The sequence below is a fragment of the Enhydra lutris genome, unplaced genomic scaffold (assembly GCF_002288905.1).
Source record: "Enhydra lutris kenyoni isolate GAN:26980312 unplaced genomic scaffold, ASM228890v2 scaffoldscaffold45, whole genome shotgun sequence".
In the NCBI taxonomy this organism is placed as follows: domain Eukaryota; kingdom Metazoa; phylum Chordata; class Mammalia; order Carnivora; family Mustelidae; genus Enhydra; species Enhydra lutris.
The window spans coordinates 13532283-13583800 of record NW_019154129.1 but is presented as its reverse complement, the minus strand read 5'-3'; the positions used below and the strand labels follow the sequence as shown (position 1 = coordinate 13583800).

The following is a 51518-nucleotide window of genomic DNA, read 5'->3' as shown; positions in this document are numbered from 1 at the left end:
CAGACGGATTATTTCTAAAAAGTTGAGACCAGAGGCCTTACGTTTTTTAACATCATTTTCCCAAATTTAGCCTGTATCTATGAACCCCTCTAGGCAAAGGGAGTTCCTCAGCCCCCTCCTGGCCCAGCTCCTCGCTAGGTTATCCCTGTTTCCCTCCAGCGCGGTTGTTACATTTATATTCTGTAACCATCGTTTGAAACGTTCCTTTGTCTTCATTTGATATTTAAATAGATTCCCGCTCCCCACCACGTTTCTCCTTTCCTGTGGCTCTGGGTCATCCCCTTGGTGGGCTGGTGGTCAGTTGACAAGAACGCCCGAGGAGTTGGTGGTGGGGCGCCCCCTGGAGGCAGAGTGAAGAAGGCGTGAGGGGGACAGGGGCCTGGCCAGGGGCGACTTGGTGCGGCTGGGCCTGCTGTCCCTGCTGTCCTGGCCGCTGGCAGTACATGGTGGGCAGTGGCTCTGGGTCTGGGGGCTTGGAGCCCATAGGGAGGATTTCAGGCTCATGATGGGGAGTGGGAGGCTGGGGAAGGATTTACACAGATGAGGGACAGGGTTAGCCTCATTTTACAAAGCCCTTAGGCACCATGAAGGGAACCGACTGGAAACGTCCAACGTGGGCTCTGAAAGGCTGGCAAGGAGGCCACCACAGCCTTAATGGAGAGGAGATAGGGGAGGTCGTGGTGCTGGCAAGACCTGACACTGGGTCAGTGACCGGTTCTCCCATCTGGGAGAGACAGTGTCGGCAAACAGGAGGAGAGCTGATGTGTTCCTGTGAAGAGTGGTTCCCTCAGATGTTAGAGCAGAAGATCCTTAGAGATCACAGAGTGACGTAAGCGCTCGGTCTCTGCACTCTGTGCGTGTGGGGGGTCTTCATTATAGAGCGAAGGGGGCTCTGAGTCAAGAGTCAGCGTACCTGTGAGGCTCCATCTGTTCAGCTCAGGTCACCATCTCAGGGCCATGAGATGGAGCCCCACTGGGCGTGGAGTATGCTTAAGATTCTCTCCCTCTACCCTCCTTCTCCTCCCCTCCCCTATAAAAAAAAAAAAAAGGTAAATAGGATGACTATACACTTCCTTCCAAACATAATGAATGTATTGGTCTTCAAGCTGAAAAAAAAAAAAGGGTAATTCATGTTCATTGAAATAAATACATACTGATTATGAAAAATATATTACAGATATTTCCAGTAACTCATCTAGATATGTCTATAATTTTCTTTTTTAAGATTTTATTTATTTCTTTGACAGAGAGAGAGGTCACAAGCAGGCAGGGGAGGGTGGGGAAGCAGGCTCCTTGCTGAGCAGAGAGCCCATGCGGGGCTCCATTCCAGGACCCTGAGATCATGACCTGAGCCGAAGGCAGAGGCTCAACCCACTGAGCCACCCAGGCGCCCCTATGATATTTTTCATATTCAGAAAACTGGGATGATCCAGGTCATTTTATCTTTTTTTTTTTTTTAAGATTTTATTTATTTATTTGAGAGAGAGACAGTGAGAGAGAGCATGAGCGAGGAGAAGGTCAGAGGGAGAAGCAGACTCCCCATGGAGCTGGGAGCCCGATGCGGGACTCGATCCCGGGACTCCGGGATCATGACCTGAGCCGAAGGCAGTCGTCCAACCAACTGAGCCACCCAGGCGTCCCCAGGTCATTTTCTCTTAATTACGAATGTGTTTCCAACCCGGTTTTACGGACTGCAGCACGCCGCTACGGGGACGGAAGCCCATGCATCCCGCACACCTGCCGCCGGCTGCACCTGGTCCTCTCCAGCTGGTCAGCAATCCCGTAAATTGCCCTGGATTTTCCTGGGTCGAAGCTCTAGAAGGGAGACCGCGGCTCATGGGGAGGACCACCAACTCCCATGCTCCCCGCGGCCGGAAGGGCCCGCCCCCAGCGTCCTTGCCCCCGGCACCGGCGCTGTCACCGAGAAGATGGTAATCATAACTGCGACAGCGGCAGCACGCTCCGCGTGTCGGGTGAGCACGGCCTCCGCGCGTTGGCTCCGGGGATTCGCGCCGCGCGCACCGGGGCCGAGGCGGCCGGAAGCCGGCAGGGGGCGCGCGCGGCCCGCAGGCCGCGGGCCCCCAGCTTCCCCAGCAGAACGAGCGCGCCCCGGCTCACATCTGCCTTACGCAGCGCTGGTCGTAGGCGCTCGAGCCCCGAGGGTTCCTGCGTAACCACCTGCAGCGCCCCCTCCCCCGGGTCGCATCTCCCCGTCGCACGCTCCACCCACGCAACAGCCCTCCCGTCACTGTTAGTTCCCACTGCTGCTCTCCCGCTCCCCGCGACAGAAACTCTAGCGCACCCGAGCAGGGGTCTCTGTGAATTTGGGTCCCTGAGACGTCCCTGTGGATCTCTCAGTGCAGAGAGGGGCCAGGAGTCGGAGGACCGGCCGGCCCCACGGGACCCGCACCTGCACCTGCCCGGAGCCGGGGGCTGGGGTCCTTCCAGTAGCAGCTGTAGGGCAACAGCAGGGAGGCGCAGGGACCGGGGTGTCAGGGCAGCGGGGTTTCTGGAGAGGGGCAGCGTCTTCGCTCCGCAAAGGCTGAGGTCGCGCAGCCGGAAGGCGGCGGGCTCCGGCCCGGCGAAGGGGAGCGGGCGGATCGAGGGGTCCCCGCGGGGCTGGGGAGGGTCGCGGTGAGCGGAGGGGCCGGGAGCCGTGCGGCGTGGAGGCGGGGCCGTCCCCGCACCTGGGGCTGGCGAGGGGCCACCTGGCGGCAGCTGAGCTGATGCTGGGGCCGCTCAGGCCGCCTCCCGCCGAGCGTCCAGGGAAGCAGCTCCGCGCTGTAGTCTGGGTCCCCACCGCACTAGGTGGTCGGAGAACGACAAGCGTCCGGCGCCTGTGGGCTGTGGGTGGGGCTGGACCGGTGGGCGAGGGAGGGACCCGTGGGCCCGAAGGAGGGACTGGGTCTGGCGGGATCCTGAGATCTACCACCTGAGCTGAAATCCAGAGTCAGCCCCTAACCGATTGTGTTACCCAGGCACCCCTGTCTGCCGTTTTGTTTCCATAATTTCACACCTATAGGAAAGTTGCAAAAACGTGTAAAAACATTCCTATCTGCTTTTCACCCATATTTCCCAAATGTTAGGAAGAAAGCCAGCCACCCGGCAGTATTTATAATAGCGGGATTTAGAACCGCAACGTCCACCAAGAAAAGAACTACGGGCGCCTGGGTGGCTCAGTGGGTTGAGCCTCTGCCTTTGGCTCGGGTCATGATCTCACGGTCCTTGGATCGAACCCCACATCTGGCTCTCTGCTCAGCAGGGAGCCTGCTTCTCCGTCTCTCTCCGCCTGCCTCTCTGCCTACTTGTGATCTCTCTGTCAAATAAATAAAATCTTAAAAAAAGAAAAGAACTAAATTGTGTAGCCAATGGCATAGAAATACTATAACAGTAGGGCGTGGTTTACGATGTAGAGTTTAGTGAAAAGGCAGAGACCCAGGAAAATAATTGCTGTGCAGTGTTTTCTCGATGATGTAAAATTTAAAATAGAGATTTGTTTTCAAAAGGATTGAAAAGAGTGGCTCCTGGTGGCTGAGTCTGTTAAGCTTCAGCCCCTTGATTTCTGCTCAGGTCATGATCTTGGGGGTGGTGAGATCCAGCCCATTCCTACACTGCACTCACTCAGTACAGAGTCAACTTGAGATTCTCTCCCTCTCTCCCTCCTCCCAGTATCTCTCTCTCTCTAAATGAATCCATAAATAAAATCTTTTTTAAAAAAAATTTAGAATATGACACCTAGAAACAGAAGGAACCAGAACAGCCAAAACCATCCTGAAAAAGAACAAAGTTGGGGGCACCTGGGTAGCTCAGTGGGTTAAGCCTCTGCTTTCAGCTCAGGTCATGATTTCAGGGTCCTGGGATCCAGCCCGCATTGGGCTCTCTGCTCAGTGGGGAGACTGCTTCCCCCTCTTTCTCTTCCTGCCTCTCTGCCTACTTGTGATCTCTCTCTCTGTCAAATAAATAAATAAAATATTTTTAAAAAGATTTTGTTTATTTGACAGAGATCACAAGTAGGCAGAGAAGCAGGCAGAAAGAGAGGAGGAAGCAGGGTCCCCGCCGAGCAGAGAGCCCGATGTGGGTCTAGATCCCAGGACCCTGAGATCATGACCTGAGCCGAAGGCAGAGGCTTCAACCCACTGAGCCACCTAGGCACCCAAATAAAATATTTTTTTAAAAAGGACAAAGTTGGAGAACTCACACTCTCTGATTTCAGAACTCACTACAAAGGAGCAGTAATCAAGACAGTGTGGTATTGGTGTAAAAAGGGCCATAGATCAATTAAATAAAGGGGAGAGTCCAGGAATAAACCCTCTGATTTATGGCCAACTGAGTTTCATTGAGGGCACCAAAACTACTAAATGGGGGGAACAACAGTGTCATTCTCAACAAATGGTAGTGGGACCACTAGGATATCCATGTGCATAAGAATGAAGTTGGAGCCCTACCTCACCCCATATACCAAAAATAACTGAAAATGGGTCTAAGACTCAAATGTTAAGAGTTAAAATCTAAAACTCCTAAAATACATATGGAGTAAATCTTTGTGAATGGGGATTAGGCAGTGATTTTTTTTTTTAAATAAATTTGTGCCATTTTTTAAAAGATTTTATTTATTTATTTGAAAGACAGAGATCACAAGTAGGCAGAGAGACAGTCAGAGGGAGAGGAAGGGAAGTAGGCTCCCTGGTGAGCAGAGAGCCTGATGTGGGGCTCCATCCCAGGACCCTGGGATCATGACCTGAGCTGAAGGCAGAGGCTTTAACCCACTGAGCCACCCAGGCACCCCGGGCAGTGATTTCTTTTTAAAATTGTATTCACTTATTTGAGAGAAGGAGAGAGCATGAGCAAGGGGGAGGGGCGGAGGGAGAAGCAGACTCCCCACGGAGCAGGGAGCCCCATAAGGGGCTCAATTCCAGGACCCCGGGGCCGGACCTGAGTCAAAGGCAGATACTTAACCAACTGAGCCATCCAGGCAACCCTAGACAGTGATTTCTTAGGTATGACACCAAAAACACAAGCCACAACAACAAAAAATGAAGTTCCATTGTTTTTGCTGTTCAGGTTGGGCCCTGGGGGAATAAAAACGTCACGCTTTCAGAATGTGTTGGCTAAATCACAGGGGTGAAAAGTGCAGTCTAGGGAGTACAGTGATAGTGTAATAACCTTGCATAGTGACAGGTCTGATTATGCTCATCGTGATGTGCTGTTGCCTAGTGTATAGAATTGTCCGGTCACTGTGTTGTACTCCTGACATTGATATAACATTGTCAGCCAGACTTCAATAAGAAAAGCAAAGTGTAAAACAAGCGATTAACAATAAATATGGGAAAGCTGGGCACCAGAGTGTCCCAGTCCATTTAAGCATCTGCCTTGGGCTGGGGTCTCATGATCTCGGGGTCCTGGGATTGAGCTCTCTGCTCAGCAGCAAGTCTACTTCTCCCTCTTCCTCTGTGATCTCTCTCGGTCTCTCTCAAGTAAATGTATAAAATCTTAAAAAAAAATTAAAAAACCCAGGCTAAGTGAAATAAGTCAGACATAAAACACTACACATTGTATGATTCCATTTATATGAATGTCCAAAATAGGCACATCTATAGGGACAAAAAGCTGAATAGTAGCCTGGGGTTCGGGGGTGAGGAATGTTTCAACTGTGGCTACAGGATTCTTCCTGGAGTAAAAATATTCTAAAACTGATTGTGCTGATGTTTGCACAACTCTATGAATATGCTTAAAAAACTGAATTGTACATTTTTTAATTTATTTATGCAAATCTCCTTAATGGAGGCCTAAAGAAATGCTAGAGGTTCTCATTTGAGCTTTGGCAGTCAGCCTTTTACAACATCCATGTAATCCATGTAACATCCATGTAATCCATGTCATGTCGCCTTTGCAGTATTCCACAGGGACCTCTAAGAACCCCCAGACTACACTTTGAGAACCATTCCTCTACTGTAAAATTCGTATTTCCCCCTTTGTAATTAATAAGTATCTTTGGGATTATGTAAATACCATTTCCTTATTAAGCTCTTACTCTCCAACTTTAGAGGCCATTAATAATTTTTGTGGAAATCAGCCATTAATTAGGATGGTTGACAAATGATGATTTTCTGCATCATCTCTTCTGCATTTCTTAGTTGGGCTCCTACAGTAAGAGCGAGCTTTCCCTTCTTCCCATTTACTTTTTTTTTTTTTAGAAAAAGATCGCTGCAGGCAGGGTTGAGGGTGAAGGGTGGGGTCGGGGGAAGGGCAGAGGGAGAGGGACAATCTCCAGCAGACTCCACACCCAGAAGAGAGCCTGATTAGGGGCTCCATCTCACAACCCTGAGATCTCGACCCCAACCAAAACCCAGAGTCAGACGCTTAGCCAATCGGGTCGCCTGGGTGCTCCTACTTATTTAGATCAGTATCAACTCGTAGGTTCTTATTTTATTCAAAGTTATAATCCGTTATTACCAAAATTCACTGTGTTTTGCATCTCAAATTGACCCAGCTTTGCGGTGGGGTCATTTGAAGGTTTTAACAAGGTGTATAAGAAATTTCCTTCTGCTGGCGAAGGAAAGTGACAGGTCTAATATGATATTTAACCAAATGCTCCCGCTTAGTGAGCAGGGACTCAAATCCTCGTGGAGGCCTGGGGGTGGTCTCAATGAAGCCCCCCAACTCACCTGTCTCAGAGCCCCGCCCAGAATCCTCAGTGCCAGCCGCCTGTGCGGCCGACGCTCCGCCCCGGGTGCCACCGCCCAATCCTGGGCTTGCCCCGCCCTTTTCGCAAACCCTGGCCCCATATCCCCGCGCCGATTGGTCAGGCCTCCAGCTCGGCACCGCTCACAGAAGAGCCGGAGAAGCGGAGTTTGCCCGAGGAATGGGGCCCCGCGGCCCTGCTGCGCATGCTCGCTGGAAGACTGCTTGGGCGTTCCAAGGGGTCGGCTCCCCAGCCGGGTGGCGCGCGCTCCCGGCCAGAGCGGCGGCGCGCGGGCACGGGGCTCGCTCCCGACAGGGCAGGTGGGGGCGGGGAGCGAGCGCTAGGGTTGTGGTGGCCTGAGGCGCCTGGGCCGGGAGGTCGACGCCTGTGGCTGCGGCGGCCAAGGCCAAAGGACCCGCCGCGGCTCGGTCTCCGGAGAGGGAGGGCTCCGCTGCCGCCGCCGCCCGGCCGGTGCCCGGTGAGCACGGGCCCCAGCGGGCCAGGGAGGGTCCCGGGTCCCACGGCGTGGCCGCGCCCCCGGCCAGGCCTCCCCGGGGTGTTCAGAGGGCTGCTGAGGCTGAAAGGGGGGGTGGGCACCCGGCTTCGGGTCCCGGCGCTCAGGCCGCCTCCTTGTCCTTCACCTGAGACTCGTCTCCCTTCTCCTGGCTCCTCCTTCGCCCCAACCCAGCAGACCCCGGACTGAGCCCCCGACATCCCCAGAAAGGGAGCCCCCCGTTCGCCCCCTCCGCATCCCCGCTCTGCGGTGTCCTCAGCACCGGTGCTGACCCGCGCTGGCCCCCACCCCAGCCGCGTCCCGCCTGCGCGGTTCTGTAGGTCCCAGTGACCTTGCACTTTTTGCTGCTCTTACACCCCTCCTTCCACTTCTGATTGCGCAGATTGCCTCTTGTGACTTTCAAACTTGTTGGACTTGAGAAATATGCTCCCCATGCATAACTTGTGCCTGCGGACGTAGATTGCTGGGAGAGAAGTTCAAATGTCCTCTCAGGATACGGCCGCGTCGCCTCTACCTTTGTTCTGATTTCATTCTGTTGTGTTCTGTTCTTTCCGTTTCCAATGACTATCGCTAACCCGTGACACTGATTTCGGGACCTGGTGGTTCTGACCACAGTTTGAAACCCTTGTTTTAACAAACCTCCGTCTTTCTCAGCCTCTGCTTCTTGCCTCTGGGGGAGGCTGAGTTCCAATAATCAGATAATCATGGTAACCTTCAACCACCACCCCCCCCCCCCCCCCCCCCCGCCAAAAGGTATATTTTTAATACTTTGGCATTTCTGCTTCTTAGGGCCAAAAATCACTTCGAGGACTGGATTTGAATTTTTTGGTTTGATGCCATCAGGTTTATCTTGTTCCTCTTCCAAAGGCTCCTAGTCGGACTGGGAGAAGAGAGTGTGTGAGCTTGGGGCTGGAGCGTGGAGTGTTTATAAGGGAGAAGGAGACGATTTTTACCGGAGAGAGAAATAATTGAAGTTCAGCTTTAGGAAGATTAACCGGTTGGCACTGCGTAGGGAGAATTAGCCAGGCTGGATGCTGGATGGGAAGGCCACGGAGGAGTGGGTGAGGACCAAAGCCCTGGAGTGGTTCTGTGGGAAGGCCACGGGAAGGTGGTGTGACCAGGTACAGAGAATGAGATTTGAGGACACATGAGGCCTGGTGAGGAAGGAGTAAAAAAAATAGCTAAGATTCTGGGGTGCTGGCTGGTTCGGTGGGTAAGGCAGGGGACTCTTGATCTCCAGGTTGTGAGTTTGAACCCCACATTAGGCATAGATATTAGTTTAAAAAACAAAAAATAAAACACAAAACAAAACAAAACAAAAAAACAGAAAAAAAAAAAAAGCTAAGATTCTGATCTGGTGACTGAAGGACTTGGGTCTAGAAGGACCTGGAGCCAGAATCTTCCTTTCTGTGCCCTGTGCATCTCTCAGGTACTCAGGAGTGGGGTTTCCAGGGGACATACGGCAACGGCATTGTTGGGCTAGGTGTGCTGCATCCAGCAGGCAGAGGCCGGAAATGCTGCTAAACATCCCTCATTGCACAGGACAGCCCCCTCCCCCCAGATGCCAGTGGTGCTGAGGTTGAGAAGCCCTGCTTTAGAGCCCTGATTCCGAATCGCTGGGGCGGGGGGCGGTGGTCACTGCCACCTTCATCACCTCCCAGGAGAGATACCTCTGTGTACGCACACACAGAGAGCACGCATATTTCATAGGAAGTTCACCAGTCAGTGAGTGCACACCTCTACCCCTCATAGCTCGATAGCGCACGTGGGAGGGGGAGAGCAGCTGGAGTCCCCCAGGAGCTTTTTCTTTTTTTTTTTTTTAAGATTTTATTTATTTATTTGACAGAAATCACAAGTAGGCAGAGAGGCAGGCAGAGAGAGAGGAGGAAGCAGGCTCCCTGCTGAGCAGAAAGCCCGATGTGGGGCTTGAACCCAGGACCTGGGATCATGACCTGAGCCGAAGGCAGCGGCTTAACCCACTGAGCCACCCAGGCGCCCCGTCCCAGGAGCTTTTTCAAACATCAAGACCCCTGGGCCCAACAAAGAACTCCTTGCATGATGATTTACAGTTTATGGAAACTTTTCACATACAGCATCTCATTTGCTACTTTTCCTGTTTGACAGGTAAAATCAGTCCAGAGGATTGATGGAATTTGCCCCAGGTGTCACACCGAGCAAGTCAGCCTCAGCGGTAAGGAGCGGAGTACTAGCGGATGGGAATGGCGGGTCTCGCTCTCTGTGCCTGAAGGTAATTCTGTTGATCCACTGTCAGCTGCTGAGTGAGGCTCGGACGTTCAGGCCCTTAGCGATGAGCTCTCACCTGAGAGGCTCCCGGCAGTCTGGAATCCCGTGGGTCTCTTAGGTGTGTTGGGTTGACACTGAGCCCTTTGGGACCGCACGCAGGAAAGCAGTATCAGTGGGCAGTTGAATGTGGGCTCAGAATTGCTCTGTGTCTCAGTCCTGGGGGAGGGGAGAAGAGAAGAAAGGGATGAAGCAAACCGCAAGGCTCTCAAACCTTCCATGTACATCTGCCCAATTTAAAATACTCGTCACTCGGGGCGCCTGGGTGGCTCAGTGGGCTAAAGCTTCTGCCTTTGGCACAGGTCATGATCTCAGGGTCCTGGGATTGAGCCCCGCATCGGGCTCTCTGCTCGGCGGGGAACCTGCTCCCCCCCCCCGCTCTGCCTGCCTCTCTGCCTGCTTGTGATCTCTGTTTGTCAAATAAATAAATAAAATATTAAAAAAAAATACTTGTCACTCAATAAATCTTGAGTGAGTGAAAATTAAATACTACAAAACAAACACGAGGACCCAAGTATTGACCTCAACGCAATGATCATCCAGAGTAAAAAATGCATTCAAAGTCCACCCACGATAAACAGACATATGTGTGGCAGGGGAAGGTTTCGTAAAGTCATACCCACTTGTATTGCATGCAGTGCAGATTGGCAGAATTTTAAAGATTGCGGACTTGAACCAGGGATGACAGGGCCAATGACCCAGGCAATTAGAAAAGCAGAACCTTAGACTGAAACAAAAGAAATAAAGCTGTCTCAGACAGATGTGGAAGGAATGTGTATGGAAGCTTTTACTTAACTCATTAACCAAGGAACCAGAAAGATCTAATAACCAGTTTGCAAGAGAATCCAGAGAAGATTCTAGAAGATGACAGATACTGAAATGTGCACCTGTAAGCGAAACTGGCTTTTTCTTCGGCGGAAGAATTGTTTACATGTACTTACTTGCGTGGAGAGAGAGTTTATTGCCCACAGGCTAGAATAGTTTTGCATCGATCTTGGTTATCTACGCTGTGCAGAGCTGTCCCAGTAGCTCAGGCTGGAAGCCCGTAACCTGGAAGGATGTGTTCTAGACAATGCCCAGTTTCCGCTGAGGCGCAACGGTCCTTTACAGTCTCATAACCTCAGTGAAAGATACTTCTGATCAGGGAATGAGGCTGGTCTCAGTCGGTTTGGCCTGATTGCTCGCGTAGGTATGAGCATGTTAATTCACTGTAAAGGCCCTCTGGAGTTTGCTTTGCTGGAAGGAACCTTCCAGGATGGGATTTTTAGAAGTCTGGTATTTGCTGTTCCAAGGTACAGAAGCCATGCTAAGCTCTCTCCGCCACATTTCACTTATACTGCTTAGGAGTTTGAGCAAATTCCCGTCTGTGTTCTTGAGGTCCCCCGAATAGCTCAAGGTATGTGAAATACATTAAAATGTTACAGGATTGGGGTACCTGGGTGGCTCAGTGGGTTAAGCCTCGCCTTCGGCTCAGGTCATGGTCTCAGGGTCCTGGGATCGAGCCCCACATCGGGCTCTCTGCTCAGTGGGGAGCCTGCTTCCCCCCTCTCTCTGCCTGCCTCTCTGCCTACTCGTGATCTCTGTCTGTCAAATAAATAAATAAAATCTTTTAAAAAAATGTTACAGGATCGTCTCAGAAAAGAGGAAATCATAACTCTCCTGCTGATACAAAATAAACAGGTGTTATGATTTTATTTAACACATTAACGAGGGAGCATGTACAGTGGGACAGATTAAGTGAGAGCACATATATAAAATACTTCCTGTGGGGCCTGGCACACACACAAAAAGAAAACCCTTTAAATCCTTCTTAGGCACTTCACTTAGTGACTGACACGTTTCTCCAGGGCCTCTCCTCAAGTGTTTCTCAAAGCACAGTCCGTGGTCTCCCAGAGCCTCATGGGGTGCTTGCTAAAAATCCAGATTCTTGAATCCCTCTCCAGATCCTCTGTCCGAATATCAGATGGAAATCCAAGCATTTGTATTTTTATCCAGGGCCCCGGGGAATTCTTAGAAAGGCCAGAATTACACATACAACTAATTATAATAAAACTTGCATGAAAACTCTACTTAGCTCATTGTATGGATTCACTCTTTCTCTTCTGTTTCATTTTTTAAATTTTATTTCATTTTTTAAACACTGATCTCAAATAGGCTTTCTCGGCCTTGGCTTGGTTGGCATTTTGGACCAGATGCTTCTTTAGGGGGTGTTGGAGAAGCCACCCTGGGCACTGCAGGATGTCGCGCAGCATCCTTGACCCAGCCTGGTAGATGCTGGTAGCACGCCCTGCCTCCCAGTGGTGAGAACCAAAAATGTCTCTGGACATTGTCAGGTGTTGCCTGGGAAGCAAATCACCTTGACCGACAACCACCAGTCTGAACCCACTGTACTGATACCTAGGTCCGAATCCTTAGTGTGAAAAGAACCATTTTTACTGATTTTACGAGTTGAGGCCCTGAAGGTGGACACAGGCGTTTCGAATGAGGACTGTCTTTATCGGCCTGCTCTGGGTCACAGGAACCAAGGATTCAGCCTTGGTTCCTCCGCTGGGACACGACAAAACAGTGGACTCTAACTGAGGGGCTTATTTGGAAGATAAACTGTGGTAGTGAGTGCAGAGCCCCTCCCGGCTAGTGGCAGCCACGTCCTTGTGTCTGGTAAATAGAAAATACTGTCATCACTGTCCTGTCCAGCTGGGAAAACAGAAACTACTGTAAGATTTCTTTTTTTTTTCCTCTAAAGATTTTATTTATTCATTTGACAGATAGAGAGATAGCGAGAGAGGGAGCACAAGCAGGGGGAGTGGGAGAGGGAGAAGCAGGCTTCCCGCTGAGCAGGGAGCCCGATGCAGGGCTCGATCCCAGGACCCTGAGATCATGACCTGAGCCGAAGGCAGAGGCTTAACCCACTGAGCCACCCAGGCACCCTCGCTGTAAGATTTCCACTGGGGATTTCCTTGTGGTCCCTGGTGGTGGAGGAGTTGGGAGGCCAAACAGGAAATGATGAGCGAGCCGGAGCGTGGCAGGGGCTCCACGCTGCCGGCACAGCCAGGCCAAGCTCCACGGCAGGCAGGTGGCTTCTAGAACAAACACCCTCCTCGCCCCAGCCTCCAGTGTCCCACTGCGCCTCCCACGGGCCAGATCAGCCGGAAGTCACTGGGATGAACCATGAAACAGCCGGTTTGTAGGGCCGCATCGGTGCAGCTGATGACTTACTCTGAAGGCAGCTCTGAGCATCAGCTTCCTCTGCAAGAGGGAGAAGCAAGAGGTGCTTCTTACGTCTTACTGTAGCCTCCCAGGGCACAGGGAGGCACCCCGTTAGCTCCACACCAGCTGGGCCTGGGCTGGAGTCTTAGCTCTCGCTAGCCATGTGCGCCTGCGCCGCTCACTTAAGGCCCCAGACATTGAGCGGGGCTGGTGGTGACGCTTGGTAAGAAGATTGCTGGGTCACCGGACTGGAGGTGTGGGCTGGTGCCAGAGGAGCTTTGTTCCTGGCTCAGGTCCCAGGTCCCAGGTTGGACGGCGAGGCTCTGGACCAGAGGGTGTCTCCCTCTCTCTCTCTCTCTCTCACCCTACACTCAGGAGGTCTCTGTCACTTACTTTCTCCGTCAACTCCCACTTTGTAAGTTTGACACTTGGGTTTTCAAGAGTCTTTTGAGTTAATTTTAGACTTTTTTAAAAAAAAATTTATTTATTTATTTGACGGAGTGAGAGAGATCACAAGTAGGCAGAGAGAGAGGAGGAAGCAGGCTCCCCGCTGAGCAGAGAGTCCAATGTGGGGCTCGATCCCAGGGCCCTGAGATCATGACCAGAGCCGAAGGCAGAGGCTTAACCCACTGAGCCACCCAGGTGCCCCTAATTTTAGACTTTAAAAGCATTGCAAAGGTAGTATGTAGAATTCCCACATACCCATCACCTTGTCCCCCCAGTCGTCAGCCTCTTACCCGATGCTGCGTGGAGAGTGAAGCTAGGGTATCAACATGGTACAGTTCTCTTTGCCTACACTGTTGACCTGACTCCGATTTCTCCAGCTTGTCCCCAACATCCTTCTTCCGTCCTGCCATCCCATATGGCATTTAGCTGCTGGGTCCCCTCAGCCCTCTTCAGTCTGTGACAGGTCCTCACCCCGCCCTTGTCCTTGATGACCTCAGTGGTTTTGAAGTGTTCTGGTCACTTGTTTTGTGGGCTGTCCCTCGATGTGCCTTGTCTGATTGAAGTGGACGTGTGCACTTGGGGCAGGAGTATCCCAGAGACCGTGGGGTGTCCTCGGTGCATCTCATCAAGGACGTCATGGTGTTGACGTGTCTTATGACCGACGAAGTTGGCCTCGGTGACCAGGGGGTGTTTGCAGGATTTCCCCTCCGTTGTTACTGTCTTTCCCTTTGTAGTTAATAAATATCTCGGAGGGAGTATCTTTGAGGCTCTGCGGGTCCCACAATAAGGATTTTTAATGTCCTCGAGTGTTGCTCATTTCTCTGTTCCGTCATCTGTATTACCCTTTCATTTCTCGTGTGACTTGTCACAGGAGAGTTATGGAGTTAACGGACAAATGACGGAGCGAGGAGATGGAGCTTGTCTCCCGTTTCCCCAGGTGCTGAGTTCATGCACATTGTCCATAATTTCAAGAAAAAGAAATGGAAGGAGAAAGTAAATGACTGCTTTTCCTACTTTTAACATTTTGAGATATTTCTTCCTAGGTATTTAAGGCTTCAGGGTTTTATTTTTGTTTTAAAGATTTTATTTATTGGGGCGCCTGGGTGGCTCAGTGGGTTAAGCCTCTGCCTTCGGCTTGGGTGGTGGTCCTGGGGTCCTGGGATTGAGCCCCGCATCGGGCTCTCTGCTCAGCGGGGAGCCTGCTTCCCCCTCTCTCTCTGCCTAGCTCTCTGCCTGCTTGTGATCTCTCTCTGTCAAATAAATAAATAAAATGTTTTAAAAACATAAAAATAAAGATTTTATTTATTTATTTGATAGAGACACAGCGAGAGAGGGAACAGAAGCAGGGGGAGGGGGAGAGGGAGAAGCAGGCCTCTCGCTGAGCAGGGAGCCCAATGCGGGGCTCGATCCCAGGACCCCAGGATCATGACCTGAGCCACCCAGGCACCCCATTTTTTTGTTTTGTTTTGTTTTTGAGGCCATGAATACATAAAATCAGTCTGTAACCGACAACTCTGAGCAGAGCCTGCAGAAGCAGAGGGAGAGGCCCGCGGGGTCCAAGCTGTACTTGGGTTTGTTTTTGGGAAAACCTTAGCTTAGAAAAGATGGTATTTGCAGACTTTGCTCACTGCATCTGCTTCCTAAATATTAAGTTTTGTAAATACAAACATTTTGGGAAATCTTTGGTTATTTTTGCTTCATGGAAGAACTCCCACGTTCTTGTTTTGGAAACGGTCGTGTGAGGCCGCTCTTTCTCGCCGAGGACGCGGTGCGCGGGCCCTAAGGAGCAGCACCGCCACCCTGCGGCCGCCGGGAGCATTGCTGCCGGTCTTCTCGGTGCGCGCCGGCGCCCGTTCCAAGCCTGCCTTACGTAATGATTTGATCCTGGGCTGGGGCTCCATCTGGTCTAGGTGGGGGCCTCCCACCGTAAAGTGGGGCGAAATCGCAAAGGACATGTTGATGCGACGTGTGTGTCACGGAAAACAAAATGTCCGTCCAGAGCTCTGACCCAAAAATGGACAGAGCTATGTGTCTGAGGGGCAGGATTATGGGGCGTTGACTAGGAATTCGGTTCTTAACAGTTTAAACAAATTTTTATATCGTTTTTACAATATAATCTTCACAACCTCCACAATCTCCTAATATTCAATCCCTCTTCTTTGATGAGGAAACCAAGCCCAATAGGGAAAGGCCTGCTTAGGGTGTAGAAGACCGGTTTTCGGGGCGCCTGATGGGCTCCGTCAGTGGAGCGTGTGACTCTTGATCTCAGGGTTGTGAGTTTGAGCCCCACGTTGGGTGTAGAGATGACTTTTAAAAAATCTTTAAAAAAAAAGAAAAGAAAAAGAAAACTATTTTTCATCCTAGTGACCCTGGGGACCTGAGTCCCTATAAGGATATTTTCTAAGCAGATTTATTGAGATCTGATTTACATGCATACAACTCCCCTGTCGAGAGTGTATAACTCACTGTATTCCATGTGTCCACGGAGTCCAACAACCATCACCACAATCAGTTTCACTGATTCACAATCAGTTTCATTACCCCAAAAGCCCCACACCCCTTAGCATCACTTCCAAATCTCCCCCCGCCACCAGTCCTGTGCAGTCGCTCATCTACGTTCCATCTCGGTGGATTTGCCTGTTCTCAACATGTCATATAAACGGAGTCATGTAGTATGCCATCTTTTGTGTCTGTCTGCTGCTTTTTTTTTTTTTTTTAAGATTTTATTTATTCATTTGTGAGAGAGAGAGAGAGAGAGAGAGCACAAGCTGGGGGGAGAGGCAGAGAGGGAGAGGAAGAAGCAGACTCCTCACTCGATCCCGGGACCTGGAGCTCATGACCTGAGCTGAAGGCAGACGCTTTACCAGCTGAGCCCCCCAGGCGCCCGGTGCCCAGCTTCTTTGACTAAGCATGATGTTCTCAGCATTCATCTGGCACGTGCCAGAACTTGATTCCTGGTTATGGCCGAATATTATTCCGTTGTATGGACGGACCACACATAGGCCTGCGCAGGTGGTTCTGAGGGAGATCGTGGTGTACGGATGGACCCAGCTGGTGCCAACCCTGCACGGGGGGCTGAACGAGAGAGTGGTTGGTGTCCGCAGAGCTGGCGGGGAGCCTGCAGACAGCCGGGCTGAGAAGGCAGGAGTGTGGGCTGGCCTTCCAAAGTCGGACGGTTGAGGGAAGGAGGGGCTTTGGTTAGGTCTTATTCTCAGACACAGGAGACTGAAGAACCTTGGTAGTCCCGGTGCAAAGAACGTGGAGGCAGAGAGCATTGGTGACCAGAGAGATCAGGACATGAAGGGTGGAGAAGGGGCCCCTGAGGGGAGGGGAGCTGTACCAAGGGAACTGGGGGGAGACAGTTTATTTCCTGGTCAGGAGAAAATATGTATGCCCCCTTCATCCAGATAGTGAAGAGTGGTAAGAGCTTATGGAGAGATCCATCCTCAGAGGGTAAACTGTGAAGCAGATAAAATGGTTAAAGTCTGCATCCTGGAGAAAGAACTTCAGCTTGTTTGAAATCTGCCTTTTCTGCACAACCTCATTCCCCAATGATGTTAGGTAAATGGAACATTACACATGTAGTTTGCTGCAGATTTGTGTGCATGTGGTAAAACATATATCACAAAAATTTACAGCTTGAATCATTCTGACCCTCACACTGGCATGCCACCATCGCCACCCTCCACTGCCAGAATGTCGTCATCATCCCAAACTGAAACCACACCCACTGAACAACAGCTTCCCATCCCCTCCCCCTGCAGTGGCCCCCGATTCTGCAGCCATGAATTTGACTAGTGTAGGGACTTTACAGAAGTGGAATCATATGCGTTAGTTTTTTTTGTGACTGGCTTATTTTACATTGTGGACTTTTTGCTTTTCTTTTTCTCAGATTTTATGTATTTGAGAGAGAAAGAACACAAGCAGAGGGAGCAGCAGGCAGAGGGACAGGGAGAAGCAGGCTCTCTGCTGAGCAGGGAGCCCGATGTGGGACTCGATCCCAGGACCCTGGCATCATGACCTGAGCCAATGGCAGACATTTCACTGACTAAGCCACCCAGGCGCTCCCGTGATGGACTTTTTAAGTAATTAATTCTCATTGCCATCCTTCATACTTAATTTTTTTTGTTCTTCTTGGTGGATTACCAGCCCATTAAGCGTGATCAGCTGAGGGATTTAACGTTTCTTTATCATGGCCCCTGAAGTTCAAACGCACTTTGATACTGTACATCTCACAACCTTTTCTGTTCCATCCATCAAAAAGCCAAAACCTACCAGGTTCAGTCACCTTCCAAGAGTACCAGTTACTGCTGAGTAACAAATGACCCTGATCTCACTGGCTTAAGATAAGTTTATTATTGACGGGTATCCCATGAGGTGGCTGGGCTGTTCCCATGGCCGCCGTGCAGGATCGCACAGGCGGGGGGTCTGCTGGACCGCACAGTGCAGGATGCTTTTCCTCGATGCCCGGCAGTGCTTCCTCCCTGCACGTGGCCGCTCACACGGCTTCCTAACCTGGTGTCTCCTAAGGGTGAGGACTTCCAAGCCCCCAGCTTGGTTCCGCCACACTCAGCAAGTCTCAGAGCGAGGGACCCGTCTGGGCTTGAGCCTGTCCAGATTCAAGACCACATTGTGAGGGGGGCCTGCATACTTGATGGGAGGATTGTGGTCATTAGACGATCTACATTCCGAGATCCCTTAGTGGGTGAGGATGGTAATCATCAAACCAATCCAAGTTCAAGGTCATTGCCAGACCCCTGCTTTTCAGCAGATGGTGGGGGTGTGGGGGGGAGAGTTGGGGGTGGCCAGAGTTCACCTTTGGTTGTGCTGAAATTTCTTCCGTATCCTTTGAGGGGTGTACGTGTTAGAAGCCTTTTATGCAGAACTTGTATTTGAGGAGATCTCACCGTCTTCTGACTCTGGGGTACCCATGACTCCGGGTCCTGTTCCTGTGGAATGTGGGGGCTCTTAGTCATGCCAATGCCCTCTGGTTTGGAGGAGGCCAGCCTTTGGCATCTGATGGTCTGAGGCTGATGGCATTTCGGGGTCCCCACAGCATCCCCTCTTGCCCTGCGCATGGCGGGGATCTGGGGCTGGGCCTTGTAGGAGTGTGTGTGCTGTGTGGATGGCGACCACAGTGCTTTGCCCAGCCAGAGTTGTCCCAGGCCTCTGCAGAAGAGAGGGCCGGCCCCCTGCACCCTTGGTCCTGCAGGCTGGAGGCCGCTGGGACGCAGATGAGCACCAGCCGGCTGGGACATGGGACCCGGAGCACAGGGACCACAGTGCAAGGGGAGCCAGAGCCCCCCAGCCCGGGCGGGCTGCCGACTGACGGTCCCACGTCAGGCCAATTCTCGAGGGGTGCGTGGCAGTCCGGGGGCGGGGCTTCCAGCTGTCACCCTTTTCTTCCCGGAGCATCTTTGTGCGCACACTGGGTCCTGCTGGGGCCGGTCTCCAGGGGCGGGATGGGCAGGGCAAAGAAGGGTGGCACGGGAGGAGCGAGCGTTGGAAAGTCCAGGGCATGACTCCCATGACATGGGAGGCCAGCACAGCTAGGATTCTCAATCAGGTGGCCTGGGACCTGGAAGATTTCCTTGAGTCTCGCCACCACCTCCCACCCTAAACCCCCGTGATGGGCTTCTCCACTGCCCTGGGATGGGCAGGCGTGTATGGCGAGATGGGGCAGAGATGAGGCACCCCTCTGAGCCTTCAGCCTTGGCTCTGTCTTAGTGGGGCCCTGGGGCCCTGCCCTTAGGCTGACCAGGCTTCGGGGAGCTGAATCTGGGCCCCAAACCAGGAACTCCAGAGCAGGAATGGCGACACTGGAAACGAGGATGACAGCTCACAAACGGGGCTGAATTGTGCAGGGAGGCTGCAGTCTTGCTTCTTCTTAAGGAGAGTCAGGGGAGACCGAGTCATTCACCCCCCAACCAGTCCCTCAAGAAAGCAAGGAAGTTCAACCCATACTGGTACCCAGGGTCCCGTCTCCAGGCTAGCTCCACCCCTGTAACACATCCTTTCTTCTTCTCCAGCCCAGAAGCCAGGGATCCTGGAGTGACTGTGGATTCTCTGCACACCTCTACTGCCCTGTCCCCTCCCAGCTGAGGCAGCGCCAGCCCCGGCTCAGGCACAAGGTCACTGCCCTCCAGGTGTCCCAGCATCTCCTGAGTGCTGTGTGGTCCGGAGCCTCCGGCCCAGGCTGGGGGACAGATCAGGTTGTGAGTCCAAAGAGTCCTGCCTCTCAGAGCCAGACGTCCCCTTTGTGGTCTGCAGAGCGCCCGCGAGTGCCTGGCTTGGTCTCCCTGTGACACAGTGTCAGGAGGTGGGACACTGGGTATCCAGGGAGGGTCCGGGACCTGAGCCCGTGACCTGCGTGCTGGTCTCTGAGGCTTGGTGCTCAGGAAGGCCAGTTACCTTCATCCCAGACGAGGTAAACCAGGTCCTGTGAGAGGTCAGGCTCTGGAACCCCCTCGACCTGACTCCCTGCTCTGCACTTCATGGCCGTGTTGGCTGTCCTAGCGTGCCTCAGTGTCCTCATCTGTACACTGGATCAATAAGAATGATCAACTGTTATAACATGGGGCCAGATTAAATGGGAAACCCCGTGAAGAAGCACGTCCCACCGTGCTCAGCATCTAAGGGCCTCTATTTGTAGAAGCTCATGGTCCTCAGTGCCTCAGTCTCCCCAAGAGCCCCTGGAGAGCCTGGTCTGTGGCACATTTTACAGACAGGAATGTGGCATTTGGGGAGGGGACGTCACCAGACTGCAGTTGCCTGAGAGGGCACAGAGGAGCAGAAGCATCTACCTGGGGTGCCCCAGCTCTGTGAAGGACTCTCCCCAGGCACCTACCCGGGGTGCCCCCGCTCCGTGCAGGACTCTCCCCAGCCTTTCAGCCCCCTCTGGCTCCACCTCCAGCCCATGTCCATCTTCCTGAGCCCCAGGCCCATGTCCATCTTCCTAAGCCCCAGGCCCAAGGGGGCCTCACGGATGGATTTTGCCTCCTTCCTTAGGACGGACCCCCTGGACTGCCAGGTTCCTGAGCAGGGAGGAGGAGGACGTGAACTCCACCTGCTGGGTCCTGAGCGTGGCCGCAGGGACGGGCCATCATCCCAGAATGCCCCTGCCGGAGCCCAGCGAGCAGGAGGGTGAGAGTGTGAAGGCTGGCCAAGAGCCGTCCCCGGAGTCCCCTGAGCCAGGCACCGATATTGTCCCTGTAGCGCCCACGAAGCCCCAAGAATTCTCCGAACTGGTCCTGCTGACGGCCTCCACTGAGAGCGTGGATGGGGTGGACTCCCAGCCTGAAGGAGGGTACTGTGTCCTGTCCCTGGAGATGTCCGGTCCTGATGCACTGGTCAGGACCCCCCAGATCCTGCCAGTGGAGGAGCAAGTGGGGGCAGTCCGGCCAACCCCCCAGGCCTTTGAGCAGAAGCACAACAAGCCAGACACAGGTGAGTTCCAGGCCTCCTGCTCCTGGCCCAGCTCCCTTTGTGGGCCTGCGTGCTCAGACATAGGCCCTGTGGACCCCTTTCTAGGGGGTGGCCTTGGGGTCCCCTCTCTGCTTGGAGCCAAGCATCCTTGTCTCTAACCAGGACTCTGTGTCTGGCTGGTGTGATGATCTCAGGGCATCGTCCCAGCACATACCCCCGCTCTCCCATCCATGCCCTTGGCCTCAACACTTGCTCTGTTCCAGCCAACCCAGCCCTCTCTTTTCCTCCACAGCCCCCAAGCCCCTGGAGTTCCTGAGGACCCCTTTCGGGGGCCGCCTCCTGGTGCTCGAGTGCTTCCTGTACAAGCAGGAGAAGGCAGTGGGGGACAAGGTGTACTGGAAATGCCGTGAGCACTGGGAGCTGGGCTGCCGGGGCCGGGCCATCACCCGAGGCCCGAGGGCCACAGTGATGCGGGGCCACTGCCACCCGCCCGATGAGGAGGGCCTGGAGGCGCGGCGCCGGAGACAGAAGCTGCCCGGCCCGGCCCTGCCTGAAGGCTTGGGGGGTCCAGATGGCCCTGGGGGCCGACCAGAGGAGCCGCTGGAAGGGGTGGGCCCATGGCTGTGCCCTGAGGAGCCAAAGCCCAGCCCTGGGTTGGTGCTGAGCAAGCCAGCTACAGAAGAGGAGGGGCCGCGAGCTGTGTCGCTGCTGAGCTTGCCCCCCAAGAAACGCCCGACGCTGGGGATCGGTGAGCGCCCCGTGCCTGGCGTCCGCTCTGGAGCAGGCAAGAACCCGGGGGTCCTTACCTGTGCCCAGATGGAAACGTGGGGTCCCCCGTGGTTTGTAATGCGCTCTACGTCAGCATGGCCGAAAGATAGAAACATGTCCCGGAAATCATCAAACCCGGGGGACAGAACTAGTGCTCCAGAACCAGGGGACCCAAGTCCTTCTGGAACTTTGTGATGCAGCAGGGTCTGGTGCGAGGCCCAGAAATGTGAGTTTGAACAGAGCGAGGTGGTCCTGGTGGCCCAAGACATTAGGGGAGGTCAACCTAGAGGAGAGCTCTGGACCAGGTTCAGGTCACAGCCCCCCACCCCCCAGGGTTCAGCACAGGTGCTGAAGCTCTGGGGTTTCGGGGGCTGTCCGGGTTGGGGGATTGCTCCAGGCAAGGTGGATGAGATGCTTGACAGGCTGGAAGCAATCATCGCCAGTCCCACGTGTGGTAGCGCCTAGTGCGTGGTAGCCGAGGTCTTCTTGGTGGCTTTTATTACCAGCAAAGGGGAGGTGGGCTTGTCCCAAGGGTTGGCTCCATCCTGATCCAGATGTGAGGGTTTAAGGACTTAGGGCTGCTGCTGTGCTGGGTACTAGAGCGGGGGAAGGGGCAGGGTGGGGGGAGGCGGGGAACATGTGTTTTTTACTGTCTATTTTTTAAAAAATATTTTATTTATTTATTTGACAAAGAGACAGAGATCAAACGTAACAGAGAGGCAGAGAGGGGGAAGCAGGCTCCCCACTGAGCAGAGAGCCGGATGTGGGGCTTGATCCCAGGACCCTGAGATCATGACCTGAGCTGAAGGCAGAGGCTTAACCCACTGAGCCACCCAGGCGCCCCAAATAAATAAAATCTTAAAAAAATTAGATAAAAGTTTCAAGCAAACCTTAAAAAGAGTATGAACAGGAGTGTTACGCCATGAGGTGTAACCACCCTGAGCTGGGGCCTCCCCGCTAACCTCCCAGAGAGGACCTACACCTTCTCCCTGGCTCCCTGGGGGTGTGGGGGGGTCTGGGGAATGCCCAAGGGGCCCATGCACGCCCAGCTCAGGGGAAGCCACAATTGGCGTCCACATCAAGGGAAAAAATGCTTGGCCCCCCACGCTACCCCAGACGCCTCTCCTCCGCCTGCCGTGACTGCGCTGGCTTCCTCCCCCAGGAGAAGCCCGGCCCCTGGAGTTCCTGAGGACGTGCTATGGTGGCAGCTTCCTGGTGCACCAGTCCTTCCTCTACAAGCGGGAGAAGGCCGTGGGGGACAAGGTCTACTGGACGTGCCGGGACCATGCGCTTCACAGCTGCCGCAGCCGGGCCATCACCCAGGGCCAGCGGGTGACCGTCATGCGGGGCCACTGCCACCCGCCCGACGTGGAGGGCCTGGAGGCCCGGCGACAGCAGGAGAAGGCCATTGAGACGCTGCAGGCCCGGCCTGGGGAAACTGGGGGCCAAGCGGACAAGCTGTTCCGAGGCGTGGATAGCCTGCTCTCCCGCAGGGGGCCTGGGACCCTGACTGTCACCAGAGCCCGGCCCAGGAAGCGCACAAAAGTCCTTCCGGCCCAGCCCCAGGACCCGCAGGGATCCCCTGCCGAGGACCAGGATGAGGACCCAGGTGAGCCCTTCACACTGCTGGCCCAGAGCCCCCTCGGGTCTTGCTTCCTCAGGTCCAGGGAGGTAGGAGGGGACCCCAGGACCCTGAATTGCCACTTCCCTCCCCTCCACCGCACCTGTCCTGTTTCTCCCCAGGAGGCCCTGAGTTCCTGAGGACCCCTCTGGGCGGCAGCTTCCTGGTGTACGAGTCCTTCCTGTACCGACGGGAGAAGGCGGCGGGGCAGAAGGTCTACTGGACGTGCCGGGACCAGGCCCGCATGGGCTGTCGCAGTCGGGCCATCACCCAGGGCCGGCGGGTGACCGTGATGCGCGGCGAGCAGAAAGCCCGATGTGGGGCTTGAACCCAGGACCTGGGATCATGACCTGAGCCGAAGGCAGCGGCTTAACCCACTGAGCCACCCAGGCGCCCCGTCCCAGGAGCTTTTTCAAACATCAAGACCCCTGGGCCCAACAAAGAACTCCTTGCATGATGATTTACAGTTTATGGAAACTTTTCACATACAGCATCTCATTTGCTACTTTTCCTGTTTGACAGGTAAAATCAGTCCAGAGGATTGATGGAATTTGCCCCAGGTGTCACACCGAGCAAGTCAGCCTCAGCGGTAAGGAGCGGAGTACTAGCGGATGGGAATGGCGGGTCTCGCTCTCTGTGCCTGAAGGTAATTCTGTTGATCCACTGTCAGCTGCTGAGTGAGGCTCGGACGTTCAGGCCCTTAGCGATGAGCTCTCACCTGAGAGGCTCCCGGCAGTCTGGAATCCCGTGGGTCTCTTAGGTGTGTTGGGTTGACACTGAGCCCTTTGGGACCGCACGCAGGAAAGCAGTATCAGTGGGCAGTTGAATGTGGGCTCAGAATTGCTCTGTGTCTCAGTCCTGGGGGAGGGGAGAAGAGAAGAAAGGGATGAAGCAAACCGCAAGGCTCTCAAACCTTCCATGTACATCTGCCCAATTTAAAATACTCGTCACTCGGGGCGCCTGGGTGGCTCAGTGGGCTAAAGCTTCTGCCTTTGGCACAGGTCATGATCTCAGGGTCCTGGGATTGAGCCCCGCATCGGGCTCTCTGCTCGGCGGGGAACCTGCTCCCCCCCCCCGCTCTGCCTGCCTCTCTGCCTGCTTGTGATCTCTGTTTGTCAAATAAATAAATAAAATATTAAAAAAAAATACTTGTCACTCAATAAATCTTGAGTGAGTGAAAATTAAATACTACAAAACAAACACGAGGACCCAAGTATTGACCTCAACGCAATGATCATCCAGAGTAAAAAATGCATTCAAAGTCCACCCACGATAAACAGACATATGTGTGGCAGGGGAAGGTTTCGTAAAGTCATACCCACTTGTATTGCATGCAGTGCAGATTGGCAGAATTTTAAAGATTGCGGACTTGAACCAGGGATGACAGGGCCAATGACCCAGGCAATTAGAAAAGCAGAACCTTAGACTGAAACAAAAGAAATAAAGCTGTCTCAGACAGATGTGGAAGGAATGTGTATGGAAGCTTTTACTTAACTCATTAACCAAGGAACCAGAAAGATCTAATAACCAGTTTGCAAGAGAATCCAGAGAAGATTCTAGAAGATGACAGATACTGAAATGTGCACCTGTAAGCGAAACTGGCTTTTTCTTCGGCGGAAGAATTGTTTACATGTACTTACTTGCGTGGAGAGAGAGTTTATTGCCCACAGGCTAGAATAGTTTTGCATCGATCTTGGTTATCTACGCTGTGCAGAGCTGTCCCAGTAGCTCAGGCTGGAAGCCCGTAACCTGGAAGGATGTGTTCTAGACAATGCCCAGTTTCCGCTGAGGCGCAACGGTCCTTTACAGTCTCATAACCTCAGTGAAAGATACTTCTGATCAGGGAATGAGGCTGGTCTCAGTCGGTTTGGCCTGATTGCTCGCGTAGGTATGAGCATGTTAATTCACTGTAAAGGCCCTCTGGAGTTTGCTTTGCTGGAAGGAACCTTCCAGGATGGGATTTTTAGAAGTCTGGTATTTGCTGTTCCAAGGTACAGAAGCCATGCTAAGCTCTCTCCGCCACATTTCACTTATACTGCTTAGGAGTTTGAGCAAATTCCCGTCTGTGTTCTTGAGGTCCCCCGAATAGCTCAAGGTATGTGAAATACATTAAAATGTTACAGGATTGGGGTACCTGGGTGGCTCAGTGGGTTAAGCCTCGCCTTCGGCTCAGGTCATGGTCTCAGGGTCCTGGGATCGAGCCCCACATCGGGCTCTCTGCTCAGTGGGGAGCCTGCTTCCCCCCTCTCTCTGCCTGCCTCTCTGCCTACTCGTGATCTCTGTCTGTCAAATAAATAAATAAAATCTTTTAAAAAAATGTTACAGGATCGTCTCAGAAAAGAGGAAATCATAACTCTCCTGCTGATACAAAATAAACAGGTGTTATGATTTTATTTAACACATTAACGAGGGAGCATGTACAGTGGGACAGATTAAGTGAGAGCACATATATAAAATACTTCCTGTGGGGCCTGGCACACACACAAAAAGAAAACCCTTTAAATCCTTCTTAGGCACTTCACTTAGTGACTGACACGTTTCTCCAGGGCCTCTCCTCAAGTGTTTCTCAAAGCACAGTCCGTGGTCTCCCAGAGCCTCATGGGGTGCTTGCTAAAAATCCAGATTCTTGAATCCCTCTCCAGATCCTCTGTCCGAATATCAGATGGAAATCCAAGCATTTGTATTTTTATCCAGGGCCCCGGGGAATTCTTAGAAAGGCCAGAATTACACATACAACTAATTATAATAAAACTTGCATGAAAACTCTACTTAGCTCATTGTATGGATTCACTCTTTCTCTTCTGTTTCATTTTTTAAATTTTATTTCATTTTTTAAACACTGATCTCAAATAGGCTTTCTCGGCCTTGGCTTGGTTGGCATTTTGGACCAGATGCTTCTTTAGGGGGTGTTGGAGAAGCCACCCTGGGCACTGCAGGATGTCGCGCAGCATCCTTGACCCAGCCTGGTAGATGCTGGTAGCACGCCCTGCCTCCCAGTGGTGAGAACCAAAAATGTCTCTGGACATTGTCAGGTGTTGCCTGGGAAGCAAATCACCTTGACCGACAACCACCAGTCTGAACCCACTGTACTGATACCTAGGTCCGAATCCTTAGTGTGAAAAGAACCATTTTTACTGATTTTACGAGTTGAGGCCCTGAAGGTGGACACAGGCGTTTCGAATGAGGACTGTCTTTATCGGCCTGCTCTGGGTCACAGGAACCAAGGATTCAGCCTTGGTTCCTCCGCTGGGACACGACAAAACAGTGGACTCTAACTGAGGGGCTTATTTGGAAGATAAACTGTGGTAGTGAGTGCAGAGCCCCTCCCGGCTAGTGGCAGCCACGTCCTTGTGTCTGGTAAATAGAAAATACTGTCATCACTGTCCTGTCCAGCTGGGAAAACAGAAACTACTGTAAGATTTCTTTTTTTTTTCCTCTAAAGATTTTATTTATTCATTTGACAGATAGAGAGATAGCGAGAGAGGGAGCACAAGCAGGGGGAGTGGGAGAGGGAGAAGCAGGCTTCCCGCTGAGCAGGGAGCCCGATGCAGGGCTCGATCCCAGGACCCTGAGATCATGACCTGAGCCGAAGGCAGAGGCTTAACCCACTGAGCCACCCAGGCACCCTCGCTGTAAGATTTCCACTGGGGATTTCCTTGTGGTCCCTGGTGGTGGAGGAGTTGGGAGGCCAAACAGGAAATGATGAGCGAGCCGGAGCGTGGCAGGGGCTCCACGCTGCCGGCACAGCCAGGCCAAGCTCCACGGCAGGCAGGTGGCTTCTAGAACAAACACCCTCCTCGCCCCAGCCTCCAGTGTCCCACTGCGCCTCCCACGGGCCAGATCAGCCGGAAGTCACTGGGATGAACCATGAAACAGCCGGTTTGTAGGGCCGCATCGGTGCAGCTGATGACTTACTCTGAAGGCAGCTCTGAGCATCAGCTTCCTCTGCAAGAGGGAGAAGCAAGAGGTGCTTCTTACGTCTTACTGTAGCCTCCCAGGGCACAGGGAGGCACCCCGTTAGCTCCACACCAGCTGGGCCTGGGCTGGAGTCTTAGCTCTCGCTAGCCATGTGCGCCTGCGCCGCTCACTTAAGGCCCCAGACATTGAGCGGGGCTGGTGGTGACGCTTGGTAAGAAGATTGCTGGGTCACCGGACTGGAGGTGTGGGCTGGTGCCAGAGGAGCTTTGTTCCTGGCTCAGGTCCCAGGTCCCAGGTTGGACGGCGAGGCTCTGGACCAGAGGGTGTCTCCCTCTCTCTCTCTCTCTCTCACCCTACACTCAGGAGGTCTCTGTCACTTACTTTCTCCGTCAACTCCCACTTTGTAAGTTTGACACTTGGGTTTTCAAGAGTCTTTTGAGTTAATTTTAGACTTTTTTAAAAAAAAATTTATTTATTTATTTGACGGAGTGAGAGAGATCACAAGTAGGCAGAGAGAGAGGAGGAAGCAGGCTCCCCGCTGAGCAGAGAGTCCAATGTGGGGCTCGATCCCAGGGCCCTGAGATCATGACCAGAGCCGAAGGCAGAGGCTTAACCCACTGAGCCACCCAGGTGCCCCTAATTTTAGACTTTAAAAGCATTGCAAAGGTAGTATGTAGAATTCCCACATACCCATCACCTTGTCCCCCCAGTCGTCAGCCTCTTACCCGATGCTGCGTGGAGAGTGAAGCTAGGGTATCAACATGGTACAGTTCTCTTTGCCTACACTGTTGACCTGACTCCGATTTCTCCAGCTTGTCCCCAACATCCTTCTTCCGTCCTGCCATCCCATATGGCATTTAGCTGCTGGGTCCCCTCAGCCCTCTTCAGTCTGTGACAGGTCCTCACCCCGCCCTTGTCCTTGATGACCTCAGTGGTTTTGAAGTGTTCTGGTCACTTGTTTTGTGGGCTGTCCCTCGATGTGCCTTGTCTGATTGAAGTGGACGTGTGCACTTGGGGCAGGAGTATCCCAGAGACCGTGGGGTGTCCTCGGTGCATCTCATCAAGGACGTCATGGTGTTGACGTGTCTTATGACCGACGAAGTTGGCCTCGGTGACCAGGGGGTGTTTGCAGGATTTCCCCTCCGTTGTTACTGTCTTTCCCTTTGTAGTTAATAAATATCTCGGAGGGAGTATCTTTGAGGCTCTGCGGGTCCCACAATAAGGATTTTTAATGTCCTCGAGTGTTGCTCATTTCTCTGTTCCGTCATCTGTATTACCCTTTCATTTCTCGTGTGACTTGTCACAGGAGAGTTATGGAGTTAACGGACAAATGACGGAGCGAGGAGATGGAGCTTGTCTCCCGTTTCCCCAGGTGCTGAGTTCATGCACATTGTCCATAATTTCAAGAAAAAGAAATGGAAGGAGAAAGTAAATGACTGCTTTTCCTACTTTTAACATTTTGAGATATTTCTTCCTAGGTATTTAAGGCTTCAGGGTTTTATTTTTGTTTTAAAGATTTTATTTATTGGGGCGCCTGGGTGGCTCAGTGGGTTAAGCCTCTGCCTTCGGCTTGGGTGGTGGTCCTGGGGTCCTGGGATTGAGCCCCGCATCGGGCTCTCTGCTCAGCGGGGAGCCTGCTTCCCCCTCTCTCTCTGCCTAGCTCTCTGCCTGCTTGTGATCTCTCTCTGTCAAATAAATAAATAAAATGTTTTAAAAACATAAAAATAAAGATTTTATTTATTTATTTGATAGAGACACAGCGAGAGAGGGAACAGAAGCAGGGGGAGGGGGAGAGGGAGAAGCAGGCCTCTCGCTGAGCAGGGAGCCCAATGCGGGGCTCGATCCCAGGACCCCAGGATCATGACCTGAGCCACCCAGGCACCCCATTTTTTTGTTTTGTTTTGTTTTTGAGGCCATGAATACATAAAATCAGTCTGTAACCGACAACTCTGAGCAGAGCCTGCAGAAGCAGAGGGAGAGGCCCGCGGGGTCCAAGCTGTACTTGGGTTTGTTTTTGGGAAAACCTTAGCTTAGAAAAGATGGTATTTGCAGACTTTGCTCACTGCATCTGCTTCCTAAATATTAAGTTTTGTAAATACAAACATTTTGGGAAATCTTTGGTTATTTTTGCTTCATGGAAGAACTCCCACGTTCTTGTTTTGGAAACGGTCGTGTGAGGCCGCTCTTTCTCGCCGAGGACGCGGTGCGCGGGCCCTAAGGAGCAGCACCGCCACCCTGCGGCCGCCGGGAGCATTGCTGCCGGTCTTCTCGGTGCGCGCCGGCGCCCGTTCCAAGCCTGCCTTACGTAATGATTTGATCCTGGGCTGGGGCTCCATCTGGTCTAGGTGGGGGCCTCCCACCGTAAAGTGGGGCGAAATCGCAAAGGACATGTTGATGCGACGTGTGTGTCACGGAAAACAAAATGTCCGTCCAGAGCTCTGACCCAAAAATGGACAGAGCTATGTGTCTGAGGGGCAGGATTATGGGGCGTTGACTAGGAATTCGGTTCTTAACAGTTTAAACAAATTTTTATATCGTTTTTACAATATAATCTTCACAACCTCCACAATCTCCTAATATTCAATCCCTCTTCTTTGATGAGGAAACCAAGCCCAATAGGGAAAGGCCTGCTTAGGGTGTAGAAGACCGGTTTTCGGGGCGCCTGATGGGCTCCGTCAGTGGAGCGTGTGACTCTTGATCTCAGGGTTGTGAGTTTGAGCCCCACGTTGGGTGTAGAGATGACTTTTAAAAAATCTTTAAAAAAAAAGAAAAGAAAAAGAAAACTATTTTTCATCCTAGTGACCCTGGGGACCTGAGTCCCTATAAGGATATTTTCTAAGCAGATTTATTGAGATCTGATTTACATGCATACAACTCCCCTGTCGAGAGTGTATAACTCACTGTATTCCATGTGTCCACGGAGTCCAACAACCATCACCACAATCAGTTTCACTGATTCACAATCAGTTTCATTACCCCAAAAGCCCCACACCCCTTAGCATCACTTCCAAATCTCCCCCCGCCACCAGTCCTGTGCAGTCGCTCATCTACGTTCCATCTCGGTGGATTTGCCTGTTCTCAACATGTCATATAAACGGAGTCATGTAGTATGCCATCTTTTGTGTCTGTCTGCTGCTTTTTTTTTTTTTTTTAAGATTTTATTTATTCATTTGTGAGAGAGAGAGAGAGAGAGAGAGCACAAGCTGGGGGGAGAGGCAGAGAGGGAGAGGAAGAAGCAGACTCCTCACTCGATCCCGGGACCTGGAGCTCATGACCTGAGCTGAAGGCAGACGCTTTACCAGCTGAGCCCCCCAGGCGCCCGGTGCCCAGCTTCTTTGACTAAGCATGATGTTCTCAGCATTCATCTGGCACGTGCCAGAACTTGATTCCTGGTTATGGCCGAATATTATTCCGTTGTATGGACGGACCACACATAGGCCTGCGCAGGTGGTTCTGAGGGAGATCGTGGTGTACGGATGGACCCAGCTGGTGCCAACCCTGCACGGGGGGCTGAACGAGAGAGTGGTTGGTGTCCGCAGAGCTGGCGGGGAGCCTGCAGACAGCCGGGCTGAGAAGGCAGGAGTGTGGGCTGGCCTTCCAAAGTCGGACGGTTGAGGGAAGGAGGGGCTTTGGTTAGGTCTTATTCTCAGACACAGGAGACTGAAGAACCTTGGTAGTCCCGGTGCAAAGAACGTGGAGGCAGAGAGCATTGGTGACCAGAGAGATCAGGACATGAAGGGTGGAGAAGGGGCCCCTGAGGGGAGGGGAGCTGTACCAAGGGAACTGGGGGGAGACAGTTTATTTCCTGGTCAGGAGAAAATATGTATGCCCCCTTCATCCAGATAGTGAAGAGTGGTAAGAGCTTATGGAGAGATCCATCCTCAGAGGGTAAACTGTGAAGCAGATAAAATGGTTAAAGTCTGCATCCTGGAGAAAGAACTTCAGCTTGTTTGAAATCTGCCTTTTCTGCACAACCTCATTCCCCAATGATGTTAGGTAAATGGAACATTACACATGTAGTTTGCTGCAGATTTGTGTGCATGTGGTAAAACATATATCACAAAAATTTACAGCTTGAATCATTCTGACCCTCACACTGGCATGCCACCATCGCCACCCTCCACTGCCAGAATGTCGTCATCATCCCAAACTGAAACCACACCCACTGAACAACAGCTTCCCATCCCCTCCCCCTGCAGTGGCCCCCGATTCTGCAGCCATGAATTTGACTAGTGTAGGGACTTTACAGAAGTGGAATCATATGCGTTAGTTTTTTTTGTGACTGGCTTATTTTACATTGTGGACTTTTTGCTTTTCTTTTTCTCAGATTTTATGTATTTGAGAGAGAAAGAACACAAGCAGAGGGAGCAGCAGGCAGAGGGACAGGGAGAAGCAGGCTCTCTGCTGAGCAGGGAGCCCGATGTGGGACTCGATCCCAGGACCCTGGCATCATGACCTGAGCCAATGGCAGACATTTCACTGACTAAGCCACCCAGGCGCTCCCGTGATGGACTTTTTAAGTAATTAATTCTCATTGCCATCCTTCATACTTAATTTTTTTTGTTCTTCTTGGTGGATTACCAGCCCATTAAGCGTGATCAGCTGAGGGATTTAACGTTTCTTTATCATGGCCCCTGAAGTTCAAACGCACTTTGATACTGTACATCTCACAACCTTTTCTGTTCCATCCATCAAAAAGCCAAAACCTACCAGGTTCAGTCACCTTCCAAGAGTACCAGTTACTGCTGAGTAACAAATGACCCTGATCTCACTGGCTTAAGATAAGTTTATTATTGACGGGTATCCCATGAGGTGGCTGGGCTGTTCCCATGGCCGCCGTGCAGGATCGCACAGGCGGGGGGTCTGCTGGACCGCACAGTGCAGGATGCTTTTCCTCGATGCCCGGCAGTGCTTCCTCCCTGCACGTGGCCGCTCACACGGCTTCCTAACCTGGTGTCTCCTAAGGGTGAGGACTTCCAAGCCCCCAGCTTGGTTCCGCCACACTCAGCAAGTCTCAGAGCGAGGGACCCGTCTGGGCTTGAGCCTGTCCAGATTCAAGACCACATTGTGAGGGGGGCCTGCATACTTGATGGGAGGATTGTGGTCATTAGACGATCTACATTCCGAGATCCCTTAGTGGGTGAGGATGGTAATCATCAAACCAATCCAAGTTCAAGGTCATTGCCAGACCCCTGCTTTTCAGCAGATGGTGGGGGTGTGGGGGGGAGAGTTGGGGGTGGCCAGAGTTCACCTTTGGTTGTGCTGAAATTTCTTCCGTATCCTTTGAGGGGTGTACGTGTTAGAAGCCTTTTATGCAGAACTTGTATTTGAGGAGATCTCACCGTCTTCTGACTCTGGGGTACCCATGACTCCGGGTCCTGTTCCTGTGGAATGTGGGGGCTCTTAGTCATGCCAATGCCCTCTGGTTTGGAGGAGGCCAGCCTTTGGCATCTGATGGTCTGAGGCTGATGGCATTTCGGGGTCCCCACAGCATCCCCTCTTGCCCTGCGCATGGCGGGGATCTGGGGCTGGGCCTTGTAGGAGTGTGTGTGCTGTGTGGATGGCGACCACAGTGCTTTGCCCAGCCAGAGTTGTCCCAGGCCTCTGCAGAAGAGAGGGCCGGCCCCCTGCACCCTTGGTCCTGCAGGCTGGAGGCCGCTGGGACGCAGATGAGCACCAGCCGGCTGGGACATGGGACCCGGAGCACAGGGACCACAGTGCAAGGGGAGCCAGAGCCCCCCAGCCCGGGCGGGCTGCCGACTGACGGTCCCACGTCAGGCCAATTCTCGAGGGGTGCGTGGCAGTCCGGGGGCGGGGCTTCCAGCTGTCACCCTTTTCTTCCCGGAGCATCTTTGTGCGCACACTGGGTCCTGCTGGGGCCGGTCTCCAGGGGCGGGATGGGCAGGGCAAAGAAGGGTGGCACGGGAGGAGCGAGCGTTGGAAAGTCCAGGGCATGACTCCCATGACATGGGAGGCCAGCACAGCTAGGATTCTCAATCAGGTGGCCTGGGACCTGGAAGATTTCCTTGAGTCTCGCCACCACCTCCCACCCTAAACCCCCGTGATGGGCTTCTCCACTGCCCTGGGATGGGCAGGCGTGTATGGCGAGATGGGGCAGAGATGAGGCACCCCTCTGAGCCTTCAGCCTTGGCTCTGTCTTAGTGGGGCCCTGGGGCCCTGCCCTTAGGCTGACCAGGCTTCGGGGAGCTGAATCTGGGCCCCAAACCAGGAACTCCAGAGCAGGAATGGCGACACTGGAAACGAGGATGACAGCTCACAAACGGGGCTGAATTGTGCAGGGAGGCTGCAGTCTTGCTTCTTCTTAAGGAGAGTCAGGGGAGACCGAGTCATTCACCCCCCAACCAGTCCCTCAAGAAAGCAAGGAAGTTCAACCCATACTGGTACCCAGGGTCCCGTCTCCAGGCTAGCTCCACCCCTGTAACACATCCTTTCTTCTTCTCCAGCCCAGAAGCCAGGGATCCTGGAGTGACTGTGGATTCTCTGCACACCTCTACTGCCCTGTCCCCTCCCAGCTGAGGCAGCGCCAGCCCCGGCTCAGGCACAAGGTCACTGCCCTCCAGGTGTCCCAGCATCTCCTGAGTGCTGTGTGGTCCGGAGCCTCCGGCCCAGGCTGGGGGACAGATCAGGTTGTGAGTCCAAAGAGTCCTGCCTCTCAGAGCCAGACGTCCCCTTTGTGGTCTGCAGAGCGCCCGCGAGTGCCTGGCTTGGTCTCCCTGTGACACAGTGTCAGGAGGTGGGACACTGGGTATCCAGGGAGGGTCCGGGACCTGAGCCCGTGACCTGCGTGCTGGTCTCTGAGGCTTGGTGCTCAGGAAGGCCAGTTACCTTCATCCCAGACGAGGTAAACCAGGTCCTGTGAGAGGTCAGGCTCTGGAACCCCCTCGACCTGACTCCCTGCTCTGCACTTCATGGCCGTGTTGGCTGTCCTAGCGTGCCTCAGTGTCCTCATCTGTACACTGGATCAATAAGAATGATCAACTGTTATAACATGGGGCCAGATTAAATGGGAAACCCCGTGAAGAAGCACGTCCCACCGTGCTCAGCATCTAAGGGCCTCTATTTGTAGAAGCTCATGGTCCTCAGTGCCTCAGTCTCCCCAAGAGCCCCTGGAGAGCCTGGTCTGTGGCACATTTTACAGACAGGAATGTGGCATTTGGGGAGGGGACGTCACCAGACTGCAGTTGCCTGAGAGGGCACAGAGGAGCAGAAGCATCTACCTGGGGTGCCCCAGCTCTGTGAAGGACTCTCCCCAGGCACCTACCCGGGGTGCCCCCGCTCCGTGCAGGACTCTCCCCAGCCTTTCAGCCCCCTCTGGCTCCACCTCCAGCCCATGTCCATCTTCCTGAGCCCCAGGCCCATGTCCATCTTCCTAAGCCCCAGGCCCAAGGGGGCCTCACGGATGGATTTTGCCTCCTTCCTTAGGACGGACCCCCTGGACTGCCAGGTTCCTGAGCAGGGAGGAGGAGGACGTGAACTCCACCTGCTGGGTCCTGAGCGTGGCCGCAGGGACGGGCCATCATCCCAGAATGCCCCTGCCGGAGCCCAGCGAGCAGGAGGGTGAGAGTGTGAAGGCTGGCCAAGAGCCGTCCCCGGAGTCCCCTGAGCCAGGCACCGATATTGTCCCTGTAGCGCCCACGAAGCCCCAAGAATTCTCCGAACTGGTCCTGCTGACGGCCTCCACTGAGAGCGTGGATGGGGTGGACTCCCAGCCTGAAGGAGGGTACTGTGTCCTGTCCCTGGAGATGTCCGGTCCTGATGCACTGGTCAGGACCCCCCAGATCCTGCCAGTGGAGGAGCAAGTGGGGGCAGTCCGGCCAACCCCCCAGGCCTTTGAGCAGAAGCACAACAAGCCAGACACAGGTGAGTTCCAGGCCTCCTGCTCCTGGCCCAGCTCCCTTTGTGGGCCTGCGTGCTCAGACATAGGCCCTGTGGACCCCTTTCTAGGGGGTGGCCTTGGGGTCCCCTCTCTGCTTGGAGCCAAGCATCCTTGTCTCTAACCAGGACTCTGTGTCTGGCTGGTGTGATGATCTCAGGGCATCGTCCCAGCACATACCCCCGCTCTCCCATCCATGCCCTTGGCCTCAACACTTGCTCTGTTCCAGCCAACCCAGCCCTCTCTTTTCCTCCACAGCCCCCAAGCCCCTGGAGTTCCTGAGGACCCCTTTCGGGGGCCGCCTCCTGGTGCTCGAGTGCTTCCTGTACAAGCAGGAGAAGGCAGTGGGGGACAAGGTGTACTGGAAATGCCGTGAGCACTGGGAGCTGGGCTGCCGGGGCCGGGCCATCACCCGAGGCCCGAGGGCCACAGTGATGCGGGGCCACTGCCACCCGCCCGATGAGGAGGGCCTGGAGGCGCGGCGCCGGAGACAGAAGCTGCCCGGCCCGGCCCTGCCTGAAGGCTTGGGGGGTCCAGATGGCCCTGGGGGCCGACCAGAGGAGCCGCTGGAAGGGGTGGGCCCATGGCTGTGCCCTGAGGAGCCAAAGCCCAGCCCTGGGTTGGTGCTGAGCAAGCCAGCTACAGAAGAGGAGGGGCCGCGAGCTGTGTCGCTGCTGAGCTTGCCCCCCAAGAAACGCCCGACGCTGGGGATCGGTGAGCGCCCCGTGCCTGGCGTCCGCTCTGGAGCAGGCAAGAACCCGGGGGTCCTTACCTGTGCCCAGATGGAAACGTGGGGTCCCCCGTGGTTTGTAATGCGCTCTACGTCAGCATGGCCGAAAGATAGAAACATGTCCCGGAAATCATCAAACCCGGGGGACAGAACTAGTGCTCCAGAACCAGGGGACCCAAGTCCTTCTGGAACTTTGTGATGCAGCAGGGTCTGGTGCGAGGCCCAGAAATGTGAGTTTGAACAGAGCGAGGTGGTCCTGGTGGCCCAAGACATTAGGGGAGGTCAACCTAGAGGAGAGCTCTGGACCAGGTTCAGGTCACAGCCCCCCACCCCCCAGGGTTCAGCACAGGTGCTGAAGCTCTGGGGTTTCGGGGGCTGTCCGGGTTGGGGGATTGCTCCAGGCAAGGTGGATGAGATGCTTGACAGGCTGGAAGCAATCATCGCCAGTCCCACGTGTGGTAGCGCCTAGTGCGTGGTAGCCGAGGTCTTCTTGGTGGCTTTTATTACCAGCAAAGGGGAGGTGGGCTTGTCCCAAGGGTTGGCTCCATCCTGATCCAGATGTGAGGGTTTAAGGACTTAGGGCTGCTGCTGTGCTGGGTACTAGAGCGGGGGAAGGGGCAGGGTGGGGGGAGGCGGGGAACATGTGTTTTTTACTGTCTATTTTTTAAAAAATATTTTATTTATTTATTTGACAAAGAGACAGAGATCAAACGTAACAGAGAGGCAGAGAGGGGGAAGCAGGCTCCCCACTGAGCAGAGAGCCGGATGTGGGGCTTGATCCCAGGACCCTGAGATCATGACCTGAGCTGAAGGCAGAGGCTTAACCCACTGAGCCACCCAGGCGCCCCAAATAAATAAAATCTTAAAAAAATTAGATAAAAGTTTCAAGCAAACCTTAAAAAGAGTATGAACAGGAGTGTTACGCCATGAGGTGTAACCACCCTGAGCTGGGGCCTCCCCGCTAACCTCCCAGAGAGGACCTACACCTTCTCCCTGGCTCCCTGGGGGTGTGGGGGGGTCTGGGGAATGCCCAAGGGGCCCATGCACGCCCAGCTCAGGGGAAGCCACAATTGGCGTCCACATCAAGGGAAAAAATGCTTGGCCCCCCACGCTACCCCAGACGCCTCTCCTCCGCCTGCCGTGACTGCGCTGGCTTCCTCCCCCAGGAGAAGCCCGGCCCCTGGAGTTCCTGAGGACGTGCTATGGTGGCAGCTTCCTGGTGCACCAGTCCTTCCTCTACAAGCGGGAGAAGGCCGTGGGGGACAAGGTCTACTGGACGTGCCGGGACCATGCGCTTCACAGCTGCCGCAGCCGGGCCATCACCCAGGGCCAGCGGGTGACCGTCATGCGGGGCCACTGCCACCCGCCCGACGTGGAGGGCCTGGAGGCCCGGCGACAGCAGGAGAAGGCCATTGAGACGCTGCAGGCCCGGCCTGGGGAAACTGGGGGCCAAGCGGACAAGCTGTTCCGAGGCGTGGATAGCCTGCTCTCCCGCAGGGGGCCTGGGACCCTGACTGTCACCAGAGCCCGGCCCAGGAAGCGCACAAAAGTCCTTCCGGCCCAGCCCCAGGACCCGCAGGGATCCCCTGCCGAGGACCAGGATGAGGACCCAGGTGAGCCCTTCACACTGCTGGCCCAGAGCCCCCTCGGGTCTTGCTTCCTCAGGTCCAGGGAGGTAGGAGGGGACCCCAGGACCCTGAATTGCCACTTCCCTCCCCTCCACCGCACCTGTCCTGTTTCTCCCCAGGAGGCCCTGAGTTCCTGAGGACCCCTCTGGGCGGCAGCTTCCTGGTGTACGAGTCCTTCCTGTACCGACGGGAGAAGGCGGCGGGGCAGAAGGTCTACTGGACGTGCCGGGACCAGGCCCGCATGGGCTGTCGCAGTCGGGCCATCACCCAGGGCCGGCGGGTGACCGTGATGCGCGGCCACTGCCACCCGCCCGACCTGGGGGGCCTGGAGGCCCTGAGGCAGCGGGAGAAACGCCCTGGTGCGGCTCAGCGGGGGAGCCCAGGTAGGACAGATTGTGGCCAGGGCCTTGGTGACAAGCAGGGGACCCAGACGGCCACCTTTCCCTCAGCCCTCCCGTGTGCTCCAGCAAGCAGCGTCCCGTCCTTAGGGGAACACTCTGGAAGTGGATACAGCCCTCTCCAGTTGCTCTCCCCTCCCCTCCTCACCTCAGCCCTGCTCTGTCTGGGCAGGGCCCTCCCTGAGCTGCTCCGTCCAGGAGCTATGCTGCTCTTGATTTGAGAACAGGGGCTCCCATCGCCTCCCTGCTGATCTCCAAGACCTGGATCCCAGTTCTCCCCCCGCACCTGTCGCGTTTCTCCCCAGGAGGCCCTGAGTTCCTGAGGACCCCTCTGGGCGGCAGCTTCCTGGTGTACGAGTCCTTCCTGTACCGGCGGGAGAAGGCGGCTGGGGAGAAGGTCTACTGGACGTGCCGGGACCAGGCCCGCATGGGCTGTCGCAGCCGGGCCATCACGCAGGGCCAGCGGGTGATGGTGATGCGCAGACACTGCCACCCGCCCGACCTGGGGGGCCTGGAGGCCCTGAGGCAGCGGGAGCAGATCCCCAGCCCGGCGCAGAGGGAAGGCTCAGGTGCGGGTGAGCTGGTGCAGAGTGTGGCAGGTACTAGGCCCCGCTCTCTCTGCTGGGACCTTTTGTCCTTGGCCCTGGGCCTGGTGGGGTCTAGCCACCCACATGTGGTGGTCTGCCCACAGCGGGAGCTCCCTAAAGGCAGGGCTGCGTATGGGCTCCATCCTCGAGGCTGGTGCTGGAGTGGGACTGGCTGGCAGCAGAGAGAAACCCACTCAGCTGGAGGGAAGGGGGCAGGGGGCGTGATCTGCTACAGGACAGGAAGGGCCCAGCACCCACTTATGGGGCAATGAGCCTGGACCTCAGGGACATTTTGTCTTCCCTCTCGGGTCTGTCTATTTTCCTCACTTCCCCACCCAGTTCTCTCGAGCCCCCCAGACCCCAGTATTGCAGGACCTTTCAATTCAGGGTCTTAAAAGCCTCAAGAGAGAGTTGATCAGTTGCCACCTGGCCGAGGGGAGAGGGGACACGGAGCCAGGAGGCTCCTGGTGCGTGGTCCCAGCCAGCCATGGGCCCCGCTGAATGCTCTAGCCCAACCTTTGAGTGGGGTGCTTGCCAGCAGGTGTGGGGTCCCAGGCGGGTCAGGAGGGGTGTGCAGGGACGCAGGGCCAGCCTCCCGGGTAGCCCCCCAGCCCTGAGAAGGAGACAGCCAGTCTGTCCTCCAGGGTGTCAGGGCCGCAGGCCCTGGGCTGGCCGCTGGAGCCGCAGCCCTCGGGCCCCAGAGCGGGGCTGGTCTGCAGAGAGCAGAGCGCCTCTGTGGGGGCGCTGCAGGTGCAGAGGAAGCGGCTTCTGTCCCTGCCGCCTGCTTCCGAGCTGCCCCGTTCACATTGCCACATTCCTTCCAGGAACCCTCCAGCCTCTGGAGTTCCTGAGGACGTCCCTCGGAGGCAGGTTCCTGGTGTACGAGTCCTTCCTCTACAGGAAGGAGAAGGCGGCGGGGGAGAAGGTCTACTGGATGTGCCGGGACCAGGCCCGGCTGGGCTGTCGCAGCCGGGCCATCACGCAGGGTCAGCTGGTGACTGTGATGCGCAGCCACTGCCACCCGCCCGACCTGGCGGGCCTGGAGGCCCTGAGGCAGCGGGAGCGGCTTCCCAGCGTGGCCCTGCAGGCGGACCCAGGTGCAGATGGGGCTGGCGGTCAGAGCGGGGCGGACACAAGAGCGGTGGGGCTCGAGGCCCTCCCAGCCCATGGTGCGGACACCTCAGAAGACAGGCACTGTCTGAGGAGCTTTGTGCCCTGGCCTTTCTACCTTTCCAGAGTTTTCTACCTCTCCTGTCCGCTGGAGCCTTCTCTGGAACTTGAAAGCACCCCTAGGTCCATCCCGTTCTCAGAACAACTCCCCTTCTCATTCATGTCTTCTCCTTTCCCTTATCCTAAGAGGTCTTAACTGGTCACAGATCAGTCTCTTGAAAATCAGATGAAAAAACAGAGACTACTCCAGAAGAGCGTGCCAGTGTTTGTGTGTACGCACACCCGTGCATGCACACACACGTGCGCGCACACACACGTGCACATGCACACACGTACACACACACACACACACACACGCATACACACGCACACTCGTAAGGTTTTGCCAAGAACTAATTTTATTGAACTGAAAGTGGGTTCCCGTCACATAAACAGGATAGAAAGCAGGTCATTAGAAAGCATTTTTGTGTTTCATATTAATTCATGAGAACAATAAGGGCCACATCTTAGAAAATAGAAAAATGAATCCAAGTTGTATAAAGCAACCAAAAAGAGATATGGCTTCTGCTCAAAAAAATAAAGGTGGTTTCTGGGAGAAAGGAGTGTTTGGCATCAGTAAGAAATAGAAGTCGTGGGGGGTCCTGGGTGGCTCAGTCGTTAAGCATCTGCCCTCGGCTCAGGTCAGGATCCTGGGGTCCTGGGGTCGAGCCCCGCGTCAGGCACCCTGTTTAGCGGAGAGCTTGTTTCTCCCTCTGCCTGCTGCTCCTCCTGCTTGTGGTCTCTCTCTCTGTCATATAGTCTTTTTAAAAAAGATTATTTATTTGCGAGAGGAACAGTAAGTGAGAGAGAAGGAGCCGGGGGAAGGCGCAGAGGGAGAAGCAGACTCCCCACTGAGCGGGGAGCCTTATGCTGGGCTTGATCTCCCAACTCCGGGATCAAGACCTGAGCCAAGGGAGCGGCTTAACTGACTGAGCCCCCGGATGCCCCAATAAATAATCTTAAAAAAAAATAAAGGGGGGATGCCTGGGTGGCTCAGTTGTTAAGTGTCTGGCTTTGGCTCAGGTCACGATCCCAGGGTGCTGGGATCAAATCCCACATCGGGGGCGCCTGGGTGGCTCAGTGGGTTAAGCCTCTGTCTTCGGCTCAGGTCATGATCTCAGGGTCCTGGGATCGAGGCCCACGTCTGGCTCTCTGCTCGGCGGGGAGCCTGCTTCCTCTCTCTCTCTCTGCCTGCCTCTGTGCCTACTTGTGGTCTGTCTGTCAAATAAATGAATAAAAAAAAATCTTAAAAAAAAAAACAACAAATCCCATATCGGGCTCCCTGCTCAGCGGGGAGTCTGCTTCTCTCTCTCCCACTCCCCCTGCTTGTGTTCCCTCTCTTGCTGTCTCTCTCTCTCTGTCAAACAAATAAATAAAAGATCTTAAAAAAAAGTTGTGGGACACCTGTGACCCAGTGAAGGGCACCTCAGTTCGATGTCTCATTTAGTCCTGCTCTCCTGAACGACGGGGCCGAATGCTGACTCTCAGGGTCCCCAGTGGCTTCTTTCACCAGGCACAGGTAGTTTGGGGCGTTAGAAAACCAGAATTTCCAGTGGCTTCCCCACTTGGGAGGGAGCCTTCTACCCCGTTTTCCTCATCCTCAGGCCCGTAAAGTCGTCATTACAAAGTGCATGCCTTTGACTCTAGCAGCTTTAACAAGAAAAGAGTTAACCGGGCGCCCGGCCAGCTCAGTCAGTAGAACACGTGACTCTTGATCTCAGGGTTGTGAGTTCAAGCCCCATGTTGGGAAAAATAATAAGAAAGAAAAGAAAATCTTAAACAAGAGAAGAATTATTAACCCGTGGTTTCCACTTTCTTTCCTCAGGAAAGATGGAGCTTTCCCCAGCAGCGCCGCCGTCCGTGCAGCCTGACTCTCCGGAAAGCCCCCAGATGCGTGGGTAACTGTGAGTTGTCTCGCGTCCCCTAGGTCACCCCCCACATGTAGTGGCTTATGGCGACACTTACCATCTCTCCCTTGTCAGTGGGCAAGATGTCCGGAGTGGTCGGGTTTGTGGTTCTGGCATAGGGTCACCCTGAGGTTGGAGGAAAGCTGGGGGCCGGGGCTGTGGTCACCTGAAGGCCCGCGGGGGCTGGGGGGTCCCTTCCCTGGTGCCTTACTCTCTCGCTCACGTGGCTGTGGGCCCCGGCTCTCCCTGGGGGCCCACTCCTGCGAGTGACAGCTCTCTTCCTGCGACACGGGGGCCCGGAGGGGAGGAGCGGGTCTTCTCCCCAAGCGCGGGGGGTGCCCGCCGGGCCAGACGGGACCCAGGCCCCGAAACAGCAGGACTCGTCCAGCAACAAGGACTGAGATCACACAAAGGATGTTATGTGTTTGCAGCAGAGTGAAGCCAGAAATGATGGGGAGCTTACAGATATCGGATGTCACCCCACTCCCGCGCACCCGGTGACTGGAAGAAATCCCGAGACGAGCGGGACCTGGTCTGAAGTGAGCAGGATGGAGCCGCGGCCCTGCAGACGCCTGGCCGGGGCAGAGCACCGCTTGAGGGAGCCTGGCGGCTGGAAAGACTTCCTTCAAGAAGAAGAAAGATCTCCCTTCGGCAGCTTACGCTTCCATGCTACGACGCTGGGAAAAGAAGAAAGGAGCGACCCTAAAGCAGAAGGAGGGACGTGAGAGAGAACAGACACGAATGAAATAGAGATGAGAAAATGAACGCGACGAGAAGCTGGCTCTTTGAAAGGATCGACCAAATCGACAAACCTTTAACTACATCGCCTCCAAAATCGGTTTTTATTTCTTTATTATTTTAATTTAATGTAATTTTTTTCAAAATTGGTTGTAAAGTTCTAGGGAAAACTCACGGGTGCCCGGCTGGCTCAGAGGGGTGTGTGACACTTGATCTCGAGGTCGTGAGTTCAAGCCCCACATGGGGTGTAGAGATTACTAAAAAAATAATACCATTATTTATATTTTTTTAGAATTTATTTATTTAGGGGGTGCCTGGGTGGCTCAGTTGGTTAAGCTTCTGCCTTCAGCTCAGGTCATGACCCAGGGTCTTGGGATCACCCCACATTGGGCTCCTTGCTCAGCAGGGATCCTGCTCCTCCCTCTCCCTCTGCTGCTTCCCCTGTTTGTGCTCTCTCTCTGTCAAATAAATAAATAAAAATCTTTCAAAAAGATGCGGGGCTCGATCCCAGGACCCTGAATCATGACCCGAGCTGAAGCAGATACTTAACCGACTGAGCCGCCCAGGCGCCGCTCCCCCCCCAAAATAAAATCTTAAAATAAAGATAGGGAAGACTCAAATTCTTAAAATCAAGTGTTAAAAATGGGGCATTACTGCCTACCCTACAAGAAAAACCACACTCGTACGGAAGGGTCAACCAAGATCAAGTGAAAACATTCCTAGAAAGGCTACCAAGGCCGAATCAAGAAGAAATAAAAATATCTGAGTAGACCTGAAAATCTGAATAAACCTATAAGATGAATTAGTCATTTTATTTTATTTTTTTAAAGATTTTATTTATTTATTTGACAGAGATCACAAGTAGGCAGAGAGGCAGGCAGAGAAAGGGGGAAGCAGGCCCCCTGCCGAGCAGAGAGCCCAATGCGGGACTTGATCCCAGGACCCTGGGATCATGACCTGAGCTGAAGGCAGAGGCTCTAACCCACTGGGCCACCCAGGTGCCCCTGAATTAGTCATTTTAAAGCTTCCCACCAAGAAAGGCCCCCAGGCCTGGATGGCATGCCTGGTGCCCTGTACCAGACACTTAGCCAAGAACTGACACCAGTCCTACACAGACTCTCCTCAAAAGTGGACACGGACGGAAAGCACTTCCAGGGAGATTGAAAAGGTCCTTGAAGTGGTTGTGGGGTTGGGCGCGTGGCTGCGGACCTGCCGACCCCGCTGAGTCCTGCACTGACATGGCCAGCGGGCTGGCGTGGGAATGGCAGCTCAGTAAAGCTCTCTAACGACACCAGGAAGCAGGTGACGGTGACTTCTAGAACACTGTCACACCCTGCCGCTCTGCTTTACTCTGCTCCTTAGAAGCCAGCTCACCCCCGCAGCCCCCGCACAGGGGAATCGGACTCCTGCCCTCCGTCCCACCCCACATTCCCTGTGGGACATCAGAGAATTGTGGACATTTACCAAACCCATCACCGTAATAAAAGAGACTTATCGCTTCTTGACAAAGAATCTTGAAAAGGCCACGGTGCGGGTCCCAGCAGCTTCTGGAGCGGGAGGCAGGACCTCTCAGGAGTGTCTGTTTTCTCCCAGGACATGCTAGTGTAGAAAGCCAGGCACCCCCAGACTGTGTTATGGGGCAACCTCCCCTTTTAAAGGAAACGGGGAGCTGTGTGCAGGTGAACGTGTACAAAAACGATCTAGCTGACCGTTATCTCTGGGGAAGAGGAAACTCTCTACATTGCCTACCTCTGCTGTGTTTGGATTTTTATATTGAATGTGTGTTTCTTTGTAATCAGGAAGGTGGAAGGTACAAAACGGGACAGTAAGCCCCAGGGAGGCCAAGCTCCTCGCGACGTGAGTGGACCGACCTCGTGCGTTGTGCACCCGGGCCCCTGGCCTTTCCCGCTCGGTTAGATGTTGCCTCACAAAACCCCTCTTCCACTCTTGCTAAGCGCTGGCGGCCTTCACTGTGAGGGGCTCCTGGGAGCGCTATGTGGATGGTGTCTCCGGAGCGGGCAGATGGGAGTGCCGGGAGCTCGCCTCCTTGCAGGTGTACATGACCTGGGGCAAGGTCCCTGCCCACGAAAGTGCCAGAGAAGCTTCTTCCTGCAAAGATGCCCCTTCGCTTCTCTGCTGCTCCGAGCCGTGAACACCCCCGTCTGTTGTCAGGGCACTTGACTTTGCCAAGGACAGTCCAGCCTAGTGGGGCCGCATTTGAAGTCGCTGCTGCTTCCCACTGAGCTGCCCTTCCGGAGCGACCTCTCCACGGGTTTCCCCAGACAGGTGTAGGGGTGTGTGGGGAGGGGGCGGCCCTTTGTGCTTCTGGGCCCCCCCGCGGCTGGGCTGCAGCCATCCCTCACCATAGCAGAGCCCGCCAAAGCAGAGGCCTCGCCACAGCCTCCATCGGAGTTTCTCTCCTTTGCTGTCTTCCGACTTAAATCCAGGGTCGCCGTCCCCATAGTAGGTGTCGTTCCTGGCCACAGGAGCCAGCCCGGACATCGCCAGGAAGCCGGCCCTGGGCAGACACTACCTGGCCAGCGCTGCCTGGGTGGTCCACACCTTCTGATGCAGGAGGAGAGGTGGGCCCGATGGCGGCGGAGCCCCATCCCCTTCTCAGTCTGGTAGCGTTGCGGTGGGCCGGCCTGATGGCCGAGGAGGAGGTGGTCCCAAGGTGGCTGCTTGCTAACTGGGCCACAGCCTTGACAGTGAGCATCCTTGCGTCCGTGCTCTAATCCGTGCATAGTTGCGGGGGGGAGCACACCGCCACAGGCCCCCTCTCTCCTGCCAAGCTGGCCGTGGGGCGTGCTGTCCGGCTATGGGACAGCAACAGCTTGGGACGCCCCCCCCCCCCCTCCCCCTGCTTATAGATTTCCTGCCAATAAACCCTGTTTTATATCTCCCCGTGTAGAACTGGTATGTGCGTCCATGTTGGCCACCACGAAGCCACGCGTACAGTGTCTCAGTGCCATGAGGTCAGGAGTGATAGAGTTTGGTTGGACACCCCCGGCAGAGACCCCCTCACAGGAGGCAGTGCCAGCTCACCTGGCCTCCCTGCCGGCTGGACCAAGAGCAGGTGGGGGTTCTCTGGAGCCGTTGGTGAGGGGTCTGCTCCCAGCCTGCAGGGGGCGCTGCGGCCCCTGCTGGCCGTGACCCTCCTGTCACTGAAAGAGAGACCTTGGTTCTCTGGCGGCCCCTCACCCTGGGCGCCGTCTTTTTCATGGACTGGGGCAAGCTTAAAATGGAAATGGCTCCCGCAAGGACAGGGCAACTTAGACCCTCAGTTCAGACCCTGGCTCCCTTCCCAGGTGAGTCGTGGCCCATCAGCTGAGCCGGTTACCGGCTCCCCAGGGCCCTCGCCGCAGCCTTGGCAGCAGTCAAGAAGACGGTCTGGGGACAGCAGTCCCCTCCCAGGCGGGAGCTGTCTGCCGGAGGACCCCTCAGCAGAGGACACTACACAGGGGCTAGGTTTTGAGGAGTGCTCTTGGCCACGAAGCCCGCTGCCCTGCGACAGTGAACTGCCCACGGCCAAGGCCAAAGACACAGCCCTGTGGGATAGGACACCCCAATCCTGGGCCCATCTTTGTATCACAAGGACGCATGTCCACGGGAGGTGCCACCGTGGCTCAGCCCCTCTGCGGACGGGATGCCTCAGACAGCCATGAGGTGCTCCTGTGAGAAGCACTGAGTCCCGATAGCCGTGACCCCCTGTAAGGCCAATGGGACCTGCTGGCCCTGCAGCCTCCCCAGCTGGCTCTCTGCAAGGACAGTGACTTCCTGCGTCCCATGTCCCATGCCCCTCAGCTTGGCCAGGCTCCAGGATGCAGCACAAGGAGAGTCACAGAGGGACGCGGGCTTCTCCTCGCCCCTGGACGTCCATGCCGACAAGGGCTGTATGCTTGTCCCCTCCTCTGCTCCTGCGCTGACTTCAGAGGATGGATGGTCCATGTTGCTTGGCCTGAGGACGCCCGCATGGACAGGAACTTGGATACCACTCCGGCTCCAGAGGCCTCCTCCCATACGTCTGCTTCCTCCACCGTTGCCGGGCCACACAGATGCCCCCTGCCCTGCCCTGTCACAGCGCAAAGTGCACTGGGGTGGGGGGGGGCAGGACCTCGGAAGCTGGTGCCTCCGTGGGTGAGCAGGGCTCGCCTCCTTCCCTGCTGCTGCTCTGTTGCTGTTTCCCCCAATAAACCCGATCTTATGACGTCTGCACCACACGGAGCTGTTCGTGAGTGCGCCTCTTCCCTTTCCTATGACGCTGAGTGACAATTATGAAATTAGGTTTCAGTTATGAAATTGTTTACAGGGGCGCCTGGGTGGCTCAGTGGGTTAAGCCTCTGCCTTCGGCTCAGGTCATGATCTCAGGGTCCTGGGATCGAGCCCCACATCGGGCTCTCTGCTCAGCAGGGAGCCTGCTTCTCCCCTCTCTCTGCCTGCCTCTCTGCCTACTTGTGATTTCTCTGTCAAATAAATAAATAAAATCTTAAAAAAAAAAAAAAGAAATTGTTTACAAAAGTTCACCAGGGATAACAGAAGTCTCAACAAGGAGCTCCACTTTTTATTTATTTATTTATTTATTTATTTATTTATTTATTTATTTGAGAGAGAGTGAGAGAGCATGAGAGTGGAGGTCAGAGGGAGAAGCAGACTCCCCATGGAGCTGGGAGCCTGATCCTGGGACCCTGAGATCATGACCCGAGCAGAAGGCAGTCACTTAACCAAATGAGCCACCCAGGCACCCCAAGGAGCTCTGCTTTTTTTTTTTTTTTTTAAGATTTTATTTATTTATTTGACAGAGATCGCAGGTAGGCAGAGAGAAAGAGGAGGAAGCAGGCTCCCCGCTGAGCAGAGAGCCCGATGTGGGGCTCCATCCCAGGACCCTGAGATCATGACCTGAGCCGAAGGCAGAGGCTTTAACCCACTGAGCCACCCAGGCGCCCTGCTTTTTAAAACGGGGAGCAGTGGCCTGCTACGGGAGCCTGTTAGCTGTGAGTGCCCCCCAGCGCCACCTGCCTGTCACCATGTCACCCACACGCCATCCGGTTCACCCATTCAAAGTGTGCAACTCCGTGGCCCTCAGTGTATTCACGAGTGGTGTGTCCGTCCAGCCATCTAATTCTAGAATATTCACCACCCCGAAAAGAAACCCCAGACCCGTTAGCCTCACTCGCTCTGCCCCTGTCTTTCCCTCCGTGGTCAGGCTGGTGGGGTTCCTTCCTCTGGTGCTGGGCGGTTTTGGGGAATTCAGGTGTTTGTCCTAACAAATACCGTAGCTGGGGGGTGGGGCGCGCCCAAACAAGGCCCACGTAGTCCTCAGAGGCCTGGAAGCTGGAAGCCTGAGATCAGAGTGCGGGTGCCAGCGAGTCCCGAGAGAGCCTCCTTCCTGAGGTACAACAGCTGCCTTCTAGGTGGGTCCTCGTACCGGGCTGGGGACCCGACCAGCTACCTACCACTGCTCATAAGGGCTCTAATCCATTGGGAGGCTGCACTCTGACCTCCTAAAGGGTCCACCTCCTAAGATCATCACATTTTATTAGGGTTTCAACATGCGGATTTCAGAGGGACACAGTCACTCCACAACCCAGCTAAGGCGCTCTTAGAGTAAAGACAACCCTTTAGTTGGTCCTTATGTTAATAAACATCCCCATCCCGAGCCCCAGCCGCCTGCCAGCTTGACCACAGCAGGCTCTGGTGTCCCCTTTCTGCAGTCCATCCCCATGATATCCAGAAAGCTGGGGGCATTTCTAGAGAGCAGTCCCATCACGCGGCACCTGGCCTGGGTGTTCTCTCTGGTTCCCACATCAATATGACACCTGGTTCAAGGACCAAAACCCAGAGGTACAGGGGCAGGGCATCCTCTGGCCTTGGGTCATATCCTCACCACAGCCCTGCAGAGCCCAGACCCTTGTGGCTGCCCGCCCCACTGTCCCCCCGAGGGCTCGGGGGGGGGGGCACTAGAAGGGCCCCTCAGCTTTGGAGATAAGGCCCTGGCTTGAGTCTTGGGCTCTGGCCTTGCACACCCAGTGCTTGAGAGAAAGGAGGAGTATTTGACTTGCACCTAGCAAGTGCTCAAAAAATATTTGTTAAAGATGTGATTGAGTAAGCGAAGAGGGAAGGGATGGGGACCAGTGAGGGTCCTGCTCAGGCCCCTGTCCCACATCTGTTGGACTCTGGCTGGCGGAAGTGACCCAAATGTCCATCGACAGATAAATGGATAAAGAAAATGTGGTCTAGCCATACCATGGGCTATTATGAAGCCTTAAAAAAGAGGGAAATTTGTCATGTTTTGTGATTCCACTTTTATGGAATACCTAAAGTAGTAAAAAAAAAAAATCACAGAAACTGGAAGTGGAAAGGTGGTTCTGGGGGTGCTGGGAGAGGGGAAGGGAATTAGGGTTTGATGAGAGAGAGCTTCAGCATTGCACAAGGATGCGAATACGCTTAACATCATTGAAATGTTCGCTTAAAAATGGCTAAGATGAGGGATGCTTGGGTGGCTCAGTGGGTTAAAGCCTCTGCCTGCGGCTCAGGTCATGATCTTGGGGTCCTGGGATCGAGCCCCGCATCGGGTTCTCTGCTCCGTGGGGAGCCTGCTTCCTCCTCTCTCTGCCTGCCTCTCTGCCTACTTGTGATCTCCGTCTGTCAAATAAATAAATAAAATCTTTTTTTTTTTTTAAAAAGGCTAAGATGATAAAGTTAACGTTAGGTGTTGTTTACTACTGGAAAAAAAAAAAAAATGAGCGGATGCCAAGAGCCAGAAGGTTCTTGCAGTTAACCACCGCTCCAACAAAAGACTCTGGCTGCCAGAGTGGTTGTAGAGGGTTAGAGTGGAGAGCTGAACATCATTTTGGAGTATGATTTGTCCAAGGAAGAGATGGTAGTGGCCCAGACTAGGGAAGTGGCAGTAAAGATGGAAAAGGGACAAGAGATGAGCTGTCATGAATTGACTTGTGAGCTTCCCACCTTCCCGTTCATGTGCAGAAGTCCTAACCCCCAGTATCAGAGTGGGATCCTATTCGGAAATAGGTCGTTGCCGTTGTGATTAGTTACAATGAGGTCATAGACCTTGGGTGAGCTACTGAGCCAATATGACTGGTGGCCTTATAAAAAGGGGAAATTTGGATGCAGAGCCACACCCACAGGGAGAGCACCATGTGAAGACTGAGCCAGACATCCAAGTGATTCTTCTATAAGCCAAGGAATACCCATGACGACCAAACAACCTCCGGAAAGCTAGTGGAAAGGCATTGAACAAATCTGCACTCACAGCTCGAAGAAGGAGCCGTTCCCACTGATAGCTTAGTCTCCGGATTCCAGTCCCCAGTCTGTGGGACTCTGCTAGGACGCCCTGGGAAAGTAACAGAGGAGACAGTAACTAGATGGGGCAGGAGGTGGGTCGGGGGAGCAAAGTTGGGCCAGTTGGTGTGACAAGCAAGCCTCCAGTCTCAGCGGCTACACAACACATGTTTATTTCTCATGTGTTGGTGGGCACCTTCCACTAAGGCACTCAGGAATCCAGCTCTTTCCACCCTCCCCAGGCGCTGGGCTCTCCCACATCTAATTGATGAAGGGAGGAGAGAGAGCCCTGGCAGAGATCTCCAGGTGCGCTTTGCAAACCTGGAGATCTTGTTAAATATAGGTTCTGATGAAGGAGGTCTGGGCAGGAGCCTGAGAATCTGCATTTCTTTTTTTTTTTTTTTGTAAGATTTTATTTATTTATTTGACAGACAGAGACACAGCGAGAGAGGGAATACAAGCAAGGAGTGGGAGAGGGAGAAGCAGGCTTCCCACTGAGCAGGGGGCCTGATATGAGGCTCCATCCCAGGACGCTGGGATCACGACTAGAGCCGAAGGCAGAGGCTTAGCCCTCTGAGCCACCCAGGTGCCCCAGAATCTGCATTTCTAACAAGCGTCTCAGGGATGCTGATGCTGCTGGTCTGGGCCCCCCCAGCTTTCAGTACCAGGAGGCATCACTCCTGCCCACACCCATTGGCCTGAACTCATTCCCATAGTCAAATGCGAGGGAGGCAGGGAAGCGGAGTTCAGCTGTTTTCGTGGGAGCTGGAGGAACCAGGATCAGGAAACACAGGTGGAGGGCCAGAGCAGGTAGGAGGGACAGAGTCCTCCCCTAAAAGCAGTACTGTTGTTCTGGAGGGATCAAGGGGAAGTCTTGACCGAGACTGTGGGGCCCTTTAGCCTTCCTGAACACTCTGCAAGTGACAAGGTGAGGGCCAAGATCTTCTTTAATTTGAGGCTCTGTGAGTCATCTGGGACCAGAGCTTGCAAGGAGACACTGCCCCTCCTCTCAGTGCCCCAGTCCTGGATCTGAGCTCCCCCTCCCGCTCATCCAGTAGCTCCTCTGTGGGAGACTGAGTCCTTGGGGACTGGGCAGCCAAAGTACAGTAAGTAGACTGCATGGACAGCTTGGTCCGTTCCTGCCCTGACAGGAACCAGTTCCTATTCTACTGTCCCTACTGACCACTATCCCTGTCCCCCCACCTAGCCCTTTCCTGGGCAGTCTGTGACCCTGGAGGTGACACTCCCCACACACCTCCACTACAGAGGCTATGGCCCAGGCCTGCAGTCCCCTGAGGCTCCCTGTGGGCCAGAGACTTGGGGGGACACTTACAAGCCGAAGCAGCCACTGCCTCTCTCGGTAACCCCCTTGGGAGAAGGGGCCCAGGTCAAAGGGTAGCCACAGGTTGTCAGTACTGGGCTAGCACGTGCAGCTGAGACTCCCAGTCCAGCGCTCAGCGGGGCCAGGGAACTGGGAGTCGAGCCCTGGCCAGCCTGGCCGCTGAGAGGGCTTCTCCAGGAGACGACCCTGGTGTCCAATTCGAGTTTCAACAAACCCCTCTCCCCACTTCGAATGTTCACCCCGTGGACTGCCCGCCCCTAGGATCCAGGAACCTCATCACTGGAGCACTAATTGCTAGGTCTCCCGTCCCATGGTCGCCACCCACATCCTGGCCTTTCCAGAATCCTTCCTGAACGCCCCTATCTTATGGGCGGCACAGGTCCGTCAGGGCTGGACAGCTTGGCGAGGACCTGGGGAGAGGTGGGGAGGCTGGATTGAGGGGCAAGGGATCTGGGCGGGGCGGGGCCGCTCTGGGCCCGGCTACCACCCATCTCCTCCCGGGCGCCCGCCCCCGCCCTCCCACGCACCTGCGCTGGCCTCCCCCCAAGCCCTGGGGGCAGCCGGCGGGCGGTGCTGCGAGATCAGAGGATTCGGAGGAGTCGGGCCCGGGGGAGGGGGCGGGGAATTTCCCCCCACGCCTGCCTGGGCCTGCTCCCCTCCCCCTCCCCCGCCAGGTTGGGGGCAGGGGGGGGCTCCGCTGGGGGAATTCCACTGCGCTGCGAGGGCTCAGGCGAGCCTGGGCTGGGGGTCCTACGGAAAGAAGGGGGAAGACAGGAGGGGACAGGCTGGGACCAGGGGCGCAGCTGCCTTCCTCCCCAGACACCAGCTGCCCCTGCCTGTCCGGGATTGAAAGTCCACCATTCCCGCCTGTCTCGCGGGCGCGAGGGCAGGGAGTGGCACTTC

The 51518-nt window shown here is 54.6% G+C and overlaps 2 protein-coding genes across 5 annotated transcripts; both read left to right on the top strand.

Annotated features, from left to right (window-relative positions):
• Positions 1–19619: 19619 nt before the first annotated feature.
• Positions 19620–33373, top strand: LOC111156280 (FLYWCH-type zinc finger-containing protein 1-like). The gene is made up of 5 exons (XM_022517056.1): positions 19620–20597; positions 20869–21324; positions 22507–22953; positions 23088–23282; positions 33348–33373. The coding sequence occupies exons 1-5, from the start codon at positions 20264–20266 to the stop codon at positions 33371–33373; spliced, it is 1458 nt and encodes a 485-aa protein (XP_022372764.1). The 5' UTR covers positions 19620–20263.
• Positions 23523–42082, top strand: LOC111156176 (FLYWCH-type zinc finger 1). 4 transcript variants are annotated; one of them, XM_022516890.1, is made up of 10 exons: positions 23523–23554; positions 33348–33533; positions 34327–34764; positions 35036–35491; positions 36674–37120; positions 37255–37518; positions 37839–38102; positions 38945–39217; positions 41155–41233; positions 41668–42082. In XM_022516890.1, the coding sequence occupies exons 3-9, from the start codon at positions 34431–34433 to the stop codon at positions 41229–41231; spliced, it is 2115 nt and encodes a 704-aa protein (XP_022372598.1). In that variant the 5' UTR covers positions 23523–23554; positions 33348–33533; positions 34327–34430; the 3' UTR covers positions 41232–41233; positions 41668–42082. The 4 variants fall into 4 exon arrangements, with proteins under 4 accessions (XP_022372598.1, XP_022372596.1, XP_022372599.1 ...); XM_022516888.1 differs by lacking the exon at positions 23523–23554 and adding an exon at positions 23559–23611; XM_022516891.1 differs by lacking the exon at positions 23523–23554 and having other exon boundaries at positions 33132–33449.
• The last annotated feature ends 9436 nt before the right edge of the window (positions 42083–51518 follow it).

Excerpts from the sequence above, each read along its gene's own strand:
- LOC111156176 (XM_022516890.1), top strand. The coding sequence starts at position 34,431 with ATGCCCCTGCCGGAGCCCAGCGAGCAGGAGGGTGAGAGTGTGAAGGCT. Across the intron at positions 35,492-36,673 it reads ACGCCCGACGCTGGGGATCG|GAGAAGCCCGGCCCCTGGAG; the intron begins GTGAGCGCCCCG and ends TTCCTCCCCCAG. Across the intron at positions 38,103-38,944 it reads GGCGCAGAGGGAAGGCTCAG|GAACCCTCCAGCCTCTGGAG; the intron begins GTGCGGGTGAGC and ends CATTCCTTCCAG.
- LOC111156280 (XM_022517056.1), top strand. The coding sequence starts at position 20,264 with ATGCCCCTGCCGGAGCCCAGCGAGCAGGAGGGTGAGAGTGTGAAGGCT. Across the intron at positions 20,598-20,868 it reads GCACAACAAGCCAGACACAG|CCCCCAAGCCCCTGGAGTTC; the intron begins GTGAGTTCCAGG and ends TTTCCTCCACAG. Across the intron at positions 21,325-22,506 it reads ACGCCCGACGCTGGGGATCG|GAGAAGCCCGGCCCCTGGAG; the intron begins GTGAGCGCCCCG and ends TTCCTCCCCCAG.